General features: G+C 44.2%; 1 pseudogene; it reads right to left on the bottom strand.

Annotated features, from left to right (window-relative positions):
• Positions 1-33,281: 33,281 nt before the first annotated feature.
• LOC127314633 (putative F-box protein PP2-B12) lies at positions 33,282-59,275 on the bottom strand (annotated as a pseudogene).
• Between the last annotated feature and the right edge of the window lie 12,814 nt (positions 59,276-72,089).

Raw genomic sequence — 72,089 nt, forward strand, 5'->3', positions numbered from 1 at the left:
TTAGTTTTATCAAGTAACATTTCCAATTTAGTTTCAATACTTGGAAAAAATTTCTCTATGGTTTCCAATTTTTTCATAACCTCTTCAAGAGAGATTTCAATTTTAGCTTCATTAACAGGTGGTATTCCAAATAGACTCTCAATAATGCAGCTAGCTTCTAATGCAGGAGTACTTAGGAAGTTACCTTTCGCGAGACTATCAAGAACATACCTATTCCAGCTAGAGACACCAACATAAAAATTTCTGAGCAGGATAGTGGTGGAGTGTTTCTTAGTGCACCTATTATCGGCATCACTAATTCTATACCAAGCGTCTCTCAAACATTCTCCCCCTCGTTGCTTAAACGAACGAACTTCAACTTCAGGATTACTCATTTTAGCAGTAGTAAATAAAGCAAACTAGATAAAGTAAATGCAAGCAACTAATTTTTTTTGTGTTTTTGATATAGCAAGCAAGATAACAAATAAAGTAAAACTAGCAGCTAATTTTTTTGTATTTTGATTTAGTGCAGCAAACAAAGTAGTAAATAAAACTAAGCAAGACAAAAACAAAGTGAAGAGATTGCGATGTGGAGACTCCCCTTGCAGCGTGTCTTGATCTCCCCGGCAACGGCGCCAGAAAAATTATTTGCTGGCGTGTAGTTGACGTGGGAGTTAGAAATCTTCTTTTCTTCAGTTCCCTGGCAACGGCGCCAGAAAAATTGCTTGATGGCGTGTAGCACACGTCCGTTGGGAACCCCAAGAGGAAGGTGTGATGCGTACAGCGGCAAGTTTTCCCTCAGTATGAAACCAAGGTTTATCGAACCAGTAGGAGCCAAGAAGCACGTTGAAGGTTGATGGCGGCGAGATGTAGGGCGGCGCAACACCAGGGATTCCGGCGCCAACGTGGAACCTGCACAACACAACCAAAGTACTTTGCCCCAACGTAACAGCGAGGTTGTCAATCTCACCGGCTTGCTGTAACAAAGGATTAGATGTATAGTGTGGAAGATGATTGTTTGCAGAAAACAGTAGAACAAGTATTGCAGTAGATTGTATTTCAGTATAGAGAATTGGACCGGGGTCCACAGTTCACTAGAGGTGTCTCTCCCATAAGATAAACAACATGTTGGGTGAACAAATTACAGTTGGGAAATTGACAAAAAGAGAGGGCATGCCCATGCACATACATATTATGATGAGTATAGTGAGATTTAATTGGGCATTATGACAAAGTACATAGACCGCTATCCAGCATGCATCTATGCCTAAAAAGTCCACCTTCAGGTTATCATCCGAACCCCCTCCAGTATTAAGTTGCTAACAATAGACAATTGCATTAAGTATTGCACGTAATGTAATCAGTAACTACATCCTCGAACATAGCACCAATGTTTTATCCCTAGTGGCAACATCACATCCATAATCTTAGAGATTTCTGTCACTTCCCCAGATTCACGGAGACATGAACCCACTATCGAGCATAAATACCCCCTCTTGGAGTTACAAGCATCTACTTGGCCAGAGCATCTACTAGTAACGGAGAGCATGCAAGATCATAAACAACACATAGATATAAATTGATAATCAACATAACAAGTATTCTCTATTCATTGGATCCCAACAAACACAACATATAGAATTACAGATAGATGATCTTGATCATGTTCGGCAGCTCACAAGACCCGACAATTAAGCACAATGAGGAGAAGACAACCATCTAGCTACTGCTATGGACCCATAGTCCAGGGGTAGACTACTCACTCATCACTCCGGAGGCGACCATGGCGGCGTAGAGTCCTCCGGGAGATGATTCCCCTCTCCGGCAGGGTGCCGGAGGCGATCTCCTGAATCCCCCGAGATGGGATTGGCGGCGGCGGCGTCTCTGGAAGGTTTTCCGTATCATGGCTCTCGGTACTGGGGGTTTCGCGACGAAGGCTATTTGTAGGCGGAAGGGCAGGTCGAGGGGCGTCACGAGGGGCCCACACTATAGGTCGGCGCGGCCAGGGCTTGGGCCGCGCCGCCCTATGGTTTGGCCACCTCGTGGCCCCACTTCGTTGACTCTTCGGTGTTCTGGAAGCTTCGTGGCAAAATAGGACCCTGGGCGTTGATTTCGTCCAATTCCGAGAATATTTCCTTACTAGGATTTCTGAAACCAAAAACAGCAGAAAACAGCAACTGGCACTTCGGCATCTTGTTAATAGGTTATTTCCAGAAAATGCACGAATATGACATAAAGTGTGCATAAAACATGTAGATATCATCAATAATGTGGCATGGAACATAAGAAATTATCGATACGTCGGAGACGTATCAGCATCCCCAAGCTTAGTTCCTGCTCGTCCCGAGCAGGTAAACGATAAACAAAGATAATTTCTGGAGTGACATGCCATCATAACCTTGATCATACTATTTGTAAAGCATATGTAGTGAATGCAGCGATCAAAACAATGTAAATGACATGAGTTAACAAGTGAAGCATATAGCAAAGACTTTTCATGAATAATACTTCAAGACAAGCATCAATAAGTCTTGCATAAGAGTTAACTCATAAAGCAATAATTCATAGTAGAAGCATTGAAGCAACACAAAGGAAGATTAAGTTTCAGCGGTTGCTTTCAACTTGTAACATGTATATCTCATGGATATTTTCAACATAGAGTAATATAATAAGTGCAATATGCAAATATGTAGGAATCAATGCACAATTCACACAAGTGTTTGCTTCTTGAGGTGGAGAGAAATAGGTGAACTGACTCAACATAAAAGTAAAAGAATGGTCCTTCAAAGAGGAAAGCATCGATTGCTATATTTGTGCTAGAGCTTTGATTTTGAAAACAAGAAACAATTTTGTCAACGGTAGTAATAAAGCATATGTATCATGTAAATTATATCTTACAAGTTGCAAGCCTCATGCATAGTATACTAATAGTGCCCGCACCTTGTCCTAATTAGCTTGGACTACCGGGATCATCGCAATGCACATGTTTTAACCAAGTGTCACAAAGGGGTACCTATATGCCGCCTGTACAAAGGTCTAAGGAGAAAGCTCGCATCGGATCTCTCGCTATTGATTATTCTCAACTTAGACATCCATACCGGGACAACATAGACAACAGATAATGGACTCCTCTTTTATGCATAAGCATGTAGCAACAATTAATTTTCTCATTTGAGATTGAGGATATATGTCCAAAACTGAAACTTCCACCATGGATCATGGCTTTAGTTAGCGGCCCAATGTTCTTCTCTAACAATATGCACGCTCTAACCACAAGGTGGTAGATCGCTCTTACTTCAGACAAGACGAACATGCATAGCAACTCACATGATATTCAACAAAGAGTAGTTGATGGCGTCCCCAGGAACATGGTTATCGCACAACGAGCAACTTAATAAGAGATAAAGTGCATAAGTACATATTCAATACCACAATAGTTTTTAAGCTATTTGTCCCATGAGCTATATATTGTAAAGGTGAAGAATGGAAATTTAAAGGTAGCACTCAAGCAATTTACTTTGGAATGGCGGAGAAATACCATGTAGTAGGTAGGTATGGTGGACACAAATGGCATAGTGGTTGGCTCAAGTATTTTGGATGCATGAGAAGTATTCCCTCTCGATACAAGGTTTAGGCTAGCAAGGCTATTTGAAACAAACACAAGGATGAACCGGTGCAGCAAAACTCACATAAAAGACATATTGAAAACATTATAAGACTCTACACCGTCTTCCTTGTTGTTCAAACTCAATACTAGAAATTATCTAGACCTTAGAGAAACCAAATATGCAAACCAAATTTTAGCATGCTCTATGTATTTCTTCATTAATAGGTGCAAAGTATATGATGCAAGATCTTAAACATGAGCACAACAATTGCCAAGTATCACATTATCCAAGACATTTTAGCAATTACTACATGTATCATTTTCCAATTCCAACCATATAACAATTTAACGAAGAAGAAACTTCGCCATGAATACTATGAGTAAAACCTAAGGACATACTTGTCCATATGCAATAGCGGAGCGTGTCTCTCTCCCACACAAGGAATGCTAGGATCCATTTTATTCAAACAAAACAAAAACAAAAACAAACCGACGCTCCAAGTAAAGCACATAAGCTGTGATGGAATAAAAATATAGTTTCAGGGGAGGAACCTGATAATATTGTCGATGAAGAAGGGGATGCCTTGGGCATCCCCAAGCTTAGACGCTTGAGTCTTCTTGATATATGCAGGGGTGAACCACCGGGGCATCCCCAAGCTTAGAGCTTTCACTCTCCTTGATCATGTTGTATCGTCTCCCTCTCTTGATCCTTGAAAACTTCCTCCACACCAAACTTAGAACAACTCATTAGAGGGTTAGTGCACAATCGAAATATACATGTTCAGAGGTGACATAATCATTCTTAACACTTCTGGACATTGCACAAAGCTACTTAAAGTCAATGGAATCGAAATATCCATCGAACATAACAAAACAGGCAATGCGAAATAAAAGGCAGAATCTGTCAAAACAGAACAGTTCGTATTGACGAATTTTATTGAGGCACCAGACTTGCTCAAATGAAAATGCTCAAATTGAATGAAAGTTGCGTACATATCTGAGGATCACTCACGTAAATTGGCATAATTTTCTGAGTTACCTACAGAGACTTTTGCCCAGATTCGTGACAGCAAAGAAATTTGTTTCTGCGCAGTAATCCAAATCTAGTATGAACTTTACTATCAACGACTTTTCTTGGCACAAAAAACACTAAACTAAGATAAGGAGAGGTTGCTACAGTAGTAAACAACTTCCAAGACACAAAATAAAAACAAAGTGCTGTAGTAAAAACATGGGTTGTCTCCCATAAGCGCTTTTTCTTTAACGCCTTTCAGCTAGGCGCAGAAAGTGTGTATCAAGTATTATCAAGAGATGGAGCATCGTTATCATAAGCTCCCCCATCCGTAGTGGTACTAAGGGCTTTGTCAATTTTAGGCCTATAATAATATTTCTTTGGTTTAGGCAATTTAGAGACATACATAAACTTTTGCTCCTTACCCACATAAGCTTTCTCCTTATATTTAAGAGAAGAAAATGTTGAACCCAAGGTTCCCATGGCTTTTTCAAGTTCGCCAATCCTATTGGTTTGATCATCATGAACAACACAAGTTCCTAGGACACTAATTCTTTCATCAATTCCTCCTAAGGATTTATCAAGTTCATTAGTTTTATCAAGTAACATTTCCAATTTAGTTTCAATACTTGGAAAAAATTTCTCTATGGTTTCCAATTTTTTCATAACCTCTTCAAGACAGATTTCAATTTTAGCTTCATTAACAGGTGGTATTCCAAATAGACTCTCAATAATGCAGCTAGCTTCTAATGCAGGAGTACTTAGGAAGTTACCTTTCGCGAGACTATCAAGAACATACCTATTCCAGCTAGAGACACCAACATAAAAATTTCTGAGCAGGATAGTGGTGGAGTGTTTCTTAGTGCACCTATTATGGGCATCACTAATTCTATACCAAGCGTCTCTCAAACATTCTCCCCCTCGTTGCTTAAATGAACGAACTTCAACTTCAGGATTACTCATTTTAGCAGTAGTAAATAAAGCAAACTAGATAAAGTAAATGCAAGCAACTAATTTTTTTTGTGTTTTTGATATAGCAAACAAGATAACAAATAAAGTAAAACTAGCAGCTAATTTTTTTGTATTTTGATTTAGTGCAGCAAACAAAGTAGTAAATAAAACTAAGCAAGACAAAAACAAAGTGAAGAGATTGCGATGTGGAGACTCCCCTTGCAGCGTGTCTTGATCTCCCCGGCAACGGCGCCAGAAAAATTATTTGCTGGCGTGTAGTTGACGTGGGAGTTAGAAATCTTCTTTTCTTCAGTTCCCCGGCAACGGCGCCAGAAAAATTGCTTGATGGCGTGTAGCACACGTCCGTTGGGAACACCAAGAGGAAGGTGTGATGCGTACAGCGGCAAGTTTTCCCTCAGTATGAAACCAAGGTTTATCGAACCAGTAGGAGCCAAGAAGCACGTTGAAGGTTGATGGCGGCGAGATGTAGGGCGGCGCAACACCAGGGATTCCGGCGCCAACGTGGAACCTGCACAACACAACCAAAGTACTTTGCCCCAACGTAACAGCGAGGTTGTCAATCTCACCGGCTTGCTGTAACAAAGGATTAGATGTATAGTGTGGAAGATGATTGTTTGCAGAAAACAGTAGAACAAGTATTGCAGTAGATTGTATTTCAGTATAGAGAATTGGACCGGGGTCCACAGTTCACTAGAGGTGTCTCTCCCATAAGATAAACAGCACGTTGGGTGAATAAATTACAGTTGGGCAATTGACAAATAGAGAGGGCATGACCATGCACATACATATTATGATGAGTATAGTGAGATTTAATTGGGCATTATGACAAAGTACATAGACCGCTATCCAGCATGCATCTATGCCTAAAAAGTCCACCTTCAGGTTATCATCCGAACCCCCTCCAGTATTAAGTTGCTAACAACAGACAATTGCATTAAGTATTGCGCGTAATGTAATCAGTAACTACATCCTCGAACATAGCACCAATGTTTTATCCCTAGTGGCAACAGCACATCCATAATCTTAGAGATTTCTGTCACTTCCCCAGATTCACGGAGACATGAACCCACTATCGAGCATAAATACCCCCTCTTGGAGTTACAAGCATCTACTTGGCCAGAGCATCTACTAGTAACGGAGAGCATGCAAGATCATAAACAACACATAGATATAAATTGATAATCAACATAAAAAGTATTCTCTATTCATCGGATCCCAACAAACACAACATATAGAATTACAGATAGATGATCTTGATCATGTTCGGCAGCTCACAAGACCCGACAATTAAGCACAATGAGGAGAAGACAACCATCTAGCTACTGCTATGGACCCATAGTCCAGGGGTAGACTACTCACTCATCACTCCGGAGGCGACCATGGCGGCGTAGAGTCCTCCGGGAGATGATTCCCCTCTCCGGCAGGGTGCCGGAGGCGATCTCCTGAATCCCCCGAGATGGGATTGGCGGCGGTGGCGTCTCTGGAAGGTTTTCCGTACCGTGGCTCTCGGTACTGGGGGTTTCGCGATGAAGGCTATTTGTAAGCGGAAGGGCAGGTCGAGGGGCGTCACGAGGGGCCCACACTATAGGTCGGCGCGGCCAGGGCTTGGGCCGCGCCGCCCTATGGTTTGGCCACCTCGTGGCCCCACTTCGTTGACTCTTCGGTCTTCTGGAAGCTTCGTGGCAAAATAGGACCCTGGGCGTTGATTTCGTCCAATTCCGAGAATATTTCCTTACTAGGATTTCTGAAACCAAAAACAGCAGAAAACAGCAACTGGCACTTCGGCATCTTGTTAATAGGTTAGTTCCAGAAAATGCACGAATATGACATAAAGTGTGCATAAAACATGTAGATATCATCAATAATGTGGCATGGAACATAAGAAATTATCGATACGTCGGAGACGTATCACCCGATAATCTTAAATATGCTCATATTGATGATAAGAAAATATATCCTGTTATTATTAGTTCTAAGCTTACAGAGTTTGAAGAAGAAAGGTTATTGGAAATATTGAAGAAACACCGAGGCGCTATTGGCTACACTCTTGATGACTTGAAGGGGATTTCTCCCTCTATTTGCCAACATGCCATTAATATGGAAGATGATGCGAAGCCTGTTGTTGAACCTCAGCGTCGTCTAATTCCTAAGATGAAGGATGTGGTAAGAAATGAGGTCTTACGACTTCTTGAAGCTGGTATTATATATCCTATTGCTGATAGTAGATGGGTTAGTCTTGTGCATTGTGTTCCTAAGAAAGGAGGAATGACTGTTGTGCCTAATGATAATGATGAGCTCATACCTCAAAGAGTAGTTGTAGGGTATAGAATGTGCATTGATTATCGAAAAGTTAATAAGGTTACTAAGAAAGATCATTACCCTTTGCCTTTTATTGATCAAATGTTAGAAAGGTTATCTAAAAATACTCATTTTTGCTTTCTTGATGGTTATTCTGGATTTTCACAAATTGCTGTTAAAACTAAGGATCAAGAGAAAACCACTTTCACTTGTCCTTATGGACCTTATGCTTATAGACGTATGCCTTTTGGTTTATGTAATGCTCCTGCTACTTTTCAAAGATGCATGTCTGCTATTTTTCATGGCTTTTGCGAGAGTATTGTAGAGGTATTCATGGATGATTTTTCTGTCTATGGGAATTCTTTTGATAATTGCTTGCGGAACCTTGATAAAGTTTTGCAGAGATGTGAAGAAACTAACCTTGTTCTTAATTGGGAGAAATGCCACTTTATGGTTAATGAAGGAATTGTATTGGGACATAAAATTTCCGAAAGAGGTATTGAAGTTGATAGAGCTAAAGTTGAAGCAATTGAAAATATGCCCTATCCTAGGGATGTTAAAGGTATTCGTAGTGTTCTTGGTCATGCTGGGTTTTATAGGAGGTTTATTAAAGATTTCTCCAAGATTTCAAAGCCTCTTACTAATCTTCTTCAAAAAGATGTACCTTTTGTTTTTGATGATGATTGCAAGGAAGCTTTTGAAACTCTAAAGAAAGCCTTAACAACCGCTCCTATAGTTGAACCTCCTGATTGGAACTTACCATTTGAAATTATGTGTGATGCTAGTGATTTTGCTGTAGGCGCTGTTCTTGGACAGCGGGTAAATAAAAAATTGAATGTTATTCATTATGCTAGTAAAACTCTTGATGCTGCTCAAAGAAATTATGTGTCAACACCCGGATTTTTAAGTCCGGATGCCTATTATGTCATACATCGCAATCCCAGGAAATTGTTGTTGCGAGGCATAATAGTTAAGTATCACAGTCATCATTCATTACAAACCATAATGTCTTACAAATTGGAATCACATGATCCATATTACACGAATAGTTGATCTAATGATCAACGAACAAACACAAGTTCATAGCGGAAGCGTAAGATACAAGGACTCTCTAGTCCACAGGCCAACGCTTGACGTTAGAAGCTCCTAGTTGTGGTAGACATCCTGCTGATCGTCGTCCTCGTACTGATGCTCGGCTTCATATTCTGGCCATTTGAATAGCCAGGGAAAAAGCCGTGAGTACTTTAAGTACTCGCAATCTAATACTAAAGTAAGTACTAACATTACTATTGAGAGTATTCTAAGCTCTAAGTTTATTTGCATAAAGCCAATTTTAGTTAATAAACATTTTCGTAAACAACTCCTCATGTGCTAACTAACTCAAGTGGGAACATTAGTGTCATTCCCACAACTCCGTTGTGATGCAAATTCAAGTCACCGTTCAAGTTCAAGTTCAAGTTCAAAAACACCAGTCACATAGATGTAAATTCTGATGACGGAAACAGTATGGCCTTTCCAACTGTCCATAACCGCGGACGCGGCTATTCGAATAGTTCTACACTCTGCAGAGGTTGCACACTTGTGCCACAACATTTGATTACATCCGTCAGGGATAAAACCCCGAATAATCGTAACTCAGTACGCGGATCATCAACCGTTAACCTTTCACTTACACACCCTAGTATAGGCACCTCTCCCCATGAGCTTGGCCTCCCGGTGAAAACCAACTGTTAACCCGGGAACTGCACAGGGCTTGGCCGTACAATTCACCTCAATTCACATCATTTCTCAACAACGGAGGCAGCCTCAAGCGTAACCCCTATGACGTGTGTTCAGAGGGAACCCATACTAAGACACATAAATTTCCAGCTAAGCCTTACCCATAATCAGGTGTTGTGGGGGTACTTAATATTGGTAAGGTATCGCATCCAACTCAATCATCAGTTTTAGTCATTTCCCCCAAGTCAAGTTCATGTCATATTCACCTTCAAAATCTTTTAATGGAAAAGATTCATCATTACAAGGTTTTCAACATCATCATTTCATAAACACATGTTCCCATCTAGAGTAGTCATTTTTAATTTAGCACTAGCATCTAGGTATGAGGGGTGCTAAGTACTTTGCTTTGCTTCTAGGCCAACCTTGATATTCTTGTACTAATCCAATACTAATCAAGTGAATCATAAATCAAAAGTACTTTGATAAAACAAATGTAAATAAAGCTTGTAAAGTAAAACTGGGAAATAGGATCATAAGCATAAAGTAAATGGGGTAATGCCTTGCTCATGGTGAGCTTTGCACTTTGCAAGAGTATTATCTTGCCTTGGTTGGGGAATTGGTCAAAGTGGTCTTCTTCTCCTTGGAAGTAGACCTCCTCCTCCTCCTGGTACTCCTCGGTACTAGCGTCTAAAATACGAGTACGGGGTACACAATCATCATACCAAACTAAATTACTAAACTAGGCACACTCATGAGCTACACACTTTAAACTAGCATCATACATTAATATTGAGTTGGTGGGTGTGTTCTTCTTATCATTTAATAAAAATAATTTCCTCTCATACTAATCTTAAATGTTACTTTGAATTATTCAGAGAAATAATTTCCTCTCATTATCTTATTAAGATTTAATTTCTCTTATGCATAATATGTGACCTAGGTTGACCCAAGTCAACCTCTTCACACTTATCATTTTGAGAAAATGATTTAAATGAGGTGAGCACCTCATACAATTTAATTCTAGCATAGCAAAGATTTAATATCACCAACAATTCCTATGAGACCTAATTGACTAGAGTCTCTACTTCATTTGGAATTGGTGGTGACAAGATTTAAATGAGAGAAACTCTCTCATAAGATTTCTTAATAGTTTTGGACAATATCTTTGACTAGAAATAGCCATAAAGTCATTTAAATCAACTAAGCCATGATCATTCAAAGTAAGCATGGCATATTTTTGTAGAAACAATTAGTATAAGTGAAATGTGAATTATTGGAGGTGGAATTAACTGAAAAGCATTTATGGTTGATTTTTAAGAATTATTATAAGGCAGAAAAGTCCCTGCCTTGTTTATTTTGTCACTTTAATTCTACAATAGATCTAGGGTTCTAACCAGTGGCATTGTGTAGATAATTTCCTAAGGTTTCCAAAAATATAAAGTTTGCAAATTTTGGCCTAGTGGATTTTTCCCTATTAAATTTCAAAGATTGCATCAGATTGGGGTATTTCTCCATTTTTCAATTTTGAATTCAAAACTTGGGCTGGCGGGAGATCTTAACGGGCTAGGCAGAGAGAGAGGGAGTTGGGCTGGCCCAGCTTCGCAGCGGGCCAGCTGACAAGGTGGGGGCCACCTGTCAGCGGGTTTCGGCCAGCGAAACGGTACGAGGAAAGCTGGCCGTGCGATTAGGCAGCAGATCGACGGCCCAGAGAGGTCGTCGTCTCCGGCGGGATGGTCACTTACGGGCGGTGGCAGTAGGGGGTCGGAGGGCGCGTCGGAGCTCCGACGGTCGTCGGAGATGTGCGCAGGGATGTTGTCGACGACGAGGATCTCCCTGGTAGCAGCAGCTCGTCCTGGGGTGGCCTCCTGCTCCGGCGTGCTCCGTGTACTGGTGGCGGTGGCGAGCTTGCGATTGGGGTGATGGAGGGGCTAATCGATGCAATTGGAGTGGCGAGGAGTGCTGTGATGAGGAGGGGAAGGAGTTGGCGTGCTCAGATCAGCGGGAGGAGCTCTCCTTTTATAGTGGCGAGGCAGTGCCGAAGGGCGGAGCTAGGTCGTCGTCGTCGTCGCCATTCCAATGTCGCGAAGGGGCAAGGCATGGGCGCTACGGGTTGCTGGTGTCCTGGCGAGGCTGACACGCGTGATGGCGGTGAAGACGAGGGTCTACAGCGGCGGTGAGCTTGACGGGAGCGCGCAGGTCATGGCGGTCGGTCGTGGATGCGCTCGTCACCTGTGGCGTTCCCGCGGGCAGGTGACCGTGTCCAGGAGCGTCAGGGTGGTGTCGCGCGTCGACTGGCGCTGAGAGCGAAGGCGGAGGTGACGCGAGGCGGTGGGCGTCGTCACGCTCTGGCGCGTCCAGGGCTGGCGCCATGCGCGCTCTGGCGCGTGCATGGGCATGCCTGGGCGTGTCTGGGCACGTCGATGCCCGCGTGTGCATGCGTCGTGGTGAGCAAAGGAAGGCACGTGCTGGCTCAGGAGAGTACAGAGAACGTCCAGGACATGGCGGAGCAAGTTGGAGGTGAGAGGTGAGGGAGATGGCACGATGGTGGCATGCCATGCCACGGCATGGCATGGTCTGGTCAAGTTGAGCCTCTCCAGTGCTGGGCAGGTGAGTCAGAGGATGCAGTGAGGTGAGTGGAGGCTCCAGAAGTGCAGAGGTGGCCAGAGTTGGACCAAGTCCAAGGTGAAAATCAGTATGGGCTCCAAATTTGATCCTGCCTGCAAGGTGTTTGTTGTAATGCCCGCAAGAAAAAGATTTCTGAAATTTGAAAAGATTTTCGGTGGAGTGTAAACATATAATTAGAGAAGTAGAATGGAGGTGGTGGTGGTCAAAATGGTGTTGAGATGCAAAATCACATGTGGCACATGATCTTACATATGTTTCAAAGTCCTGACTTTGCTTGCTTGCCATTTGAATTTGAGACAGGGTTAGAGGTGGGTCCCTTGAGCAAAGTTGTAGTCCTTGATGAGATCTTGGAAGAGGTGCAAAGAGTTGGCCAAGTGTAGAAAGAGAAAGTTGAAAACCAGGGGCTCAAAGTGGGTATCATGCTGAAATTGTCACATATGACCATAATCACATGTGATCACAAATTTGATTCAAATTTGATTTGAATTGAGTTTGATTGATTCCAAAAGTGTTAATAAGTGTTTAGCATCCATTTACAACTAATGGTGCAAACCAAAGTGACCTAGATCCAAGATTTGTAAAAATGGCATAGGCCATATGTGAGTGTGAAGTTGATTTTTAGAATTTCTTTTCTATTTTAATTTTATTTGACTTGGGATGATCAAATGATCATGGCTAGGGTTTTAGAGTGAGAGTAACACATAAACAAGCATCATGGCAAAAGCACACTCAAATTAAATTAACAAGGTGAGCTATATGCATAGTCCTATATGATGAAAAAAGTTTTTGTTGGCTCTGATTTTTGGGATTCTTGAATTCTCTCTCTTGTTTCCTTTTATTGAAACTTGGGATGTTACAAACCCTTCCCCCTTACAAAAGATCTCGTCCCGAGATCTAGAGAAAACTAGGTACTAAAGAGATCTGGGTATTCCTTCTTCATGTCTTCCTCGCGTTCCCAAGTTGCTTCTTCTTCGGTGTGATTACTCCATTGTATCTTCAGGAACTTGATACTTCTGGTGCGGGTGGTCCTGAATGCTTCTTCAAGGATGCGAATCGGCACTTCGCGGTAGGTTAGGTCCTTGTTGATATCAATGGCTCTGTGGTCGATGTTCTTGAATACTTCGGTCTTCTCCGGCACTTCTAGGCACTTCCGAAGCAGTGAGATGTGAAACACATTGTGTACGGCGGACATCTCTTCCGGCAGTTCCAGCTGATATGAGACTTCTCCTTGGCGACTCAGAATTTTGAATAGTCCGACATATCTGGGGGCGAGCTTTCCTTTGAGTTGGAATCTCTGCATTCCTTTGTGGGGTGAGACTTTGAGATACACAAAATCTCCGACCTCGAATGTCATCTCTCGGCGTCTCTTGTCGGCGTAGCTCTTCTGTCTTGACTGAGCGGTCTTGAGGTACTCGCGGATCTTGTGCACCTTCTCTTCGACTTCACGGAGAACATCGGGGCCGAAGACTTGACTATCTCCGACTTCCGACCAGTTCAGAGGGGTACGGCATTTCCTTCCGTATAGGGCTTCAAAGGGGGCCATCTGTAAGCTGGCTTGGTAGCTGTTGTTGTAGGAGAATTCTGCATATGGTAGGCAGTCTTCCCATTTGGATCCGTACTCTAGCACACAGGCTCTCAACATATCTTCTAGTATCTGGTTGACTCTCTCGGTCTGTCCGTCAGTCTGTGGGTGGTAAGCTGTGCTGAAATTCAGACGGGTTCCTAGTCCTTCATGCACTTTCTGCCAGAATCTTGAGGTGAATTGTGATCCTCTATCTGACACAATTGACTTCGGGGTTCCGTGCAGGCTGACTATTCTGGATATGTATAACTCCGCGAGCTTTGGGCCTTGGTATGTGGTCTTGACGGGGATGAAATGTGCCACTTTGGTCAACCTATCGATGACTACCCAAATGGAGTCATTTCCTCGACTAGATTTGGGCAATCCTGTGATAAAGTCCATACCGACCGAATCCCATTTCCACTCAGGAATCTGTAAGGGTTGCAACAGTCCTGCGGGGCGTTGATGTTCTGCCTTGACTCGTTGACAGATATCACACTTGGCGATGTAGCTTCCTATCTCTCGCTTCATTCCGTGCCACCAGAATTGTTCCTTCAGGTCTTGGTACATCTTGGTTCCTCCGGGATGAATGGAATACAGTGTATCATGAGCTTCCTTCAAAATGACTTGCTTCAACTCTGAATCTGATGGTACACACAGGCGTTCGTTGTACCAAAGAACTCCTTCTTCATCTACGGTGAATCCTGGTGCCTTTCCTGCAGCTATCTGGTTCTTGATTCCGTCAATGCTGGCATTTCCCTTCTGGGCTTCCTTTATCTGGCTCATCAAAGTGGGTTGGAGCTGAATGCTGGCGAGGAATCCTTCGCTCACTAGCTCTAGTCTGAATTGTTCAAACTCTTGGTACAGGCTTGGTTGCTCTATTGCGATCATGGAGTTCAACTGACACGGCAGTCTGCTCAAAGCATCCGCTACCACATTGGCCTTGCCGGGGTGGTAGTGAATTTCCATGTCGTAATCTTTGATTAATTCAATCCATCTGCGCTGCCTCATGTTCAGCTCCTTCTGGGTGAAAATGTACTTCAGGCTCTTGTGATCTGAATATATCTCGCATCGATTACCCATGAGGTAATGATGCCAAACCTTCAGGGCTAACACTACGGCTGCTAACTCCAAGTCATGAGTTGGATAGTTCTGTTCATGTTGCTTCAGTTGCCTTGATAGGTAAGATATCACTTTGCCTCCTTGCATCAACACACATCCAAGACCAGTCTTGGATGCATCACAATAGACATCGAATGGCTTGGTGACATCGGGCATGATCAATATTGGGGCTGTGGTTAATCTGAGTTTGAGTAGCTGGAAGCTTTCTTCACATTTGTCATTCCAGTCAAATTTCCGATCCTTCTTCAGCACTTGAGTCATTGGTCTTGCTATGCTTGAAAATCCTTCAACGAATCGGTGGTAATATCCCGCTAATCCCAGAAATGCTCGGACTTCAGTCTGGGTGGTTGGGGCTTTCCATTCCTCCACGGTTTTGATTTTTGCGAGATCTACAGCAATTCCTCCTGCAGACAAGATGTGTCCCAGGAATCCTACTTCTTTCAACCAAAACTCACATTTGCTAAACTTGGCGTACAACTTGTGCTGCCTCAGGGTTTCTAGGACCACTTCCAAATGTTGCTCATGTTCTTCTTCTGATTTGGAGTAGATAAGAATGTCATCGATGAAGACAACGACAAACTTATCCAGGAATTCCATAAAGATCTTATTCATGAGATTCATGAAGTAAGCGGGGGCATTGGTCAGTCCAAAGGACATGACATTGTACTCATACAGTCCATATCTGGTGGTAAAGGTAGTCTTGGGAATATCTGTTGCTCGGATCTTCAGTTGATGGTAACCTGTCCTCAGATCAATCTTCGAGAATACTTGGGCACCGGTTAGCTGGTCAAACAGATCTTCTATCTTCGGCAAGGGATATTTGTTCTTGATGGTGACATCGTTAAGCTTACGATAATCCGTAACCAAACGAGTGGCACCGTCCTTTTTATCCACAAACAAAACTAGTGATCTCCAAGGCGACGCACTTGGTCGAATCAGACCTTTGTACAGCATATCATCCAGTTGCTTCTTCAGTTCCACTAACTCTGCGGGGTTCATGCTATAGGCTCTCTGGGCTATAGGTCCTGTTCCAGGGATTAACTCGATGATAAACTCGATATCCCGATCCGGGGGCATACCGGGTAGATCATCCAGAAACACATCAGGGTATCGACAAACGACCCTGATTTGATCCAGAGTTGGCTTGGCTACACTTTGGTTGCAGGCGAAATTTCTGGGTAGCTTTTCAGACAAGTGTTCTATTATTATTCCGGTGCTACTAGTCATGGTGATGGCCTTCTTGGCGCAGTCTATCAATCCATGATGTTTCGCCATCCAATCCATACCCAGGACTACTTCCAAGCCTTTTGTTCCCAGAACAATCAAGTTTGCATAAAAGTCTATTTCATGGATTCTGATGGGTACATCTTTGCAAAATTTTCTAGCTTTAGTTGTTGATCCAGGTATTTGAACTATCATGACATGTTTCAAGCTGATTGGTTGAATCTTACTAGTGCACACAAAATCTTCTGTAACAAACGAATGCGATGCTCCAGAATCAAACAGCAGTCTTGCTGGTATTGAGTTAACAGAGAACATACCCAGCACCACGTCAGGTGCTTCCTGGGCTTCCTCGGCGTTCATGTGGTAGAGGCGACCTCCGCGGTTGTTCGGGTTGTTGGGGGCGAACTTCTTGCCGGTGGAGACACGGCGTGGCTGCTGAGCTGGTGGTGCGGGGTTGCCTGCGAGCTTGGCGAGCCTCTTGGGACACTTATTGGAGTAATGCCCCACTACACCACACTCATAGCAAGTGATGGTGGTCTTGTCCTGCTTGTTCGCGATGGGGATTGCATTGCTCCCGGTCCTTGGTGCGGTGTTGGTGTTGTTGTTGCTGTTGTTGTGGTTGGGGGCTCTCGGCGGAGCGCGGTTGTAGTTGTGGTTGTTGTTGTAGTTGCTGTTGTTATTGTTGTAGTGGCCTCCTGGCCTCGAGTTTCCTCCACTCCGGTTCTGATAACCGGGGCGCGAGTTCTGCATCGGTGGCTTGTTGTTCCTCGGAGGGAAACCTCCGCTTGAGCTAGGGCGATACTTCTGGGGGTGGCTTGATCCACTCTGGTTCATCATGCGGCGCTTGCGGTTCTCGCTGGCTTGGTGCAGTTTGCCCTCCATTTGGATGGCGGAGTCAACAAGGGCTTCGAGGTCGGCGAAGGGGATGTTGATCAACACAGTCTGCATCTCATCATGCAGTCCGTTCAGGAACCTTTCCTTCCTCTTCTCAGTAGTGTCGGTCTCATCCGGGGCGTACCTTGACAGTGTGAGAAACTTGTCGCGGTATTCCACCACGGACATCCGGCCTTGCTTCAGTTCACGGAACTCATCTCTCATCTTCTTTATCAGACCCGGGGGCACATGGTACTTGCTGAACTTGAGTTTGAAATCAGTCCAAGTCATAAAATGTCCCGCGTTCATGGCACGGGTGCTTGTCCACCAAGCTCTTGCTGGTCCTGCTAAGTAGTGCGTGGCAAACAGCACTTTCTCATTCTCTTCAACTCTAGCTACTTCTAGATTGTTCTCCATAGTTTGGAGCCAATCATCTGCATCAAGTGGTTCCTCAGTCTTGCTGAAAACTGGAGGGTTGGTATTCTGGAAGTTCTTGAGCTTGGATCCTGGATGATCATGGTGGCCTTGATTGTTGTTGGCAAGCTGTTGAAGCGCTGCAAGGTTGGCTTGCCTTTCGGCTCTTTCGGCTTCTCTACTTTCCAGCATAGTTTGCAGCATCTGCATCATTGCTTCTTGAGTCGCGTTGCGAACCGGAGGGGCCATCTGAGCATTGAGATAGATCATAAGATAAGAGGGAAATTCTCTATGGCTTGTTTTGTGTTTTTAAGTCCAAAAAAGTTTAAAACTTGAAGTCTTTTCATGATAACACAAACATACATTCATTCATGACAAACAACACACATTACAAGCTAACCCACTAAGGGTTTTAAGAACCCTTCTTCTCCAAGCTACGATACATGGGGCGGGATACAACTCACACTTACGATAGTGCATAAGTGAACTACTCCTCATCCTCATCCACATCTATGGCAACATGGTCATCTTCTCCAGCGTCGAGGAACTCGTAGTCTTCCTCCTCGGTGTTCTCATCCTCCTCGAAGTCGTCGTCGTCACTCAGGAAGGCACTTCCTCCCTGAATGTCATCTCCATCTTCCTCCATCTTCTTCATCTGTTCCTCCTGGTCCTTGACAGTGGCCTCAAGCGCAACTATCTTTGCGCGGAGGCGGGTGATGGTGGCATCCTTCTTTGCCCGCTGCTGGCGGAGAGTCTTGCGGTCGTTGTTGAGGAGCTTGATGGCTTCACCTTGCTCGATGATGTGGGCGTGGGTCTGGTTGGCGTACTCACGCGCGTGGTCGAGGTCCTGCTGAGTGTGGTACAGGATGAAGTCCAGGTGCTCCACATGGTGCTTCAGCTCCGGGTGGGGTGACATGTCCATGGGCTCTCCAGCGGAGTTACGCCTGGCGAGGTGAGAAAAGCGAGGGCTCCTGAGTGCCTCCCCGCTCATCCCGCACAAGCGTGCGAGTGCCTCCTGAAGTGCGCGAGCGAGTCCGTCCAGCCAGTTGCTCTCCCTGAAGGAGAAGAGGATCCTCTCAGAAGTGGGAGTCTCCATCTTGCCCCTCAAGTCAGCGGTGATGATCCACTGCAACTCGCCTCCTGGCTGGTCATTGAACTGCACTCCATGGAACTCCGGGTGCGGGCGACCAAGGTGGTCGGAAAGGGCGTTGAGGTCGTGTTCAAAGACCAAGCTTCCCCCGTTCCCGAGCTGGTAAAACTTCGTGTTCATGGGCTCCATCTGAAAGTGAAGGATTAAGTTAGAGAAGTGAACAAGTGTGGCAAAATTTTTGTGATCTTTCTAAGGAAGAGCATGACTTCTTATTTTTCCAAAGAGCACAAAGAGAAGACAAAGACTAAGTTTTTCAGAAATACTTCATTCATTTTTTTGAAACTAACCTTTCAGAACGTCCATTTCTAACTAGGGTTTCCTAAGGTCAAACAATGGCTCTGATACCAACTTGTCAACACCCGGATTTTTAAGTCCGGATGCCTATTATGTCATACATCGCAATCCCAGGAAATTGTTGTTGCGAGGCATAATAGTTAAGTATCACATTCATCATTCATTACAAACCATAATGTCTTACAAATTGGAATCACATGATCCATATTACACGAATAGTTGATCTAATGATCAACGAACAAACACAAGTTCATAGCGGAAGCGTAAGATACAAGGACTCTCTAGTCCACAGGCCAACGCTTGACGTTAGAAGCTCCTAGTTGTGGTAGACGTCCTGCTGATCGTCGTCCTTGTACTGCTGCTCGGCTTCATATTCTGGCCATTTGAATAGCCAGGGACAAAGCCGTGAGTACTTTAAGTACTCGCAATCTAATACTAAAGTAAGTACTAACATTACTATTGAGAGTATTCTAAGCTCTAAGTTTATTTGCATAAAGCCAATTTTAGTTAATAAACATTTTCGTAAACAACTCCTCATGTGCTAACTAACTCAAGTGGGAACATTAGTGTCATTCCCACAACTCTGTTGTGATGCAAATTCAAGTCACCGTTCAAGTTCAAGTTCAAGTTCAAAAACACCAGTCACATAGATGTAAATTCTGATGACGGAAACAGTATGGCCTTTCCAACTGTCCATAACCGCGGACGCGGCTATTCGAATAGTTCTACACTCTGCAGAGGTTGCACACTTGTGCCACAACATTTGATTACATCCGTCAGGGATAAAACCCCGAATAATCGTAACTCAGTACGCGGATCATCAACCGTTAACCTTTCACTTACACACCCTAGTATAGGCACCTCTCCCCATGAGCTTGGCCTCCCGGTGAAAACCAAATGTTAACCCGGGAACTGCACAGGGCTTGGCCGTACAATTCACCTCAATTCACATCATTTCTCAACAACGGAGGCAGCCTCAAGCGTAACCCCTATGACGTGTGTTCAGAGGGAACCCATACTAAGACACATAAATTTCCAGCTAAGCCTTACCCATAATCAGGTGTTGTGGGGGTACTTAATATTGGTAAGGTATCGCATCCAACTCAATCAGCAGTTTTAGTCATTTCCCCCAAGTCAAGTTCATGTCATATTCACCTTCAAAATCTTTTAATGGAAAAGATTCATCATTACAAGGTTTTCAACATCATCATTTCATAAACACATGTTCCCATCTAGAGTAGTCATTTTTAATTTAGCACTAGCATCTAGGTATGAGGGGTGCTAAGTACTTTGCTTTGCTTCTAGGCCAACCTTGATACTCTTGTACTAATCCAATACTAGTCAAGTGAATCATAAATCAAAAGTACTTTGATAAAACAAAAGTAAATAAAGCTTGTAAAGTAAAACTGGGAAATAGGATCATAAGCATAAAGTAAATGGGGTAATGCCTTGCTCATGGTGAGCTTTGCACTTTGCAAGAGTATTATCTTGCCTTGGTTGGGGAATTGGTCAAAGTGGTCTTCTTCTCCTTGGAAGTAGACCTCCTCCTCCTCCTGGTACTCCTCGGTACTAGCGTCTAAAATACGAGTACGGGGTACACAATCATCATACCAAACTAAATTACTAAACTAGGCACACTCATGAGCTACACACTTTAAACTAGCATCATACATTAATATTGAGTTGGTGGGTGTGTTCTTCTTATCATTTAAGAAAAATAATTTCCTCTCATACTAATCTTAAATGTTACTTTGAATTATTCAGAGAAATAATTTCCTCTCATTATCTTATTAAGATTTAATTTCTCTTATGCATAATATGTGACCTAGGTTGACCCAAGTCAACCTCTTCACACTTATCATTTTGAGAAAATGATTTAAATGAGGTGAGCACCTCATACAATTTAATTCTAGCATAGCAAAGATTTAATATCACCAACAATTCCTATGAGACCTAATTGACCAGAGTCTCTACTTCATTTGGAATTGGTGGTGACAAGATTTAAATGAGAGAAACTCTCTCATAAGATTTCTTAATAGTTTTGGACAATATCTTTGACTAGAAATAGCCATAAAGTCATTTAAATCAACTAAGCCATGATCATTCAAAGTAAGCATGGCATATTTTTGTAGAAACAATTAGTATAAGTGAAATGTGAATTATTGGAGGTGGAATTAACTGAAAAGCATTTATGGTTGATTTTTAAGAATTATTATAAGGCAGAAAAGTCCCTGCATTGTTTATTTTGTCACTTTAATTCTACAATAGATCTAGGGTTCTAACCAGTGGCATTGTGTAGATAATTTCCTAAGGTTTCCAAAAATATAAAGTTTGCAAATTTTGGCCTAGTGGATTTTTCCCTATTAAATTTCAAAGATTGCATCAGATTGGGGTATTTCTCCATTTTTCAATTTTGAATTCAAAACTTGGGCTGGCGGGAGATCTTAATGGGCTAGGCAGAGAGAGAGGGAGTTGGGCCGGCCCAGCTTCGCAGCGGGCCAGCTGACAAGGTGGGGGCCACCTGTCAGCGGGTTTCGGCCAGCGAAACGGTACGAGGAAAGCTGGCCGTGCGATTAGGCAGCAGATCGACGGCCCAGAGAGGTCGTCGTCTCCGGCGGGATGGTCACTTACGGGCGGCGGCAGTAGGGGGTCGGAGGGCGCGTCGGAGCTTCGGCGGTCGTCGGAGATGTGCGCAGGGACGTTGTCGACGACGAGGATCTCCCTGGTAGCAGCAGCTCGTCCTGGGGTGGCCTCCTGCTCCGGCGTGCTCCGTGTACTGGCGGCGGCGGCGAGCTTGCGATTGGGGCGATGGAGGGGCTAATCGATGCAATTGGAGTGGCGAGGAGTGCTGTGGTGAGGAGGGGAAGGAGTTGGCGTGCTCAGATCAGCGGGAGGAGCTCTCCTTTTATAGTGGCGAGGCAGTGCCGAAGGGCGGAGCTAGGTCGTCGTCGTCGTCGCTGTTCCAATGTCGCGAAGGGGCAAGGCATGGGCGCTACAGGTTGCTGGTGTCCTGGCGAGGCTGACGCGCGTGATGGCGGTGAAGACGAGGGTCTACAGCGGCGGTGAGCTTGACGGGAGCGCGCAGGTCATGGCGGTCGGTCGTGGATGCGCTCGTCACCTGTGGCGTTCCCGCGGGCAGGTGACCGTGTCCAGGAGCGTCAGGGTGGTGTCGCGCGTCGACTGGCGCTGAGAGCGAAGGCGGAGGTGACGCGAGGCGGTGGGCGTCGTCACGCTCTGGCGCGTCCAGGGCTGGCGCCATGCGCGCTCTGGCGCGTGCATGGGCATGCCTGGGCGTGTCTGGGCACGTCGATGCCCGCGTGTGCATGCGTCGTGGTGAGCAAAGGAAGGCACGTGCTGGCTCAGGAGAGTACAGAGAACGTCCAGGACATGGTGGAGTGTAAACATATAATTAGAGAAGTAGAATGGAGGTGGTGGTGGTCAAAATGGTGTTGAGATGCAAAATCACATGTGGCACATGATCTTACATATGTTTCAAAGTCCTGACTTTGCTTGCTTGCCATTTGAATTTGAGACAGGGTTAGAGGTGGGTCCCTTGAGCAAAGTTGTAGTCCTTGATGAGATCTTGGAAGAGGTGCAAAGAGTTGGCCAAGTGTAGAAAGAGAAAGTTGAAAACCAGGGGCTCAAAGTGGGTATCATGCTGAAATTGTCACATATGACCATAATCACATGTGATCACAAATTTGATTCAAATTTGATTTGAATTGAGTTTGATTGATTCCAAAAGTGTTAATAAGTGTTTAGCATCCATTTACAACTAATGGTGCAAACCAAAGTGACCTAGATCCAAGATTTGTAAAAATGGCATAGGCCATATGTGAGTGTGAAGTTGATTTTTAGAATTTCTTTTCTATTTTAATTTTATTTGACTTGGGATGATCAAATGATCATGGCTAGGGTTTTAGAGTGAGAGTAACACATAAACAAGCATCATGGCAAAAGCACACTCAAATTAAATTAACAAGGTGAGCTATATGCATAGTCCTATATGATGAAAAAAGTTTTTGTTAGCTCTGATTTTTGGGATTCTTGAATTCTCTCTCTTGTTTCCTTTTATTGAAACTTGGGATGTTACATTATGCTACTACTGAAAAGGAATTGTTAGCTGTAGTTTTTGCTTGTGATAAGTTTAGATCCTATATTGTTGATTCAAAAGTTACTATTCATACCGATCATGCTGCAATCAGATACCTTATGCAAAATAAAGATGCTAAGCCAAGGCTTATTAGATGGGTACTTCTGTTGCAAGAGTTTGATTTACATATTGTAGATAGGAAAGATGCTGATAATCCTGTTGCTGATAATTTGTCTAGATTGGAAAATATTGCTTATGATCCTGTACCTGTTAATGATAGTTTTCCAAATGAACAATTGGCTGCAATAAAGGTGAGTTCGCGAGACAGTCCTTGGTATGCTGATTATGCTAACTTTATTGTTTCCAAGTACTTGCCTCCAACCTTTTCAGCTCAGCAAAGGAGGAAATTCTTTTATGACTTGAGGCATTATTTCTGGGATGACCCACATTTATATAAAGAAGGAGTGGATGGTATTCTGCGAAGATGCGTTCCCGAATATGACAACAAGAGATATTGAGTAAATGTCATGGTAGTGCTTATGGAGGACATCACGCCGGAGAAAGAACCGCGCAAAAGGTTCTACAATCAGGTTTTTATTGGCCAACTCTCTTCAAGGATGCGAGAAAGTTTATTTTATCTTGTGATGAATGCCAAAGGGTTGGTAATATCTCTAGACGTAATGAAATGCCGATGAATTATACTCTTGTTATTGAACCGTTCGATTGTTGGGGATTTGACTTCATGGGACCTTTTCCCTCTTCAGAAGGTAACACTCATATACTTGTTGCTGTTGATTATGTTACTAAATGGGTGGAAGCCATACCTACAAAAAGTGCTGATGGTGAGACCTCTTTAAGAATGCTTTTAGATATTATTTTTCCTAGATTTGGAGTTCCTAGATATATTATTACTGATGGAGGTTCTCATTTTATTCATGGTGGTTTTAGAAAAACTCTTGCTAGATATGGTATTAATCATAGAATTGCTTCCGCTTATCATCCTCAAACTAGTGGGCAAGTAGAATTATCAAATAGAGAGATTAAATCTATCTTGCAAAAGACTGTTAATAAAACTAGAAAGAATTGGGCTAGTAAATTGAAGGATGCACTTTGGGCTTATAGAACTGCTTATAAAAATCCCATGGGAATGTCACCTTATAAAATGGTTTATGGGAAAGCTTGTCATTTACCTTTAGAACTAGAGCACAAAGCTTATTGGGCTGTTAGAGAATTAAATAAAGATCCTAAACTTGCCGGTAATAAGAGGTTGTTGCAATTGAGTTCTCTAGATGAATGGAGAAGTGAAGCTTATGAAAATGCTAAACTCTTTAAAGATAAAGTTAAGAAATGGCATGATAGAAGGATTATCAAAAGAGAATTTAATATTGGGGATAAAGTCCTATTGTATCGGTCTCGTCTCAGATTCTTTGCAGGGAAATTACTCTCGAAATGGGAAGGACCATATGTCGTTGAGGAGGTGTATCGTTCAGGAGCAATCAAAATTAGCTCTCTCCAAGGCAATGCTACACAAGTGGTGAATGGACAAAGACTCAAGCATTATATCTCAGGTGATTCTTATAATGTTGATGTTGATATTATTCGAGTGGAAACACCGGAGGCTTTCATCAAAGGACCAATTGACAGTCCGCCAGAATTCGACTTTGAATAGGTAACAGTACTGGTAATGAAAAGTTCGCAATTTACTTTCCAAACAATATTTTTGCTGTTTTTGGAAAATATGAAAAATTACGAGATCGAAACGGAGTGGAAAAGACGCACGAGGGCGTGCCACTATAGGCCGGCGCGGCCTGGCCTTGGCCCGCGCCGCCATGTGAGCTGGCCACCTCGTCGCCCCTTTTCGACTCTGGTTCGACCTGGTACTTTCCTTTTGTCGTGAAATTTTTTGCTATATAATCCCCCGGACCCCTGGAGGTCTGTATATCGTTCTCTCGACGTGTTTTGTTTCGAGCTATTTCTGCCAGGATCTGTTTTCGGTCTAGAAGCACCATGGTCTCCAAGAACAAGGGCAAGGAGCTTTCGGATGAAGATAATCAAGATCTTGAGTGGAAAGAGGAGGACAAGAGCGTCAAGGAAGAAGATGAAGAAGCGGTGGAGGAAGACTCGCGTGCACACCCGCGTGCTACCATCGCAAGCGTCAAGGTGGTGGACAACCCCTTCAGTGCAAACAAGAGCGCAAGAATTCGCACCGGAGGAGGGGTTCCACGTCATTACCTAGCTCCGAAGACATCTTTCTCAGGCACTCACCATCCCTTCCGCAATCTAATTTTCAATAATCAAATTGAAAGGATTCCCAGGGCAGCATTGCCTAGCAATTGGGATATAGATCGTTCTAACACTACAGGAAGGATGAAGCCTGAGGGTGAAGAGTGGGGAAATAATTCCAAGAGTTGGGACTCGCCGTCGGACATACTTCTTAACCACGTCGAGCACAATATGGAGATGATTCGCAACCTCACATACAAGATTGATGAGCTTCAGGAGCTTGTTGAGAAGCTTGTCAGGAATTCATCACCACCATCGCCGAAGGAGTAATTCATCATCGGTATTGGCATCCCCTTGGTTTGTTCCAAGCTTGGGGGAGTGCCGCGGTATCACATCATCACTACCTTTTACTTTTTACTGTCAAGTAGTGTCATATCATGAGTAGGGAAGTTATCATATAAGATGGTTTGCAGTTTGGAAGTATCTCTCCTTTAGTTGATTGTCTATGTATCCCTTGGTGTGAGTTATCGTTATGGAATATTAATGAGAAGTCTTATCATTTACATATTGCACATCTTATTTTAGTTTGCAATCCCTTCTATATGATTTACCTTGTTGTTAGTATTGGTATCACTTTGGGAGCATTGAATAAATCTATTTGGTTTTGGCAAACTTAGCATTGGTCAATAGCAACAACACTTTGAGGTTTAAGTAGAAAAGAGAAATACATGTAGTTGTTTCATTGTCTTTCTTTCTTGTTAGCTCATAGCTTATTATTCTGAAGTTAAAATTGTTTGTGCTTACAAGGAAGATGCATGATTATTTCTATCACATGTATATTTGTTTGTTTCCTTCAACTCTTATGCTTGCTAATTAACCTTGCTAGCCAAAGACCTGTACTGAGAGGGAATACTTCTCGTGCATCCAAACCTTAACCCAAACCTATGCCATTTGTGTCCACCATATCTACCTACTACATGGTATTTTCTGCCATTCCAAGTAAATACTTCATGTGCTACCTTTAAACAATTCAAAATTTACTATCTCTTATTTGTGTCAATGTTTTATAGCTCATGAGGAAGTATGTGGTGTTTTATCTTTCAATCTTGTTGGGCAACTTTCACCAATGGACTAGTGGCTTCATCCACTTATCCAATAATTTTGCAAAAAGAGCTGGCAATGGGATTCCCAGTCCCAAACTAATTAACTTAAATAGACACTCCTCCATGGTATGTGATTGATGGACGGCACCCGAAGGATTCGGTTAGCCATGGCTTGTGTAAGCAAAGGTTGGGGGGAGTGTCATCATAATAAAACTAAAATAAAAAGGCACTCCTTCATGGTATGAGATTTTTGGCAGGCACCCGAGGATTCGGTTAGCCATGGTTTGTGAAAGAAAGGTTGGAAGGGGTGCCACGCAAAATGAAAATAAAATGGGATCCGCTCTTTGAAGGTTTGTCTGGCAAGGGGGTTAGAGTACCCGCTACCAGTCGTTGACAACAACAAACACCTCTCAAAATATTACTTTTATTCTCTTTATATGGTTTCAAAACTGAAAAAGCTCTAGCACATGATTTAATCCCTGCTTCCCTCTGCGAAGGGCCTGTCTTTTACTTTATGTTGAGTCAGTAAACCTATTTCCCTCCATCTCAAGCAAGCATTTGAGTAGTTGTGATCAAACCATTATATTGTGATTTGTTTCATCATGTCTTTTATTTTTCCTTGTTTAGTACAAGTTTTATCTGAATGAATATAGCTTTGCAAGTTATCAATGATCATGAGGAGACTATTATGATTGAGTATGCAAGTTGTGCAATATAAACTTTAACATGAGAGCGCTGCCCGATAGATAAGAATAACCTGTTAATTGTTCTCTGACCAAGAACGAAGTTTGCCATCACCAACTATGATTTCTTATGCACATTTATTTGTGATTACCTTATACTTGTTTCAAGTTGAGTCATATGAGGAAGCTGTTTACTAGAATATCTTGTGCGAATGAATATGATGCTTCTTGTCCGTATTTTATTTATCGACTCTTCACTCCATAAACATGTGGTCCTGTTTACTGAGTTCAGTTTCGCTTGGGGACAAGCGAAGTCTAAGTTTGGGGGGAGTTGATACGTCCAAATTGCATCACTATTTTGTATCATAATTTGCTGTTATTCATTGATATATTTCATATTTGGACACAATACTTATGTTATTTCATCTATTTTGCATGTTTCATCATTATTGGAGGATCGAGCACCAGAGCCAGGATTCTGCTGGAAAAAGCACCGTCAGAACGCAATATTTCGGAAGATCAACTGTGGAAGGAAATTATACCAAAAATCCTATTTTTCCAGATGACGAAGGAAGCCAGAAGGGGGAGCCGAGAGGAGCCAAGGTGGGCCCAGACCACAGGGCGGCGCGGCCCATGGCCTGGCCGCGCCACCTGGTGGTGAGGGGGCCCCACAGACCCTTTCGCCTCCTTTTCTTCGCGAAATCCTTCGTCCCGAAGACCTAAGCCACAGAGGGTACCTCACGAAGAGTTACAGCCGCCTCTGCGGGGCGGAGAACACCAGAGAGAAAAGAGCTCTCCGGCGGGCTGAGATCCACCGGGAAAATTCCCTCCGGGAGGGGGAAATCGACGCCATCGTCACCGTCATCGAGCTGGACATCATCTCCATCACCATCATCATCATCTTCACCATCATCACCGCCGTCTCCACCGCTGGACATCGTCACCGCCGTAGCAATTTGGGTTTGATCTTGATTGTTTGATAGGGGAAACTCTCCCGGTATTGATTTCTACTTGTTGTTGATGCTATTGAGTGAAACCGTTGAACCAAGGTTTATGTTCAGATTGTTATTTGTCATCATATCACCTCTGATCATGTTCCATATGATGTCTCGTGAGTAGTTCGTTTAGTTCTTGAGGACATGGGTGAAGTCTAAATGTTAGTAGTGAACTATGGTTGAGTAATATTCAATGTTATGATATTTAAGTTGTGGTGTTATTCTTCTAGTGGTGTCATGTGAACGTCGACTACATGACACTTCACCTTTATGGGCCTAGGGGAATGCATCTTGTATTCGTTTGCTAATTGCGGGGTTGCCGGAGTGACAGAAACCTAAACCCCCGTTGGTATATCGATGCAGGAGGGATAGCAGGATCTCAGAGTTTAATGTTGTGGTTAGATTTATTCTTAATTACTTTCTTGTAGTTGCGGATGCTTGCAAGGGGTATAATCACAAGTATGTATTAGTCCTAGGAAGGGCGGTACATTAGCATAGGTTCACCCACACAACACTTATCATAACAATGAAGATTAATTAGCCGTATGTAGCGAAAGCACTAGACTAAAATCCCGTGTGTCCTCTAGAACGTTTGGTCATTATAAGTAAACAACCCGGCTTGTCCTTTGTGCTAAAAAGGATTGGGCCACTCGCTGCAATTGTTACTCTCGCACTTTACTTACTCGTACTTTATTCACCTGTTACATCAAAACCCCCTGAATACTTGTCTGTGAGCATTTACAGTGAATCCTTCATCGAAACTGCTTGTCAACACCTTCTGCTCCTCGTTGGGATCGACATTCTTACTTATCGAAAATACTACGATACACCCCCTATACTTGTGGGTCATCAGTCCATAGAGATGACGTACTACGTCGTGTTCGAGGGGCGGGTTCCAGGAGTGTACGAGGAGTGGGAGGAGTGCAAGAAACAGGTGCACAAGTTCAGCGACAACTGCTACAAAGGGTACCCGACTAGACATGAGACGGTTGCCAAGTGGAGGAAGCACCAAGCGAACAAGAGCAAGATGAAGACCTTCCTTGTGCTCTCGCTCTTGCTCACCACCGTCGCGGCGGTACTTTATTTCATCCTAGTGTAGGCGGCGGTCGGTGTCACTTCATTTGTATCTAGAGATGATGAACTTAATTAATTTGCATAGATTATGAGTTGTATGGAGCTATATGTATAACTCGATCGGGCTCTAAGTAATGTGATGATGATGTGATGATTATATATGTCCATATTATATCTGTCTATATTATATCAGTATATAACCTGTATAAGGTGTATAAAACCAGTATAAACATGTATAATACACCAGGGAGCACAAAATCGAGTATACCTGTAGATTGTTCTGTGGCGCACCAAAACATAATTTTGTGGCGCACCTATTTCTGTGGCGCAGCTATACACATGCACCACATAACTACTTATTTCTGTGGCGCACCAGTCACAGTGCGCCATAGAAACCTTAATTCTGTGGCGCATGGCCAGGTGCGCCACAGAAACCAGAAACCTTATTTTTATGGCGACGTTTCTGTGGCGCACCTCCCATACGCCACAGAATCTCATTTCCGTGCGCCACTGATGAGGCCTTTCCTACTAGTGCAGGCCTCGCTGACGCCATCCCTGAATGTTAATATTTGTTTCGACCAACAAAGTATGAGGCATATGCTATATAGTTGATACCACTTGGCTCTTTCTTTCATTTTAGTGCCGATGATTAGAATATTCGATCAACTGTACACTCCGGGGTGACGTCCGTCAGCCTGGTGTGATGGCACAAATATCAATCTCTTGTGCATCCTACCTGGACTCACTGATGCCATTCGGAATATTCGTATTTGTTTCGACCAATAATGTATGAAGCATTCCATTTAGTCCATACTAGCTACTTAACTCTTATTTGAGTTGGTACTTCTTAATTGCATTGGCCGATGATTAGAATGTTTGGTCACTTGTACACTCTGGGGTGGGGCCAGTGAATCTGGTGTGATGGCACAAATATCAATCTCTTGTGCATCCTACTTGGCTTCGCTGACCCTATCCCTGAATGTTAATATTTTTTCCGACCAGCAAAATATGAAGCATTCCATTTAGTTCATAGTAGCTACTTATCTCTTATTTGAGTTGACACTTCTTAATTGCATTAGCCTTTCTTTCATTTTAGTGCCGATGATTAAATTTTGTGGTCACTACACACTTGGGGGAGGCGCCAGTGAGCCTGGTCACTACACACTTGGGCATCCTACCTAGCCCCACTGACTCCTTCCCTAAATGTTAATATTTGTTTCGACCAACAATGTATAAGGCCCTTGTCATTCCATTTGCTTTGGTATTTTCAAAATGCCGATGATTAAAATGCTTGGTCACCGTACACTCGAGGGTGGCGTAAGTGAGCCTGGTAAGATAGCACAAATATCAATCTCTTGTGCATCGGATTTGGTCTCACTTACGCCATCCCTGGATGTTAATATTTGTGTTGACCAACAATGTATGAGACATTTATTCCATTTCTCTTGTGCATCGGACTTGTTGGTCTCACTTTCTTCCATTTTAATCATAGTAGGAATCGGATGAAGACCCCGATGCAAGCGAGCCTAGTGGGTAGAGAGGAGGGAGCAAAGGAGAAACCGGATAAAGACCACTTTGTATCTCAAAATTGTGAAATTTGTATGAATTAAGAGTTGTATGTAAAACATTTGACACTTACCACTATATATGTATCTCGATCGGGATCTAAGTAATGTGATGATGATGTCTATATTATATCTGTGCAATGTACATGCTATTTATATTATATCTGCATATTTCTGTATGTTGCCGTATATAACCTGTATATTGCTGTCTATAACCTGTATGTGTATAGCAGGCAGCACAAAATCGTATATAATACGAGTAAACTCTGTGGCGCACTGAAAATTAATTCTGTGGCGCACATTTTTCTGTGGCGCACCTAAGCCCCCGTACGCCACATAAACCTTAATTCTGTGGCGCATAACAGGTGCGCCACCGTGCGCCACAGAAACCTTATTTTTGTGGCGTACCTCTTATGCGCCACAGAATTATTTTTTGGTGCGCCATTGATGAGGCTTTCTCTACTAGTGTCGCCCGAGGTAAGATCATCATATGGTAAAGAGGTGAGCCTAAAGTGCTAAACCAAGACTTGTGCGTAACAAAAACAAAAAGGGTAAAATCTGAATACCGAGTAGTACGTGTAGCTCAAGCTACCAAACAAAATGCAAAAAAGAATGGCTCAAGTCGCTTTCTGAACGGGCAAACATCCGCAGTCTATCCCACAGAGCGCAAAAAAAAAATTTCACAAAGTCAGTCTACCAAACACGTCCTAGCGCTATAAGATTCAAATGGGGAATGGGGAAGTGTTTGCATTTTGGCAACACTTCTAAGACTGAGCCATACGAGATGACGTTGGTGTTTGAAAAGAGAAGTCGATCTTGTTCCATCGCGTGCACGTGCACGCCTCATATATGCGTGGGCACTGGCCGCGGGCGAGCGCGCACGTAACGTCAGCACCGCACCGCTCGTGGAAGATGCTCATCTTGTTCCAAGGACACCAGTACACTACACACCGATCTCGACCAAGTAGTACTTCTAGAAGGTTAACCTCCCGAATGGAAGATTCTGCCATACGCTCTTTTATTTAACTAAAGTTCGCATATACTAGCATTATCTAAAATGTTGAGGTGAAGATCCTCAAATTTTCCTTAGTACATCTTCAATTGGGGCGACGCATATCGAACACTCAAAAGTGGTCGCGCTCATCTGTTTGCGTCGCCTGGCTCGCGGACATATTTTAACCGCGCATCCGTTTGCGTCTAGGTGTGTTCCCGGCGGGCGACCCTTTTTTTGTTTGCTACAATATTTAAAAAGCAGGTACTACAAACTATACAAACTACAATTGGTACACGCCTAGACTACTTGCTGCCCGACTGCCCAGCCCCGTCGTTGCGTCCCTCACTTGTCTGCTTCTCCGCCGCTAGCCGTGCGGCCGCTAGAGCTCGGTGCGCCGCCGCGTCCTCTAGCAGGCACCGCCGCAGCATCTCGTTTGTTGCATTCTCAGCCTTCTTGAGCGCCTCAAAGGAGTCGACCAAGGCCCTCTGCTCCGCAGCCTTCTCCTCCGGGGTAGGCGCATCAGGGTCATCAGAAGACCATGAGATGTCGGAGGAGTCCCCTGCGTCGGCCGCATCCTGCGGCATTCCATCTCGGCATCGAACGCCGCGTGGGCCGCCCACTCCTCCTCTGCTTCCTTCTCCGCGTTAGCCATGAACTTCGCGTCCCTGACCGGGACAAGGAGGTCGTCGGTGCTGTCGTCGAACTCCTCGTCGGAGCTCGAGACCGGGGGAGGTGGAGTCGGAGGTGGAGGCGCGGTAGCCTGGCCGCGGCCAGCGCTACTCATGGTGGAAAAGGTGGAGGTTGTGCGGCAGCTAGAGTTTTGTGTGGCAGGAGATGAGATGCCCGCGCTCCTGTTTATATAGGCCGGAGGCAGGCGACGGCTACTGAACGCGTGACATTGACATTACTTCGTGCGCAGAGGTAGGCGACGACCACGGGCCACGCGAGACATCACCATTAACGCGGCCGCAGACTGCCTAAGCGAAGCCTCGGCACCAGTACTGGCGCGCCTAAGAAGACACATCGAGCCTAGGTCACTGTCAGGCGGGCCCGATAAAACATCCACCAGACGCGAGCGGACACTTTATGCGTCCGCTCAGCGTCCGTATAGACGCATCCGAGACGCATATTTGAGCCAGGTTTCCGTCGCTGCGAACGGTCCAGTCATTATGCGTCGCCCCGCTGAAACAGGACCTAAACACATTTTAAGATCATACATACGCAAATGGTAGCTCAGCGTTCGTTTGCATGGATCCGCTGGCGATGCCCTTAGAAGATCGACCTACAGGAATGGTCGACAAACAATCCGTCAAAGTTCTACGCGAATAGTTGCGCCCATATTGATCATTCCAGGGTATGACGAGTCCTGCCTAGCTACTAGCTAGCTAGCTAGTGTCTTCTGTTCGTAAAGGGCCGTTTGTTAGCCTGGACCAATTTAGTGCACCATTACGTTAGAGAGAAGAACTCCTACGCGTTTTGGACGGGCCACGGGCCAAAAACATCATATCTTTTGGTAGCTCGTGAAGAGTTTTTCGGTCTATGAAGATTTGGGCTTCGACCGTTTGATAGGTCAGTTTTAAGGCTAGGTAACATCCCAAAACGTGAATTGTGTTGTTTAGTTACAACCGAAAATCAGATTCTGGTTAGTTGTTCTTTTCAGTGGTGAGGTCACGAGTGATAAATAGCGCACAAAAAAGAACATAATGCAAGATACAAGAAAGATTATAGACGATACGAAATAGGTTCAGTCTACTCGGCACGACGTGACATTTGTTCATACACATCACAGACCCTAGTTCAGACACGACACCATTGGATAGTAGAGACAGAATACCATCAGCGACACAATACCAGTAGAGCTTCACATCACACTTCTTCTTCGAAGACGACATACCTGGTGGCATCGCCATGGTCCTGGCACATGATCAGCACCTCAGTGCAGGTGTGGTCGAAAATGAACACACTGTACTCAACACCTTTTTAAAGGTGATAAACTGGTCTATCTTGAGTCGATGGGTGAGCCATGCATTGATAGTTTGATGCACAACACGTGGATCCTGCCGACGGAAGAGGCCCTGCTACATCAGATTAGAGTGGCCTAAACTCGACGGCCTCGACGACGAGCCCGCGCTTGGGGTACCACCCCAACACCTCGAAGCTCACCACCACCTCGGCCACCACGGTCTCGTCCACACGCAGCCGCCCCATCTTCATCTCTGACCACCCGTCATCACATCGCTCCGGCCGCCTCACACCGTCTGCGTCGACCACGCCCCTGAACTTGCGAGCCTCCTCCTCGTTCAGACAGAGGCACACGGCGTGGCTCGATGCCGCACGGCCTCCGAACACCACCATGGTCTCCTGGTCCGGGAAGCTCAGGCCGTGGTGGCCTTCGTCGGCCACACCGAACACCAGGTACGCCGCGTAGTCGGTGGCCGGCGTCAACCCCGAGACCGGCAGCCGGCCGTAGATGTCAAGGCCTGTGCAGCCCACCAGCTGGGCCACCTCCGGGAACCTGAAATGCAATCATGCATAAATAGTGTCGGAAATTCCGAACTATTTTCCAGTGGGGCGCGCTGATCTCTCATTCTCGCCCAGATGTAGACAGCATAGATGAATGATGCGGATTGCTGGCTTGTTTACTTATTAAACGGTTGCTTATAGCGTTGAGCTTGTTTGACCAGAATTGTTTCGGACGAAATACGCAGTTTCCTCTAGCCGCCGGCCCCTCTGCGTCTAAGTTTATTTTCTTTCTTTTATTATTTTGAAATGTCACTTTTTGTGGTTTTGTTCTTCGGAAGCAATCCGAGGGAGAAGGAGTCAGGCAAGGGAGAAGGAGTCAGGCAAGGGCATGTGCGATACCAGCGACATGGCATCTCGAACAATGTTTTCTACATGTACTCCGCATTGGTTTCCGCAAATGTCAAACTGCACTAGCTTTGATCAAATTTATTAAAATACCATATATATCTACAATACTACGTGGTGAGTGCCTAATCTATACCATACTCAATCGTACTTCATGGTAAATCTAGTGGTATTAATTTCTATTCTAGATGTTGATTTTTTTATGAACTTAATCAAGTTTACATTGTTTGACTTTAAGAAAATCTAATACGCACCAATTATTTGCGTACCTAAACTAGAAAACTTTATATATATCGGAATAAATAGCAATCTGTTTGAACATGTATTTTTATTTCGTTCATATCTTTTCAAGAGGGAAAAAATATAGAGTTCAAATACCTAAATTCCGAAAAGCAATGAAACATCATGATTCACAAAAAATGTAATGAAAAAACATTAAACTATTTGCATTCCAATACATTTACCATATGCGTCTAATACAAGCATAAAGTATGGTGGAAGAAATTAAACAAAGCTTTCTAAACACGGTGAAACAAATCGTTTTAGAATATAATTTCACCATGAGCCATAAAGTTTTTTAAAGTTTCATCAGGTTTTAAAAGTTTATTTTTAAATATTATCAAAATATATTCAATATTGGTCTTGTTTTAAAGTAGTGTTCACTAGAAACTCATATGTTAAAGTGGTTTCAAATCAGATTTATGGTTCAAAATCTACAGTAATTCTAAATTGGGAAAGGAGAAAGTAGGATAACACAATTTCCCATAAAGTATGGAGGAGAGAGGGTGTGTGACATGCACGCTATATCGCGTCCACAGTAACACTGGTGGAAAAACAGGCTTCGGGTGAGCCCCATAAGTCGCGATGCTGCAGGAACCGCGACTAATGGTACCTTTAGTCGCGGTTCGGGAGGAGAACCGCGACCAAAGGCCTGGGCCCAGGGCGCTCGGTGGCCAGCCGGTGCACGTGGGGGGTCTTTAGTCGCGGTTGGCCAGGCCAACCGCGACTAAAGGTGCCCGAAGGCCTTTAGTCGCGGTTGGCCAGGCCAACCGGGACTAAAGCCCCTCCCCTATATATACCCACCCAGCAGCCAACACTTAGCCATTTGGTGCCATTCTCTTCACAAGCTTCACAAGTGGGTGTTAGGTTTGCTTTTGGTTCCTCTTATGCACATAAGGTGTTTGATGAAATGCCCCAAGAGCATGAAACAAACATGATATGAAGTGTTGGAGCCACACTTGAGCTTTCTCATTTATTTTTTCCTCCTCGATCGCGGTTAGCAACTTGAACCTTTGATGTGTCGTTGATAAAATGTGCATGTGTGTGTAGTTCATATATTGTTTAATTTATATTGTTTGTAGCTAGTTAGTTTAACAAATGCATGATGGTTAATTATATATTTTATATTATAATAATGCAGATGAATCGACAATGGATGTACGGTAACCGACTCTCCGGCGAGTTCAGTGCGGGTTTGAAAGATTTCCTCGTAGTGGCTAATGCGAACAAGCAGGGGGGTTTTGTTATCTGTCCATGTGTTAAATGTAAGAATCAGAATGGTTACTCTTCCTCAAGAGATGTTCACATGCACCTGCTTCGGCACGGTTTCATGCCAAGCTATAATTGTTGGACCAAGCATGGAGAAAGAGGGGTTATAATGGAAGAAGATGAAGAAGGGGATGATTTCATCGATGAAAGCTATCTTGCTCATTTCGGTGATACTTTCATGGAGGATGCTGAAGGTGAAGGGGAAGGTGAAGGGGAAGGTGAAGAAGAGGCACGTGATGATGATCCCGTTGATGATCTTGGTCGGACCATTGCTGATGCACGGAGACGCTGCGAAACTGAAAAAGAGAGGGAGAATTTGGATCGCATGTTAGAGGATCACAGGAAGGCGCTGTACCCCGGATGCGATGATGGTCTGAAAAAGCTGGGCTGCACACTGGATTTGCTTAGATGGAAGGCACAGGCAGGTGTAGCTGACTCGGCATTTGAAAACTTGCTGAAAATGTTGAAGAATATGTTTCCAAAGAATAACGAGTTGCCCGCCACTACGTACGAAGCAAAGAAGGTTGTCTGCCCTCTAGGTTTAGAGGTTCTGAAGATACATGCATGCATCAACGACTGCATCCTCTACCGCGGTTAATACGAGAATTTGAATGAATGCCCGGTATGCACTGCATTGCGTTATAAGATCAGAGGCGATGACCCTGGTGACGATGTTGAGGGCCAGAAACCCAGGAAGAGGGTTCCCGCCAAGGTGATGTGGTATGCTCCTATAATACCACGGTTGAAACGTCTGTTCAGAAACAAAGAGCATGCCAAGTTGTTGCGATGGCACAAAGAGGACCGTAAGTCGGACGGGGAGTTGAGACACCCCGCAGATGGAACGCAATGGAGAAAGATCGACAGAGAGTTCAAAGATTTTGCAGCTGACGCAAGGAACATAAGATTTGGTCTAAGTACGGATGGCATGAATCCTTTTGGCGAGCAGAGCTCCAGCCATAGTACCTGGCCCGTGACTCTATGCATCTACAACCTTCCTCCTTGGTTGTGCATGAAGCGGAAGTTCATTATGATGCCAGTGCTCATCCAAGGTCCGAAGCAACCCGGCAACGACATCGATGTGTACCTAAGGCCATTAGTTGATGAACTTTTACAGCTGTGGGGCAGACCTGGTGTCCGTGTGTGGGATGAGCACAAAGAAGAGGAATTTGACCTACGAGCGTTGCTTTTCGTAACCATCAACGATTGGCCTGCTCTTAGTAACCTTTCGGGACGTCAAATAAGGGATACAATGCATGCACGCACCGCTTACATGAGACCGAAAGTGTACATTTGCCAAATTGTAAGAAGAACGTGTACCTTGGGCATCGTCGATTTCTTCCGAAAGGTCATCCAAGAAGAAAGAAAGGCAAGCATTACAACGGCAAGGCAGATCACCGGCCGAAGCCTGCGGAACACACTGCTTGGTGCTGAGGTATTTGATATGGTCAAGGGTTTGAAAGTCATCTTTGGAAAGGGTCTGGCGGACAATCAGTTCCGAAGGGAGCTGACGGGCACGTAGCCATGTGGAAGAAGAAATCTATATTCTGGGAGCTAGAATATTGGAAAGTCCTAGAAGTCCGCTCTGCAATCGACGTGATGCACGTTACGAAGAATATTTGCGTGAACATCCTAAGCTTCTTGGGCGTGTATGGGAAGTCAAATGATACAAAGGAAGCACGAGCAGGACCAGCAAAGTTTGAAAGACCACGATGACCGGCATCCGGAACGGTTTCAAGGTCGTGCCAGCTACGCTACGACCAAAGAAGAGAAGGTCATCTTTTTGAATGCCTGAGCAGTATGAAGGTCCCGTCAGATTCTCGTCCAATATAAAGGGAATAATAAACATGGCGGAGAAAAAGTTCCAAAACCTGAAGTCTCACGATCGCCATGTGATTATGACGCAATTGCTTCCGATTGCTTTGAGGGGGCTCTGCCGGAAAATGTTCGATTGCCCATTGTGAAGCTATGTGCATTCCTCAATGCAATCTCTCGTAAGGTAATCAATCCAGAAGTTCTACCACGGTTACGTAACGATGTGATCGAATGTCTTGTCGGTTTCGAGTTGGTGTTCCCGCCATCCTTCTTCAATATTATGACGCACCTCCTGGTTCACCTAGTCGATGAGATTTCCATTCTCGGTCCCGTATTTCTACACAATATGTTCCCCTTCGAGAGGTTCATGGGAATATTAAAGAAATATGTTCGTAACCGTGCTAGGCCCTAAGGAAGCATCGCCAAGGGCTATGGAAATGAGGAGGTAATTGAGTTTTGTGTTGACTTTGTTCCTGACCTTAAGCCGATTGGTCTTCCTCAATCGCGGCACGAGGGGAGACTAAGTGGAAAAGGCACGATCGGAAGGAAATCAATGATATGTATGGACGGCCATTCTCTCGATCGAAGCACACCACACGCTTCTGACCAATTCCAGCTTGGTGGATCCGTACTTTGAGAAACACAAGAATATTTTACGCTCGGACACCCCTGGGAAGCCTGAATCCTGGATTAGGAAGGCCCACATGGAGACTTTCGGCAGTTGGTTGAGAAAACATTTAATGAGTGACAATAAGGTTGTAGATCAGCTGTACATGTTGGCCAAGACACCATCTTCGACTATAACGACTTTCCAAGGGTACGAGATAAATGGGAATACATTTTACACGATCGCCCAAGATAAAAAGAGCACCAACCAAAACAGTGGTGTCCGCTTTGATGCAGCAACCGAGAATGGGCAAAAGGTCACATATTATGGTTACATAGAGGAGATATGGGAACTTGACTATGGACCCTCCTTTAGGGTCCCTTTGTTCCGGTGCAAATGGTTCAAGCTAACAGAGGTGGGGTAAAGGTGGACCAGCAATACGGAATGACAATGGTGGATTTCAACAATCTTGGTTACCTTGACGAACCATTCGTCCTAGCGAAAGATGTCGCTCAGGTTTTCTATGTGAAGGACATGAGTAGCAAACCGAGGAAACGGAAAGATAAGAAAACGATCAGTACATCATGCGATGATCCAAAGCGCCACATTGTTCTTTCAGGGAAAAGAAACATCGTGGGAGTGGAGGACAAGACAGACATGTCAGAAGATTATAATATGTTTGCTGAAATTCCGCCCTTCAAAGTGAACACCGACCCAAGCATTAAGTTAAATGATGAGGATGCTCCATGGATACGGCACAATCGTAAGCAAGCAGGGACACAAGGGAAGAAATGATGTGTAATAATTTATTGTACCAAACTTTGTTGAATGAATCATGTGAATTATATTACCCGTGATGTGTTTGGTGTCCATTTTCGAATGATTTAATTGACTCGAGATAGCACTGATGATACATGAAATTTGGAGTGACTAAGTCATACTCCTGCATACATGAAATTTGGAGTGACTAAGTCATACTCCTGCATATAGGAAATTTGGAGTGACTAAGTCATACTCCTGCATACATGAAATTTGGAGTGATTTAGTCATACTCCTGCCTAGGCGTATAATATGCATACTCGTAGTCTTCATAGCCGCCGCCGTTGTACTGGTAGTCGTCGCCTTCTAAGTTGCCGGCGTCGTCGTCGCTCTTGTCGTCGCTGTCGTCGGGGCGCGCTCGTGGCTCGAATCGAGGGTAGCGCAGGCGGGGGATATCGCCGGCCGTGATGTAGTCCATGACGCTCTGCAGAGTCCGGCCGTACCACCATAGCCGACGGCCGGCCTCGTGGAAGTTTCCAGGAGGCAGACCGTCCTCCTCATACCTGGCGAGCGCCCTCTCACGCCTATTGATGAAGAAGGCGTCCCAAGTATGCTGGTTATCGGGATGCCAACGGGGATTCATCCGCTGCTCCGGCGTGAGGTCGAGGTAGTAGTGGTTCGTGATGGCCGCCCGGCGCGCAGTACCCTGAGGGACGGGAGGGACCTGCACGCCGCCGGCGCTTAGGCTCCAGCCGGCAGGGACGCGGTAGCCCGGAGGGCAAGGGTAGTTCGAGGCGCAAAGCTCCTCCACCTGCTGGTAGGTTAGAGTGGGTGCGGTGGAAGCCATGAGAGAGTGATGAGAGATTGTAGAGATGTGATGCTGGCCAAGCCGGGCTACCTATATGTAGTGACAAATGGCGGGAAAAATGGGAGCGGGAAGACAGGAGGCGGGAAGAAAGAGGCGGGGAGAAAGTGGCGGGAAGAAATTGGCGGGAAAAAATTGGCGGGAAGAAAGAGGTCGGAAGAAATTGGCGGGAAACAATTGGCGGGAAGAAAGAGACGGGAAGACAGGGAAGAAATGGCGGGAAGACGAGGAGGGAAGAGGGGGTCGGTGGAAAGAGGCGGGAAGAGGGGGCCAACGAACTTTTGAATTGAATTAGTTTTATTTTTATGAATTTTTGATAATTTGTATTTTTAAAATTTTGAATTGAATTAGTTTTATTTTTCTGAATTTTTTGATATATTATTTGTATTTTTAAGATTTTGAATTGAATTAGTTTTATTTTTATGAATTTTTTGATATATTATTTGTATTTTTAAGATTTTGAATTGAATTAGTTTTATTTTTATGAATTTTTTGATATATTATATGTATTTTAAACATTTTGAATTGAATTAGTTTTATTTTTCTTAATTTTTTGATATATTATTTGTATTTTTAACATATTGAAATGAATTAGTTTTATTTTTATGAATTTTTTGATATATTATATGTATTTTAAACATTTTGAATTGAATTAGTTTTATTTTTCTTAATTTTTTGATATATTATTTGTATTTTTAACATATTGAAATGAATTAGTTTTATTTGAATTAGTTTTATTTTTCTGAATTTTTTTGATATATTATTTGTATTTTTAAGATTTTGAATTGCATTAGTTTTTTTTCTGATTTTTTTGATATATTATTTGTATTTTTAAAATTTTGAATTGAATTAGTTTTATTTTTCTGAATTTTTTGATATATTATATGTATTATATGATTTTCAAAAAAGAAAAGTATTTTCAAAAAAGAGCTTTAGTCGCGGTTGGCCTGGCCAACCGCGACTAAAGGTCCTTGCGCGCGGGAAATTAAAAACCGGGCGAAAATCCCTTTAGTCGCGGTTGGGGTCGCCAACCGCGACTAAAGGCCTTTAGTCGCGGTTGGCGACCCCAACCGCGACTAAAGGGGTCCCTATAAATACCGCGCGCCGCACTTCGTCTCCGCACTTCGTCTTCCTCGTTCACTTCGTCTTCGCGCGCCCTCGACGTCTCGCCGACTTCGTCGCCGTCGGGCTGCCGCCGTGCGCCCTCGACGTCTCGCCGCGCCGCCCGTGACCGCCGCCGCCGCCGCGCCTCCTCTTCGATCTGTCGCCGGCCCGGCCGTAAGTGTCGCCGCGCGCTGCGCCACTGCGCGCCCCTCCTCTTCGATCTCGATCCCGGCCGCTCGACCGCCGCCGCCGCGCAGTGACCGCCGGCGCTCCCGTGATCGGACGCCGCCGCGCCTCCCTCTGGGCCACACGGGCGTGACCGCGCCGCCGGCCGCACGCGCACCGCCCGCCGCCCCTGGCCGCACCAAAGGACGAACAGTACAAAAAGAAGTTTTAGAAAAAAAATTAACAAAAAAAAAACAGTTTTTAAAATTTGCAAGAATTAGTCCGGATTTTTTCCTTTTTTTTGGTTATGTTTGTTATTTTTAATTTTAACTATATACTTAACAAAAAAACTTAAAATTTTGTAATTAACTATAACTTCAACTTAACAAAAAAACTTAAAATTTTGTAATTAACTATAACTTCAACTTAACAAAAAAACTTAAAATTTTGAAATTAACTATAACTTCAACTTAACAAAAAAACTTAAAATTTTGTAATTAACTATAACTTCATATATAAAAACTTAACAAAAACTTAAATTTTGTTAAGTTTTGGCCCGTCTTCTCCGCGAGCCTCGACACGCGCCGTGACGCCGCCGCTGCCCAGTACGTCCCGTCGCGCGCCCCGCCCGATTCTTCGTCCCCGCCACCGCCACCGCGAGGGTTATGTGTCCTCGTCACCGCCACCGCCCTTTCGCCACCGCCCTTTCGCCACCGCCACCGGTCTCTCGGTCACGCGGTCACTGCGTCCCCCCTCTCGCCTCCCGCTCGTCGCCCTCTCTGTTTATATGTAGAAGAGATGTGATAATGCATATACACAATTAATTTGTTTTGACTACATGTTTTCAGGACTGACATATGGCGGACGATAGAGCTGACCCGATTCTGGACAACTATGATCCGGACGCTGAAGACCATATGTTCGGCATCATCAAAGGCGATATTCCATATGTGCCGACCGGAGAAGAAGAAGATGATATCTCTTCTTATCTGAACCTTGAGTGTGAAGATGAAGGGCGCCGTCAGCAAGCAGATGATGCCGAAGAAACGTCGATAAACGACGATCTTCAATTGGAAGTAGCAACCACCTCCGGCGCCGAGGTATATATATACATATTGAGCGTCTGGTGATACAAACTAACTGATTTGAATAAATGTGTGTGTACTAACGCGCGCGACTCTCTTTCTTATTTTAGCCCTCGGCCGGATCGTCGAAAAAATCGAGTACGTCGTCAAAGCGTGGCGCAACCAAGACGATGAAAGCAGGAGAAACATGCACCATCGATGTTGTCGACGAAGCAACCGGCAGGCCGCTGGAGCCCAGCAAGAACGCCACCAAGTTTGTCAGCCAATGCGGAACCGTTGTTAGAGACAACGTCTCGATCACCCGCCAGGAGTGGAATGAGCCAAAGAAGGCACGTGTTGGTTTCACTTTTGTCGATAAGAGAGAAAAAAAAGATTGCTTCAACAAGCTTATGGAACATTTCGTTCTACCTCCAGAATACCGCAAATACGATGAGGAGGGTAACAAGATTGCGGAAAACAAGAAGAGGCGCAAGCTAGTCAAACAGTTCGCTCTTTCTAGGATGGCCAACGCATTCCGGAAATACAAGCAAAATCTAGCCCATGACTTTGTCAACCAGGGCAAGACTCCGGATTTCAAAGGACAATATGAGAAACTGCAACATGATAGGCCAGAATTTGTGAAGCAAAAGAAATCGGAGCAGTTCCTTGAACTATCGAAAAAAAATAAGGAAAATGCGGCCAAGAAGGAGTACAATCATAAAATGGGGCCAGGAGGGTATCGCTTTTGGCAGCCTAAGTGGGAGAAGATGGAGAACGAGCTGAGGGCGCGAGGAATCCGTCCAGGTACGGAGGGATGGGACCCAAGGGCCAAAAGCTGGTGGTACGGGCATGGGGGATCGCTGAACCCGGAGACAGGGGAGTGTGTTTATCAGGGCAAAATAATTACACCCACCAAAAAGCTTATTGAGGCAATGAGGGAGGCTCAAGAGGGGAGGATCAGGTTCAACAGAGAGAACGACGCCCGACAAAAGCCCTCGGGAATCCGAACACGGAGGACGTATACGAGGCATGGGGCCCATTCCGTGGAAAGTAGGGTTCCCCGTAACGATGACCCGTACGGTTACGAAGCCGTAAGAGAAAGATGGATCGGGATGCAGATGTTGTGGCGAAGTTGGTAACGGAAATGGATGTGATGAAGAAAACCGTGAGTGTACTAGTCGCCGAAAGAGATGCAGCTCGGGCGCAGCATGCTGAAGATCATCCAATGGATCTCGGAAGCCAGCAGCGGAGAAGAAGCAGCGTGGCTTCCACGGAGGCCTCACCGGCTGGTGCACCGACGATAGAAATTACTGCACCGGAGCCTCTGGTGGTCGAAATTACTGCACCGGAGCCTCCTCGCTACCCCGTGGACGATATAAAGGAGATGAAAGCATGTCATCTGTATTATCCTATCGGGAACATGTCCATGAAGGTAGCCATCGGCAGTGCTTTACCACCTGGAGCACTCCACCACAACAACCCCATTCAAGATGGCTATGCTCGTGTGACGGTGGAGGAGATAGTCCAAGGGTTTGAGGACCTGGACATTGACATTGCTACACCTGAAGGGGTGAAAAGACTTGGAGATGTCAAGCGCCAGTTCATTCTATGGCAGAAGAAATTTATCAAGTTTCCAGGCGAGGCGCCAACAAGTCCACCCCCGTACGGTGGTGGTGGTGGCGGTGGCGGTGACGGTGGCGGTGGCGGTGGCGGTGACGGTGGCGGTGGTGCTTCACCTAATACACCTCATTCACGTCAGCCGACGCCGCCCCCCAGTCCTCGTCCGGCGGGTGATCAGACACCGGTACCGCCCCCCAATCCACCTCCGGCGAAGAAGCAGAAGCAGTCCTGGGTTATTAACCCGGACCCTTATGTACCTAAGAAAACAAAGATACCAGAGCCATCACTGAAGCCTCTCATCCCGAGGCCTTGGGAACTTAGTGTCGAGGAAAATGCAGCGGCCGTGGCTGCTCAGCATGAGAAATGGAAGGAGGAGTGCAAGAAGAAAAGAGAGGGCGAGCCCAAGCCAGTATTTTCTGATGAGCAAAAGAAGTGGGCTAAGTCATTTTTTAACACACCGTCCCAAGCTGCGAAGAATCTGCCTGACGACTATTTACGTGAACTTCGTAGGCAAGCACTCGAGTTCAAGAGGAACATAGAGTTGGCGGAGAAGAAAGCCTTGGAGGACGAGGCCGAGACAAAATTAGAAAGGGGGAAAGAAGTTGCCTAGCTCGGGGAACAAAGTAAACAATCGATCGCCCCGCTCATAGTGCAAGCCGCCGGTCCGGATGCCCCCGATATCATAGCAGCTGCGGCAGCACATGGATTGACTGTAACGAGTGCCAGAGAACAAGCGGCCGAGTTAGGTATCACTCTTCGTGCACTGTTAGGCCTTGATGAGGCGCCAATGAAGGACGTAGTATTTACATATGTGAAGAATGGCCCTCTCATCGAGCCTGCGCAGGAAGAGGATCTACCTCGACAAATGAAAGGTCTGCTAAATTGGTACAAGGGTTACATAAAACATAAAAACGCCAAAGACTATATCTATGCGGAAGTTAAATATGAGCATCACTTCAAACATTACTGGGTACAAATTCCTCTGAGTGAATTGTTCCAGCTGTTCAATCTGCGCGACCTCGACAAATCTATCATCAGTTGCTACGTTCTGTAAGTGATTTATTAATTTCTACCCCATCTCGTTCATTGCCGGCCTGCACTATATATATATATATATATTGTCCTAACTATCTTGTTGTGTACGCTATATATTATGCAGAATGAAGAAGCGGGAAATGCGAATAAGGAACATCCATGATGTTGGGTTCATTGACCCACACATCGTTAATTCACATGTGTTAGAACACCACCCCGCCGACGTGGAGGATGACCTGTGGCGGTTTATTAGAAAACAGCAACAGAAAAGTGATATTCTATTTCCTTACCATTTTGGGTGAGTGTTTCTGTCTTGAGCACATTCTCTTTTGTTTACTCCATGCATGGTATGTGGCTAATCGATGAGTTATGCATGACTGTGCATGTATCGTGTCCGCAGGTTCCACTGGATTCTTATGGTAATTCAAGTTCAGACCTCCTCAGTTCTCGTCCACGACTCTCTGAATATGGATCCGGCGCTTTGGGCCGACATGAGAAAAATGATGCAAAAGTAATTATTTTCATTCATTTGCGCTCTATATCGATCGGCCTATTTCGTTCATCATTTCCTAATATCAAGTAACTAATTAATAACTCTCTTGTTTATTTAATTTTCTTTGCCTCGTAGGGTTTGGAGACGGTTCGTAGATACCAAGGTCGGTGAATTCAAAAAAGAGCTACATTTTAAAATGGCAGTGCGGACGACTGGGGATATTCAGCCACCGGGGACCAATCTATGTGGATACTATGTTTGTGAGAGGATCCGGAGATACTGCAATGAGCGGGACCAGACGTGTGAGAACTGTTGGAGATATGCCCTAGAGGCAATAATAAAGTGGTTATTATTTATATCTTTATGTTTATGATAAATGTTTATATATCATGCTATAATTGTATTAACCGAAACATTAGTACATGTGTGATATGTAGACAAACAAAGAGTCCCTAGTATGCCTCTTAACTAGCTTGTTGATTAATGGATGATTAGTTTCATAATCATGAACATTGGATGTTATTAATAACAAGGTTATGTCATTGTATGAATGATGTAATGGACACACCAAATTAAGCGTAGCATAAGATCTCGTCATTAAGTTATTTGCTATAAGCTTTCGATACATAGTTACCTAGTCCTTATGACCATGAGATCATGTAAATCACTTATACCAGAAAGGTACTTTGATTACACCAAACGCCACTGCGTAAATGGGTGGTTATAAAGGTGGGATTAAGTATCCGGAAAGTATGAGTTGAAGCATATGGATCAACAGTGGGATTTGTCCATCCCGATGACGGATAGATATACTCTGGGCCCTCTCGGTGGAATGTCGTCTAATGTCTTGCAAGCATATGAATGAGTTCATAAGAGACCACATACCACGGTACGAGTAAAGAGTACTTGTCAGGAGACGAGGTTGAACAAGGTATAGAGTGATACCGAAGATCAAACCTCGGACAAGTAAAATATCGCGTGACAAAGGGAATTGGTATCGTATGTGAATGGTTCATTCGATCACTAAAGTCATCGTTGAATATGTGGGAGCCATTATGGATCTCCAGATCCCGCTATTGGTTATTGGTCGGAGTGAGTACTCAACCATGTCCGCATAGTTCTCGAACCGTAGGGTGACACACTTAAAGTTGGATGTTGAAATGGTAGCACTTGAATTATGGAATGGAGTTCGAATATTTGTTCGGAGTCCCGGATGAGATCCCGGACATCACGAGGAGTTCCGGAATGGTCCGGAGAATAAGATTCATATATAGGATGTCATTTTATGTGAAATAAAATGTCGCGGAAGGTTCTATGGAAGGTTCTAGAAGGTTCTAGAAAAGTCCGGAAGAAACCACCAAGGAAGGTGGAGTCCACAAGGGACTCCACCTCCATGGCCGGCCAGCCCTAGATGGGGTGGAGTCCCAAGTGGACTCCACCATAGGGGGCCGGCCACCCCCCACATGGGAGGTGGGAATCCCACCTTTGGGTGGGAGTCCTAGTTGGGCTAGGTTTCCCCCCTCCTATGGAAGGTTTTGGTTTCGGGTCTTATTCGAAGACTTGGACACCAACACTTGGGATCCACCTATATAATGAGGGGCCAAGGGAGGGGGCCGGCCAACCCCAAGACCACAAGCTGGCCGCCCCCCTTGAGTGGCCGGCCACCCCCTCCCAAACCCTAGCCGCCCCCTCTCCTCCATAACTCCCGCGTAGCTTTAGCGAAGCTCCGCCGGACTTCTCCACCACCACCAACACCACGCCGTCGTGCTGTCGGATTCAAGAGGAGCTACTACTTCCGCTGCCCGCTGGAACGGGGAGGTGGACGTCGTCTTCATCAACAACCGAACGTGTGACCGAGTACGGAGGTGCTGCCCGTTCGTGGCGCCGGAACCGATCGTGATCAAGATCTTCTACGCGCTTTTGCAAGCGGCAAGTGATCGTCTACCGCAGCAACAAGAGCCTCCTCTTGTAGGCTTTGGAATCTCTTCAAGGGTGAGACTCGATACCCCCTCGTTGCTACCGTCTTCTAGATTGCATCTTGGCTTGGATTGCGTGTTCGCGGTAGGAAAATTTTTGTTTTCTATGCAACGTTATCCTACAGTGGTATCAGAGCCGTGTCTATGCATAGATGGTTGCACGAGTAGAACACAATGTTTTTGTGGGCGTTGATGCTCTTGTTATCTTTAGTTTGAGTACTTTGCATCTTTGTGGCATAGTGGGATGAAGCGGCTCGGACTAACTTTACATGACCGCGTTCATGAGACTTGTTCCTCGTTCGACATGCAACTTGTATTGCATAAGAGGCTTTGCGGGTGTCTGTCTCTCCTACTATAGTGAAGATTCAATTTACTCTTCTATTGACAACATTAGTATCACCGTTGTGGTTCATGTTCGTAGGTAGATTAGATCTCTCTCGAAAACCCTAAACCACGTAAAATATGCAAACCAAATTAGAGACGTCTAACTTGTTTTTGCAGGGTTTGGTGATGTGATATGGCCATAATGTGATGATGAATATGTATGAGATGATCATTATTGTATTGTGGCAACCGGCAGGAGCCTTATGGTTGTCTTTAATTTTCATGTTGAGTAGTATTTCAAAGTAGTTGTAATAGTTGCTACATGAGGTGAACAACCATGAAGACGGCGCCATGAACCTTGACGCTACGCCGACAATGATGGAGATCATGCCCGAAGATGATGGAGATCATGTCCGTGCTTTGGAGATGAAGATCAAAGGCGCAAAGACAAAAGGGCCATATCATATCACATATGAATTGCATGTGATGTTAATCCTTTATGCATCTTATTTTGCTTAGATTGCGACGGTAGCATTATAAGATGATCCCTCACATTAATATCAAGATAATAAAGTGTTCTCCCCTCGTATGCACCGTTGTAACAGTTCGTCGTTTCAAAGCATCTCGTGATGATCGGATGTGATAGATTCAACGATTCATATACAACGGGTGTAAGCCATGTTGCACACGCGGAATACTTGGGTTTGCTTGACGAGCCTAGCATGTACAGACATGGCCTCGGGACAACGGAAACCGAAAGGTTGAACATGAGTCATATGGATGATATGATCAACATGTTGATGTTCACCATTGAAGCTACATCATCTCACGTGATGATCGGTTTTTGGTGTAGTGAATTTGGATCGTGTACTACTTAACAACTATGAGGGATGTTGTATTAAGTGGGAGTTCATTAGTAATTAGATTAAAACATGAACTAATTATCATAAACATAGTCTGAGTAGTATTTTGAATTAATTTTGTAGTATTGGCATCCGTTTACTACTATGCGCTAGTCTTATAATTGAGATAGAAATACTGTTAAAATCTGACAAGAAACTTTACGGATTGGTACCGTATTGTTAAAGAATCAAGAATTTATTAAGTCCTATTGCAAACTTTTAGTAAACCTCACATTGTTGATTCAAAGAGCTAAGGTTTCAATTAGTACCTAAAGTTATCTTGTCTCCGTCAAACTTGAAGTTCAAATTTGTTTGAAAAGTAAGGAGCTGAAAAATTTGGTTTTCAGAAATAATCAAGGTATGAGATATATGTGATATCTAAGACCTTATTGCAAGATGATAGAATATATATTTGGTGAGACTACATAAACTCATAAGTTTTATGAGAATGTATGAAGATTGAAGACGCCAGACGTCACAGTCCTCCAACTATTGGGGCACTAATAATATTCACATATCCATGAAGTTATCATCCTTAGTATGCACCGTTGCTAAGACTCGTCGTATCGAAGCATCACGTGATGATCGGGTGTTATAGATTCTACGTGTGCTTACAACGGGTGCAAACCAGATTTGCACATGCGAATACTAAGGTTAAACTTTATGAGCCTAGCATGTCTGAACATGGTCTCAAAAAGTTGTCATGAATTGATGGATAAAAATATGAGTGAAATTGTTCATCATATTACAAAGTTACTAATAAGTGAAATCTAGAACACTTGTCATATGATGATCAACTTCAAAGTAAGAACCTCAAGGTTATTGGTATTTGACCAACAAACCTAGAAGTCATTGATGTTAAAGTGTTTTTCTGAATAATGAGGAAAGCTAAAAGAGAAACTGCAAAAGATATTTTGGCAAAAAGAAAGAAAAGACTAGAAAGTCTAGCTCAGGTGTATATAAATGATATACATGTTATGGTTGTATTCCTAGTTAGGTCACACAATGAAATTCTTAGGTATTTGTACCATATTGGTTGGTATGAAGTGTCATACAAAACAACGCAATACAAGAATACAATGGCCTACGTGACTGACAAGGAATATGATAAGAATGCACGTCTGGAACAAAAATAAAGTGTTATTATGTTCGTCGTTGGCATTCTATCTAGCCCTTAGAATTTATAATAAAGAACTTAATAATTGTTATTTTGCTCTGGTCAAATTAAAACAATGAGTTGTTCAAATTATGACATTACTCCATGTACGATGGATAAGTTATTATAAATCTTAATGGTGAAACACACATACATAACACTGACGCTAAAATGCCATAAGGCAAATGATTTGAATTCCACTTATTTGTGGAACCGCCATTTAGGTCATGTTAGAAAGGAACGCATGAAGGAACTCCATGCAAATGGATTTTTGGAGTCATTTGATTTTTGAATCGTTTGGCGCTTGCAAATCTTTTCTAAAGAGAATGATTAAAATACCGTTCATAGGCCAAAAGTTGAACGGGCAACTAACTTAGTGGAAAAATACATGATGATGTATGTGGTTCACTGGGCATGGTTGTGTGCGGGAGATTCTTCTACTTCATGAAAACTTTCAACAATGAATTGAGTATATATATGTGGATATATTCAATAAGAAAGAAGTTTGAAACATTTGAATGGTTTCAAATAAATTTCAGCATGAAGTGGAAATCATCGTAATAGAAAAGTCAAATATCTATGATTGGATCATGGTGAAAATATTTGAATTACGAGTTTTAGCGAACATCTAAGAGAGTTATGAAATTGTTCTACAACTCACGTTTCTTGGAGTATCATAGTGATGATGAAGTATCCAAGAGATATATCCAAACTTTGTTGGATCAATGATGAGATAAAATATTAATGCCATTATATTTTTGTGGATTATGCTTTAGTGACTACCGCTTTTACACTGAATAGAGCATCATCATGATCCGTTGAAATGACACCATACGAGTTATGGCATGGGTATGAAACCTGATAGTCTTTTCTTAAATTTTGGTATGCATAGCATAAGTAAATAAGTTTACAACCAAAATCGGATGAATGTCTTTGTTGGTTATCCCAGAGAATTGATTGGGAATTCTTCCCACTATGGAGACAAAAACAAAAGTGTTTGTCAATGTTTCTTAGAAATTGTTTCTAGTGAAGTTTTTGAGTGGGAGGACAATATAATTTGATAAGGTTTATGAACCTGAGCATAATGATCAGAGTAGCGCAGCATCAGAATTTGTTTCGGAAGCGGCCACGACGATCATGGCTCCCATGACTACAAAGTGTTTTAGCCATGGAGATCGAAGTACATATTGAACCTTGTAGGTATGGTTTATTTTGTGATCAAATAAATGATTTGTGAACAAAGGATTGATTTTGAACAATGATAAACCAACTACAAACAAAGAAGTTATGATGGGCCCTGACTCCGTTAAAATGGCTATATGCCATGAAATCCAAGATAGATGAATACTTTATGAAAGTAAATGGATCTATGAAATTAATAGACTTGGATGAAATATCCTTGAAGAAAGCTTGACTTGTCGAAAAATTGTTTACGATAAAGTTCAAAGAGTTGAATACGATAAGATTAGATCTTCCGTAGCAATGCTTATAGTCTATGTGGATTATTCTAGTAATCACTACATATTTCTTTTATGAGATATGCTAGTAGGATGGCAAAATACACTACTTAACAGAAGTATGTATACAAGATACAACCAAGAGTTTTGCTGGTCCGTGGAATACTAGATAGCTATACAAGCTTCAATTGCATGAAGTAAGTATCACGGAGTTGGAATCTTCACCAGATGAAATAGTCAAAGAGTTTTTGATTTCATCAGAGACGATGAAGAGGCTTGCATTTGCAAGAAATTAAGTGGGAGCGCTAAGACACATTTATAATACTTTATGTAGGTGACATATAGTTGGTTATAAATGATGTAATTATATACTTGATTAAAAGGTTTCATTGAGAATTAACTTCAATGAAAGGATATGGACTGAAACAAATTTAGTGTCAAGATCTATGAAGATAGATTGAAACACATAAATAAGTTTAAGTCGAAGTACATATGATGGATATTGAAGTAGTTCAATATAGAAATATTAAGAAAATGTTCTTGTCATGTGAAGGTTTAACAAGACTTGAGTGTATCTGACACTCAATGAGTAAAAACACATGAGTGATTATAGATCACGAATAATATGTACACAATCAGATATCATGTGCTATAAAGTGTTATGAGCATATACCAGAATGATTCATATGATGATCATTAGACGACAGTAAGAATATCCTTGAGTACTTTAGAAGAACTAAAGATATATATATATTTTTGTATGAAGAAATGACAAACAAATCGCTGTAAGGTGTTACACCGATATTGGTTTTGTCACATATAAAATATAATTTCAATCTCAAATTAGACTAAGTGTTGTTTAAAAAGTAGCACAATGAGCTAGAAGTTGTCTATGCTAGATTTAGAAGAGTTCTAAATATTGTGACGGATTCTACAAAAGAAGGCAGAGTATGTCATTGTTTTGACAATGACAAAGGATGTTAAGTCAAGAGGTTCTTTGAGAACTTGGTGTAGTTCCGACAGAGTCAGAACTTTGAAGCTATATTGTGTGTGACAATATAAGTGACATATTTCAGACAGCGGAATTAAGGTTCCACCAGAAGATCAAACATATATAATGCCAACTCATTTGGAAATGAGTGATGCGTTGAGACGCAAATGAATTACAAAATACATACGTTTCTGAGCGTGTCAGATCCGTTGACTAAAAACCTCTCCCGTGAGCAATACATGATAAAGCACCATAAGGCCAAGGTGTTATATCTTTACAAATGTAAACTAGATTATTGACTCTAGTGCAAGTGGGAGACTGTTGGAGATATGCCCTAGAGGCAATAATAAAGTGGTTATTATTTATATCTTTATGTTTATGATAAATGTTTATATATCATGCTATAATTGTATTAACCGAAACATTAGTACATGTGTGATATGTAGACAAACAAAGAGTCCCTAGTATGCCTCTTAACTAGCTTGTTGATTAATGGATGATTAGTTTCATAATCATGAACATTGGATGTTATTAATAACAAGGTTATGTCATTGTATGAATGATGTAATGGACACACCAAATTAAGCGTAGCATAAGATCTCGTCATTAAGTTATTTGCTATAAGCTTTCGATACATAGTTACCTAGTCCTTATGACCATGAGATCATGTAAATCACTTATACCAGAAAGGTACTTTGATTACACCAAACGCCACTGCGTAAATGGGTGGTTATAAAGGTGGGATTAAGTATCCGGAAAGTATGAGTTGAAGCATATGGATCAACAGTGGGATTTGTCCATCCCGATGACGGATAGATATACTCTGGGCCCTCTCGGTGGAATGTCGTCTAATGTCTTGCAAGCATATGAATGAGTTCATAAGAGACCACATACCACGGTACGAGTAAAGAGTACTTGTCAGGAGACGAGGTTGAACAAGGTATAGAGTGATACCGAAGATCAAACCTCGGACAAGTAAAATATCGCGTGACAAAGGGAATTGGTATCGTATGTGAATGGTTCATTCGATCACTAAAGTCATCGTTGAATATGTGGGAGCCATTATGGATCTCCAGATCCCGCTATTGGTTATTGGTCGGAGTGAGTACTCAACCATGTCCGCATAGTTCTCGAACCGTAGGGTGACACACTTAAAGTTGGATGTTGAAATGGTAGCACTTGAATTATGGAATGGAGTTCGAATATTTGTTCGGAGTCCCGGATGAGATCCCGGACATCACGAGGAGTTCCGGAATGGTCCGGAGAATAAGATTCATATATAGGATGTCATTTTATGTGAAATAAAATGTCGCGGAAGGTTCTATGGAAGGTTCTAGAAGGTTCTAGAAAAGTCCGGAAGAAACCACCAAGGAAGGTGGAGTCCACAAGGGACTCCACCTCCATGGCCGGCCAGCCCTAGATGGGGTGGAGTCCCAAGTGGACTCCACCATAGGGGGCCGGTCACCCCCCACATGGGAGGTGGGAATCCCACCTTTGGGTGGGAGTCCTAGTTGGGCTAGGTTTCCCCCTCCTATGGAAGGTTTTGGTTTCGGGTCTTATTCGAAGACTTGGACACCAACACTTGGGATCCACCTATATAATGAGGGGCCAAGGGAGGGGGCCGGCCAACCCCAAGACCACAAGCTGGCCGCCCCCCTTGAGTGGCCGGCCACCCCCTCCCAAACCCTAGCCGCCCCCTCTCCTCCATAACTCCCGCGTAGCTTTAGCGAAGCTCCGCCGGACTTCTCCACCACCACCAACACCACGCCGTCGTGCTGTCGGATTCAAGAGGAGCTACTACTTCCGCTGCCCGCTGGAACGGGGAGGTGGACGTCGTCTTCATCAACAACCGAACGTGTGACCGAGTACGGAGGTGCTGCCCGTTCGTGGCGCCGGAACCGATCGTGATCAAGATCTTCTACGCGCTTTTGCAAGCGGCAAGTGATCGTCTACCGCAGCAACAAGAGCCTCCTCTTGTAGGCTTTGGAATCTCTTCAAGGGTGAGACTCGATACCCCCTCGTTGCTACCGTCTTCTAGATTGCATCTTGGCTTGGATTGCGTGTTCGCGGTAGGAAATTTTTTGTTTTCTATGCAACGTTATCCTACAAGAACAACATCCTGAGGAATAACCTCCGGAAGACGTTTAGTCCAGAAGCTCGCTTCCGACCACTTCAAGAGGAACTAGCTGGATGGTTGGCGAGGGAAGTCATCGATCCTAGAGGAGAACACTATTACGATGACGTAGAACTTTATATGCACCGGAATTTGTAACTAACTTGTTCAAAATTGTATATGGTCATCCGATATTGAATATATATTGTATATTCCTCTTGAATTCTTTTTGGTTTTAATTTCAAATTTGTTTGAAATTGTACATTCATATGCATGTATATGTATACAGTACCGTAGAATATGTGAAACTCCTTCAAAATTAAAACCCAAAAGAAATAAAATAATACAAATTAAAAAGAAACCAGATTTAGGGGGAGGGGGGGCTAAACCCTAAACCCTGCGGAGGCCTTTAGTCGCGGTTGGCCAGAAGAACCGCGACTAAAGGTCCTCCGCCCTGGCGCTCGCCTGCGCCCCACTTGGACGGGCCTTTAGGCGCGGTGCGTACGGACCCGCGACTAAAGGGGGGGGCCTTTAGTCGCGCTACTTTGGTCGCGGTTGCGCCACCGCGACTAATGGCAGTTGCCAACCGCGACCAAAGCCCCTTTTTCCACCAGTGTAAATTCGCTCTTATTGATGCATCTCATGTATTAGACAGGTCTATTATGATTCAAGTTTTGCTCCACAAGAAAGTAAGCATGGCTAATTCTCAGTCTAATGAAAATTGTTTTAATTGTCAGTCAAGTGATATTATCTCCACAATCTTATACTACATGTATAATTTCGGATTATGTGAATATTCTTTTACTCCCAACCATATTTTTCGGTTGCAACAAAACTAGTAAATTGAAAAAGTCAGTTGCAACCCACTGGAAACTAAACAATGTTAGTTACAACTCGCTTGTAATTAACTTGATATGTTTTTAGCAAAACCAACTTTTTATACGGTTACGATGCATGCGTCAATCTTAGGTGTCACTACGGGAGAGCACAGATGTGCCGACGGCCAAATATCGGGGCCGTCGGCACAAGAGCATCTGGAGAGCAGCGACAAGGTTGGCCGTCGGCGTTAAGCTGGTTGTCGGTACATACCGGAGGTGCCGACGGCCACCGTTGGCACAGTTCTGGCCGTCGCACATGACAAGTCTGGCCGTCAGCATAATATATTTTTCTTTTTTTCTCACTTTAGACCTGTGCCGACGATTTTACCGTCGGCATAGCTATTTTCTATTGGTCCACCTCAATCTTCAAAAAAAGCATAACTAAATCATTCTAATTGAGAAAAATAAGTATAATATAGTATCAAATTTTGCAGAAAATTAAGATCAATATTAGAAAAATATCAAAAATGGAGTATTTGAAATACCTAAACAAAACTTCTTAGAAATGAGCTATAATGCTCGAGGTTTCATGGCTTTCACACACGCCAAAAATGGAAAAATGGTCGCCCGTGGGTCGGATTAGAAATCCGCGTCCGAGGTATTGCTTCCCATCCTAGGGCCCACACACGTGCCAAATATGACCTCTTTTCGGCAAACTATGCCATGAAGAGGCCGTTTCCTCCTCATTTTCCCTGAAATTCAAAGAACTCCGGACGTGACAGCCCTTTTTGAAGGGTTTTCAAAATAATTACCGTATCCCAATTTTGACAAACGGAATAGTTACTCTGACATATAATATGACGCCACGCGGCTCCGTGAGATTTTTTTGACTTCGTTTAAATTGCCATCTGGCCAAAACCGGGCCCCGAGACATGAGGTATCGCCGTACCGGTCGTGCGGATGCACCCATTCACGAACAAACTAAACAGACAAAAATTAGCACATATAATGATGCGTCGTAGAACTAAAAACATTTTTTCGAGAATTTCTGGAGTGACGAATAGTTGACCCCTAGTTCAAATCTGGCCAGTTTCCGATGGATTCGGCGGGACACCGCCGGAAGTCGCACGGGTTTTCAAAAAGCTAACACGTGCACATGGCATGTGATAGGTGGTGCGTAGGTGGTCTACTATCACCACACGGAGGTTTCGCGTCATACTAAAATGCGCCCATGTAGCTGCTTCACAAAAAAAAACCGTTTGAGCATGCCAAAAATGAAAAAATGGTCGCCCGTGGGTCGGATTAGAAATCTGCGTCCGAGTTCTTGCTTCCCATACTAGGGCCCACACACGTGCCCAATATAACCTTCTTTCGACAAACTATGCCATGCCAAGGCCGTTTCCCACCTCATTTCCCCTGAAATCCATAGAACTCCGGACGTGATAGCCCTTTTCGTGAAGGGTTTTTCAAAATAATTGCCGTATCCAAATTTTGACAAACGGAATAGTTACTATGACATATAAAATGATGTCATGCGGCTCCGTGAGATTTTTTGAATTCGTTTAAATTGCCATCTGACCAAAACAGGGCCTCCGGGACATGCGGTACCGCCCTATCGGGCGTGCGGGTGCACCCATTCGCGGACAAACTAAACGGACAAAAATTAGCACATATAATGATGCGTCGTAGAACTAAAAACATTTTTCCGGAATTTCTGGAGCGACGGATAGTTGACCCTAGTTCAAATCCGGTTAGTTTCCAGCGGATTCGGCGGGACACCGCCGGAAGCCGCACGGGTTCCCAGAAGCTAACGCGTGCACATGTCATGTGATATGTGGTGCGTAGGTGGTCTACTATCATCGCACGGAAGTTTTGCATCATACTAAAATGCGTCCCATGTAGTTGCTTCACACAAAAAAAAAACGTTTGGGCACGCTAAAAATGAAAAAATGGTCGCCCATGGGTCGGATTAGAAATACGTGTCCGTGGTCTTGCTTCCCATCCTAGGGCACACACACGTGCCAAATATGACCTCGTTTCGGCAAACTATGCCATGCCAAGACCGTTTCCTACCTCATTTCCGATAAAGTCGGTCAGATTTAAACAAAAGGTACTTGATCTAGTGTTCATGATTTTTAGGTAAATTAACTTTGTAGGTTCAAAAGATGGATGTCATATTTGTATTTCTCTCATTTTTCTGATCAATTTAGACATATTATTTGCCAAATTCGCATTTACTGATATTAATTATTCCATATTAAATAAAAATACAAAAATAAAATCATTTACTTGTTTTCAGAATTATATATTATTATTATTTATATATATTCATTTTTGTTTACTTAAGTAATTGTTTAGAATTCAAAAATATAGATGTGTGGCATCACGGTCAAATGGTTAATATGATTGATATTGTAGTATTAACAACAATGTTTCATTTTATTCATGGAAGCTCATCCGAAGAGAACGAAGAAGTTAAGCGTGCCGTGGCGGGAGTAGTGTGAGGATGGGTAATCAAGTGGGAAGTTTGACCACAAGTGCAATTTGACCTAAGATTAGGTGTACTTAGAGTTAAAAGTGTGATTGTGAAAAATTAACAACTAAAAAAGATAAGCGTGCCGTGGCGGGAGTAGTGTGAGGATGGGTAATCAAGTGGGAAGTTTGACCACAAGTGCAATTTGACCTAAGATTAGGTGTACTTAGAGTTAAAAGTGTGATTGTGAAAAATTAACAACTAAAAAAGATAAAAAAGATAAAGAAGAAAAGTGAATTTTTTTTGAATGTTTGAATTTTTATAAAAAACATAATTTTTTTTAAAAAAATAAATTTGAAAAATTTGAAATACGAGGGTAAAACTGTCGGCACAACAGTCTGTGCCGACGGCCAACTTACATACCCCAACCAAAGCTTTTCCGACGACGGTGTGCCGACGGTGACAGTCGACACAGTCTGTGCTGACAGCCGCTAGCCGTCGGGACGTACATTATATTTTCCGTAGTGTGTATGTATGGATGCTATCATAGTTCCATAAGTTTTTGGTGTGCGAGATTTCTATGAATAGCTTCATAGCTTGTTTGTGAGTTCAGTGCTAGCTGGACGCGCGTAAGAAGAAAATCGGCGAGATCTTTACTTTTCTATGCATGTGTGCTTTCTGGTGTTGTTTATTTTGTTCGAGAGATCCCGATCCGTGATGGAAGCATCCGTTGACACGATAAAAAAAATAATGGTGTTTATAAAGAAAAAAATAAATAATGGTGTTTATAAAGAAACACGATTGGACGCGATACACAACCAGTTCACCACTCCCACTCCCTACATGTATGATGATGTACTACTAACACTCGAAAAATGCATCTCAAAAAAAAAAAACACTCGAAAAATGGTAAACTGCGGGATTAGGCACATGCATAAACTGCGGGACAGGATCGATAGTGCATGATCTGTAGTAGTCAGGAAATTAACAAGGAGAGTAAAAGAATAAGATGATCCCATATTTAATCATGCACCTGGAGAGCGGGTGAGGCGTCCATCTCGAGCTGAACTCGCTGTCGTCCCACGGCAGGCTCAGCTTCCTCGCCGACAGCGCCACGCACTTGGCGCCGCTCCCCCTCGCCAGCCACACCGCCGTGTCGCAGCCGTCGCCGACCTGGACGGCGTTGTCGGAGAGGCGGAGGTAGGCCTTCTTCTTAGACGACGGCGGCGGCGAGCGGCCGGAGCCGGAGCGCAGGAGGATATGGCGAGGTAGTCCGCCGGGACAAAGCGCTCCCATACGGTGTCGCACTCGGCGGCGTCGTGGAACGACGGTGACATGGCAGCACAGCGGCAGACGTCACAAGGGGAGGTGAGCGCCAGCACGTGGGCCACGCAGCTCACCGGGAGGTCGTCGAATCGGGTGGTCTTCTCCATCGCCGTCGCCATGCCAGTGGTCCATCCTTTTTCTTTGCTTGGCCTCTGGTTTCTTCGGAGATGGTGATCCCGAATAGTACCTGCTTTGTCCGGGGTTCTATATTTTGGCACGGCCTGTTTATGGATGAGGCCGACTGAGCTGATGCTCTGGTCCAGAAACGTCGCTTCCACAGCTAGGGACCAACAAACGTCGCTTTCGGAGGCAGCGATAGACTGGAAAAGAAAGTAGATTCCGTTTTATTCCTCCCGCATGTTAGGGCATCTCCAGCGTCGTGATGCATTTTGGACGTTTAAACGGAAGTGTCGTGTCCGTTTGCGTGAGTCGAAATGGTCGAAATCGTCCGGGCGTCCGTTTGCGTCGGGGGTGGCTCCAGCGGCACGACGCATAATTTTTTTTTCATTCATAGGCCATAATTTACATGAAAAAAAAAACATAAAAAAGCCAGAAAGGCATGCTAATACATGTTGTCTACTGGTCCTCGTCGCTGATGAGGTCAATCAGCTGCGGCGTCGGCCATGGAAGCTCGTACGCCAGCGGTGGAGGAGGTACCGCCGCACGGGTAGGAGCCTGTGGCCAGGGATCCCACGCTGGAGCAGCAGGCGGACGCGGACGTTGGAACGCGTCGGCCTGGCCGGAGGAGTCGCCAGCCTCGCCTGCGCAAGCGCTGACTCGCGGAGCTAGATTGCGAGTCCGTCCCACAAAGCGAGTTCGTTGAGCTCGTCCTGCTCGCTGTTGGCCAGTGCCATGGCAATGGCCTCCTCCTCGGAAATGTCCGACGGCTGGGTCTCCGGATCCCACGCCGGCCCGCCGTCGTCGTGGTCGTACTGCGCCATGGTCACGTCCTCGTGCGCGTCCTCGTCCTCGTCGCCGTCCTCGTCCGCGTCCTCCTTGTCGTTCTCTTCTTCTTCGGCGGCGATCTCGCGCTCGAAGTAGTCTACGTCGGCGAGGTAGGCAGCGCGGCGCCGCGCGTCGAACTCCCACGTCCCGAAGGAAATCCAGGAGTCTAGCCCGTACGCCGGATCCTCCCGCAGATCCGGCGGCAAGATCGCTCGGCGGCGGCGCACCTCGTCCCGCCGCTCTCGGCCCTCGCGCGGCACGGGGGGGGGGGGGGGGGCCCGGCATGCGCCGCGAGTTCAGGTACCAGCCCCCTCCCGGCAAGTTCGCGTCCGGCCATGGTACCGGCCGGCTTTCTTCCCATAGCGGCCGCGTGAGGTCGACACGGACGTACCGGCCGACCCGTGCCTTCTTGCCGGAACGCGAGCCGCTAGCCTCCTGGTCATTCTTCGTCTTCCGGAACGGCCAACATTTCTTCGCCATGGCGTCGGTGTGGTGGATACTGTGGGATTTGGCAATGGTTTTGGTCAGGGAAATGGGCGCCGGCAGCGTCCCTTTAAGAGGCTCCGACGCCATCTCGCCTTCAATGGCCTGCCAGTGCAACGCCTACTAGCTGCGCACGCTCGCAGAAGCCGAGGCACGCCATTAACGCGGCCCTGCAAAGGCTGCAGCGCGCCGCCCGGAAGTAATACCGCGGAAGACGAAGCAGTTGTGTCGCTGCCAGGTGGGCTAGGTGGGGAAGCGAGCGGACACTTTCCGCGTCCGCCGAACGTCCGCAGAGACGCAAACCTGGCGCATATTTGGGCCAGGTTTGCGTCTCCGCGGACGGCCCGGTCACTTTGTGTCGCCCCGCTGGAGGTGGTGCCAGACGCATTTCCGGTCACGGCGGACACAAACGGTCGCTCATCCGTTTGCGTCGCGCCGCTGGAGATGCCCTTAGGTGGCACTGAGAGCATCCCAGCCGTCTCCCCGACGAGGCCCCGAGGACGCGTTTAGTTATTTGGACGGATGAAAACTTATTCGCACCCCCGGTTCCTCGTTTTCGTCCGGATTAGGCCTTTCATCCGTCCGGAGAGTCCAGGCCATCCCTGTAGGATAACGTTGCATAGAAAACAAAAATTTTCCTACCGCGAACACGCAATCCAAGCCAAGATGCAATCTAGAAGACGGTAGCAACGAGGGGGTATCGAGTCTCACCCTTGAAGAGATTCCAAAGCCTACAAGATGAGGCTCTTGTTGCTGCGGTAGACGATCACTTGCCGCTTGCAAAAGCGCGTAGAAGATCTTGATCACGATCGGTTCCGGCGCCATGAACGGGCAGCACCTCCGTACTCGGTCACACGTTCGGTTGTTGATGAAGACGACGTCCACCTCCCCGTTCCAGCGGGCAGCGGAAGTAGTAGCTCCTCTTGAATCCGACAGCACGACGGCGTGGTGTCGGTGGCGGTGAAGAAGTCCGGCGGAGCTTCGCTAAGCTACGCGGGCAATATGGAGGAGAGGGGGGCGGCTAGGGTTTGGGAGGGGTGGCCGGCCACTCTATGGGGGGCGGCCAGCTTGTGGTCTTAGGGGTGGCCGGCCCCCTCCCTTGGCCCCTCATTATATAGGTGGATCCCAAGTGTTGGTGTCCAAGTCTTCGAATAAGACCTGAAACCAAAACCTTCCATAAGAGGGGGAAACCTAGCCCAACTAGGACTCCCACCCAAAGGTGGGATTTCCACCTCCCATGTGGGGGGTGGCCGGCCCCCTATGGTGGAGTCCACTTGGGACTCCACCCCATCTAGGGCTGGCCGGCCATGGAGGTGGAGTCCCATGTGGACTCCACCTTCCTTGGTGGTTTCTTCCGGACTTTTCTAGAACCTTCTAGAACCTTCCATAGAACCTTCCGCGACATTTTATTTCACATAAAATGACATCCCATATATGAATCTTATTCTCCGGACCATTCCGGAACTCCTCGTGATGTCCGGGATCTCATCCGGGACTCCGAACAAATATTCGAACTCCATTCCATATTCAAGTACTACCATTTCAACATCCAACTTTAAGTGTGTCACCCTACGGTTCGTGAACTATGCGGACATGGTTGAGTACTCACTCCGACCAATAACCAATAGCGGGATCTGGAGATCCATAATGGCTCCCACATATTCAACGATGACTTTAGTGATCGAATGAACCATTCACATATATTACCAATTCCCTTTGTCTCGCGATATTTTACTTGTCCGAGGTTTGATCTTCGGTATCACTCTATACCTTGTTCAACCTCGTCTCCTGACAAGTACTCTTTACTCGTACCGTGGTATGTGGTCTCTTATGAATTCATTCATATGCTTGCAAGACATTTAGACGACATTCCACCGAGAGGGCCCAGAGTATATCTATCCGTCATCGGGATGGACAAATCCCACTGTTGATCCATATGCCTCAACTCATACTTTCCGGATACTTAATCCCACCTTTATAGCCACCCATTTACGCAGTGGTGTTTGGTGTAATCAAAGTACCTTTCCGGTATAAGTGATTTACATGATCTCATGGTCATAAGGACTAGGTAACTATGTATCAAAAGCTTATAGCAAATAACTTAATGACGAGATCTTATGCTACGCTTAAATGGGTGTGTCCATTACATCATTCACACAATGACATAACCTTGTTATTAATAACATCCAATGTTCATGATTATGAAACTAATCATCCATTAATCAACAAGCTAGTTTAAGAGGCATACTAGGGACTTCTTGTTTGTCTACATATCACACATGTACTAATGTTTCGGTTAATACAATTCTAGCATGATATATAAACATTTATCATAAACATTAAGATATAAATAATAACCACTTTATTATTGCCTCTAGGGCATATCTCCTTGATCTCCCACTTGCACTAGAGTCAATAATCTAGATTACATTGTAATATACCTAACACCCATGGCATTCTGGTGTTGGTCATGCTTTGCCCTAGGGAGAGCTTTAGTCAACGGATCTGCTACATTCAGATCAGTGTGTACTTTGCAAATCTTTACTTCTCCATCTTCAATGTACTCGCGAATCGAGTGGTAACGCAGCTTGATATGCTTCAGCCTCTTGTGTGACCTTGGCTCTTGTGCATTGGCGATGGCACCCATGTTATCACAGTAAATGATTAATGGGTCCAATGCACTAGGAACCACACCGAGCTCTACAATGAACCTCTTCATCCATACCGCTTCGATGAAGCCTCTGAAGCCGCTATGTACTCGATTACGTTGAAGACTTCGCCACCGTGCACCGCTTCGAGCTTGCCCGACTTATCGCAGCACCATTCAATATAAACACGTACCCAGATTGTGACTTAGAGTCATCGGGATCGTTGTTCCAACTTGCATCGGTGTAACCGTTTACAACGAGCTCTTGGTCACCTCCATAACAAAGAAACATATCCTTAGTTCTTTTCAAGTACTTCAGGATATTCTTGACCGCTGTCCGATGTTCCATTCCTGGATCACTTTGATATCTCGCTAGTCAAACTAACGGCATGTGCTATATCCGGTCTAGTACATAGCATGGCATACATGATAGATCCTCTATCGCCGAGGCATAGGGGATGTTACTCATCCTTTCTCTTTCTTCTGCTAGTAGCCGGTCCTTGAGTCTTACTCAATACCTTGCACAGTAACATAGGTAAGAACCCTTTCTTACTTTCGTCCATTCTAAACTTCTTTAGAATCTTGTCCAGATATGTACTCTGTGATAGCCCTATTAGGCGTCTTGATCTGTCTCTATAAATCTTGATGCCTAATATATATGATGCTTCACCAAGGTCTTTCATTGAAAAACTATTATTCAAATAACCCTTAACACTGCTTAATAGTTCTATATCATTCCCGATCAATAATATGTCATCTACATATAATATCAGGAATGCTACGGAGCTCCCACTCACTTTCTTGTAAATACAGGCCTCTCCATGACACTTTGTATAAACCCGAAGTCTTTGATCACCTTATCAAAGCGTCGGTTCCAACTTCTTGATGCTTGCTTCAGTCCATAGATTGAACGCTGAAGTTTGCATACTTTGTCAGCATTTTTAGGATCGACAAAACCTTTGGGTTGTACCATATACAACTCTTCCTCAATGTCTCCATTAAGGAACGCCGTTTTGACATCCATCTGCCAAATCTCATAATCGAAAAATGCAGCTATTGCTAACAAAATCCTCACAGATTTTAGCTTCGCTACAGGTGAGAAAGTCTCATCGTAGTCAACTCCTTGAATTTGTCGGAAACCCTTTGCGACAAGTCGAGCTTTATAGACAATAATATTACCATCAGCATCTGTTTTTCTCTTGAAGATCCATTTATTCTCGACAGCCTTTCGGCTATCAGGTAAGTCTACCAAAGTCCATACTTTGTTATCATACATGGATCCCATTTCGGATTTCATGGCTTCTTGCCATTTGTTGGAATCTGGGCTCATCATCGCTTCTTCATACGTCGCAGGATCCTCATCATTGTTATCCACAATCATGACATTTAGACAAGGATCATACCAATCAGGAGTGGCACGTTCCTTGTCGATCTGCGAGGTTCGATGTTTCCTCGTTCGAAGTTTCATGATCATTATCATTAGCTTCCTCTGTTGCCGGTGTAGGCGGTACAGTACAACTTCCGATCTTTGCGCTACTCTGATCAACGAGTATAGATTCATCAATCTCATCGAGTTCTACTTTTCTTCCAGTCACTTCTTTAGTGAGAAATTCTTTCTCAAGAAAGGTTCCGTTCTTAGCAACAAAGATTTTGCCTTCGGATCTGTGATAGAAAGTGTACCCTATAGTTTCCTTAGGGTATCCTATGAAGACGCATTTCTCCGCTTTGGGTTCTAGCTTGTCCGGTTGTAACTTCTTTACATAGGCTTCACAACCCCAAACTTTCAGGAACGACAGCTTAGGTTTTAAACCATAATTCATACGGTGTCGTTTCTACGGATTTTGATGGTGCTCTATTTAAAGTGAATGCGGCTGTCTCTAATGCATAACTCCAAAATGATAACGGCAAATCAGTAAGAGACATCATAGAACGAACCATATCTAAGAGAGTTCGATTACGACGTTCGGACACACCGTTACGTTGAGGTGTTCCCGGCGGTGTCAATTGTGAAAGTATTCCGCATTTCTTTAAATGCATGCCAAACTCATAACTCAGATATTCACCTCCACGATCAGATCGTAGAAATTTAATCTTCTTGTTACGTTGATTTTCTACTTCACTTTGAAAATCCTTAAACTTCTCAAAAGTTTCGGATTTATGTTTCATGAAATAGATATACCCATATCTACTCAGATCATCTGTGAAGGTTAGAACATAACGATAACCACCGCGCGATGCTACGCTCATTGGTCCACATACATCGGTATGTATGATTTCCAATAAGTCAGTAGCTCGCTCCATTATACCAGAAAATGGAGTCTTTGTCATTTTTCCCATTAGACATGCTTCGCATCTATCAAGTGACTCAAAGTCAAGTGATTCAAGTAATCCATCGCATGGAGTTTCTTCATGCGTTTCACTCCAATATGACCAAGACGACGATTGCCACATATAAGTAGAATTATCATTAAGTTTAATTCGCTTAGCATCAATGTTATGTATATGCGTATCACTACTATCGAGATCTAACAGAAATAAGCCATTCTTTTGTGGTGCTCGACCATAAAAGATATTATTCATAAAAATAGAACAACCATTATTCTCAGACTTGAATGAATAACCGTCTTGCATTAAACAAGATCCAGATATAATGTTCATGCTCAACGCAGTACATAATAGCAATTATTTAGGCTTAAAACTAATCCCGAAGGTAGATGTAGAGGAAGTGTGCCGATTGCGATCACATTGACCTTGGATCCGTTTCCAACGCGCATCGTCACTTCATCTTTCAAATAGCTTGTCGTTTATTCTTTTAGTTCCTGTTTCGAGTTACAAATATGAGCAACCGAACCAGTATCAAATACCCGGGTACTAGAACGAGAACCGGTGAAATGAACATCTATAAAATGTATATCAGATATACCTTCTTTCTTCTTCTTGACAAGGCCGCTCTTCGGATCAGCCGGATACTTGGAGCAATTACGCTTCCAGTGTCCCTTCTCCTTGCGATAATAGCACTCAGCATCGGGCTTAGGGCCGTTCTTAGGTTTCATAGGAGGCGTGGCAGCTTTCTTGCCACCCTTCTTGAATTTTCCCTTAGACTTGCCTGTTTCTTGAAACTAGTGGTCTTGTTGACCATCAACACTTGGTGCTCTTTCTTGATCTCAATCTCCGCAGCTTTTAGCATGCCAAAGAGTTCAGGTAACTCCTTGTTCATGTTACGCATATTGTAGTTCATCACAAAGTTCTTGTAACTTGGTGGCGGTGATTGAAGGACACGATTAATCCCCGATCTCGTTAGGAATCACTATTCCCAAGTCATCGAGTTTCTTCGCATGCCCGGTCATGGCGAGCATGTGCTCACTAACGGAGCTGCCTTCTTCCATCATGCAACTGAAGAATTGTTTCGATGCTTCATAGCATTCCACGGCCGCATGAGTCTCAAAAATAGCTTTCAGTTCTTTCATCAACTCATGAGGATCGTGGTGCTCAAAACGTTATTGAAGATCGGATTCCGGATCGCATAGGATGGCACACTGAACTTGAGAGTACCTAATTTTCCGAGTCTCGTAAACAGCTTTTACTTCATCGGTTTCAGTTTCTGCAGGAGGGTCACCTAGCGGTGCATCAAGCACATATTGCAGATTTCCGCCAGAGAGGAAGATCCTCACATGATGGAACCAGTCGGTGAAGTTGCTACCGTTGCTCTTAAGTTTCTCTTTCTCTAGGAACTGATTAAAATTGATTGGGGACGCCATCTCTACAACATATATTTGCAATAGTTTAGACTAAGTTTATGACAAATTGAGTTCAAATTTTAATTCAACATAATTAAAAACCTAAGTGAACTCCCACTCAAAACAATATCCCTCGCATTGTCTTAGTGATCACACGAACCAAATCCACCGCACCTAAACCGGATCATCACGAGAAAAGGTGTGATTTCAATGGCGAACACTCAAAATGTTCATCATATCAACCATATGATTCATGCTCTACCTTTCGGTATCTCGTGTTCCGAGACCATGTCTGTACATGCTAGGCTCGTCAAGGCCACCTTAGTATCCGCATGTGCAAAGCTGTCTTGCACCCGTCATATGTACTTATTGAATCTATCACACCCGATCATCACGAGGTGCTTCGAAACGACAAGACTTGGTAACGGTGCTACTAAGGTTGAACACTTTATTATCTTGAGATTTTAGTGAGGGATCATCTTATAATGCTACCGTCGCGATCTAAGCAAAATAAGATGCATAAAAAGGATTAACATCACATGCAGTTCATATGTGATATGATATGGCCCTTTTGTTCTTGCGCCTTTGATCTTCATCTCCAAAGCACGGACATGATCTCCATCATCTTCGGGCATGATCTCCATCATCGTCGGCGTAGCGTCAAGGTCAATGGCGCCGTCTTCATGATTGTCCTCCATGTAGCAACTATTACAACTACTTTGAAATACTACTCAACATGAAATTTAAAGACAACCATAAGGCTCCTGCCGGTTGCCACAATACAATAATGATCATCTCATACATATTCATCATCACATTATGGCCATATCACATCACCAAACCCTGCAAAAACAAGTTAGACGTCTCTAATTTGGTTTGCATATTTTACGTGGTTTAGGGTTTTCGAGAGAGATCTAATCTACCTACGAACATGAACCACAACGTTGATACTAATGTTTTCAATAGAAGAGTAAATTGAATCTTCACTATAGTAGGAGAGACAGACACCCGCAAAGCCTCTTATGCAATACATGTTGCATGTCGAACGAGGAACAAGTCTCATGAACGCGGTCATGTAAAGTTAGTCCGAGCCGCTTCATCCCACTATGCCACAAAGATGCAAAGTACTCAAACTAAAGATAACAAGAGCATCAACGCCCACAAACCATTGTGTTCTACTCGTGCAACCATCTATGCATAGACACGGCTCGATACCACTGTAGGATAACGTTGCATAGAAAACAAAAATTTTCCTACCGCGAACACGCAATCCAAGCCAAGATGCAATCTAGAAGACGGTAGCAACGAGGGGGTATCGAGTCTCACCCTTGAAGAGATTCCAAAGCCTACAAGATGAGGCTCTTGTTGCTGCGGTAGACGATCACTTGCCACTTGCAAAAGCGCGTAGAAGATCTTGATCACGATCGGTTCCGGCGCCACGAACGGGCAGCACCTCCGTACTCGGTCACACGTTCGGTTGTTGATGAAGACGACGTCCACCTCCCCGTTCCAGCGGGCAGCAGAAGTAGTAGCTCCTCTTGAATCCGACAGCACGACGGCGTGGTGTCGGTGGCGGTGAAGAAGTCCGGCGGAGCTTCGCTAAGCTACGCGGGCAATATGGAGGAGAGGGGGGCGGCTAGGGTTTGGGAGGGGTGGCCGGCCACTCTATGGGGGGCGGCCAGCTTGTGGTCTTAGGGGTGGCCGGCCCCCTCCCTTGGCCCCTCATTATATAGGTGGATCCCAAGTGTTGGTGTCCAAGTCTTCGAATAAGACCCGAAACCAAAACCTTCCATAAGAGGGGGAAACCTAGCCCAACTAGGACTCCCACCCAAAGGTGGGATTTCCACCTCCCATGTGGGGGGTGGCCGGCCCCCTATGGTGGAGTCCACTTGGGACTCCACCCCATCTAGGGCTGGCCGGCCATGGAGGTGGAGTCCCATGTGGACTCCACCTTCCTTGGTGGTTTCTTCCGGACTTTTCTAGAACCTTCTAAAACCTTCCATAGAACCTTCCGCGATATTTTATTTCACATAAAATGACATCCTATATATGAATCTTATTCTCCGGACCATTCCGGAACTCCTCGTGATGTCCGGGATCTCATCCGGGACTCCGAACAAATATTCGAACTCCATTCCATATTCAAGTACTACCATTTCAACATCCAACTTTAAGTGTGTCACCCTACGGTTCGTGAACTATGCGGACATGGTTGAGTACTCACTCCGACCAATAACCAATAGCGGGATCTGGAGATCCATAATGGCTCCCACATATTCAACGATGACTTTAGTGATTGAATGAACCATTCACATATATTACCAATTCCCTTTGTCTCGCGATATTTTACTTGTCCGAGGTTTGATCTTCGGTATCACTCTATACCTTGTTCAACCTCGTCTCCTGACAAGTACTCTTTACTCGTACCGTGGTATGTGGTCTCTTATGAATTCATTCATATGCTTGCAAGACATTTAGACGACATTCCACCGAGAGGGCCCAGAGTATATCTATCCGTCATCGGGATGGACAAATCCCACTGTTGATTCATATGCCTCAACTCATACTTTCCGGATACTTAATCCCACCTTTATAGCCACCCATTTACGCAGTGGTGTTTGGTGTAATCAAAGTACCTTTCCGGTATAAGTGATTTACATGATCTCATGGTCATAAGGACTAGGTAACTATGTATCAAAAGCTTATAGCAAATAACTTAATGACGAGATCTTATGCTACGCTTAAATGGGTGTGTCCATTACATCATTCACACAATGACATAACCTTGTTATTAATAATATCCAATGTTCATGATTATGAAACTAATCATCCATTAATCAACAAGCTAGTTTAAGAGGCATACTAGGGACTTCTTGTTTGTCTACATATCACACATGTACTAATGTTTCGGTTAATACAATTCTAGCATGATATATAAACATTTATCATAAACATTAAGATATAAATAATAACCACTTTATTATTGCCTCTAGGGCATATCTCCTTCAATCCCGGCCCCCTGGAGAGCGCTCGGGGACTGTGGACGAAACGAAAGCGCGGGAAACGCCGATGAAACTTCCCGCGCGGCATGTGGCCCCAACTTGTCGGCGAGAGACACTGATCCTCGTCCTCATCACATCGTCTTCCGCGTGCTGTAAAAGCCTGCCGCCGGTCAGTATTCGCCGGAGCGTAGCTTCCACGCAGCGAATTCGGCCTATTTATGTACGAACTCGCCTCTATATGTTAAATATCATTAAATTTCGCTTATGTTTGAACGAGCTTCGCCCAATTTTGTCTGAATTCGCCGTATTACGTCAAAATACTTTCATCCATCGTGGGCTCGCGGCTGGGAAAATGGGCCTCCCCACGCCAAAAATTACATCCATCCGGAATAAGCGCTTATTAGCGCCGGATTTCGGCCTGTGGAGCCCCAACGGCTGGAGATGCTCCGAGGCAAAGATTATTTTCTCACCTCTCAAAAGTTCACACCAACAGAACTTTATTGTACATTTTTACCAAAAGTTATAAATTTACAATAAAAGGAAGAAAACATTTATGTAGCATTGTAGAAAATCACTAAGTTATTAGTAATAATCAACAACAAATCCAACATATATTCTTTGGCTATTTACAGCAATAGTAAACCAAGATTCCAAAAAAATATTAGCTATTTACAACAATAGTTAACAACAACTCAAACATTTTATTATTATTTACAACAATAATCAGCGACAAAAATCAAACAAAAAATTGACTATTTGCAAAAATAGTAAACAAAAATTCCAAAAAAATTATTAGCTATTTACAACAATAGTTAACAACACATTCCAGCATTTTTTTTTTGATTATTTACAACAATAATCGGAAACTCGAATCAAACAATAAATCGTCTATTTACAACAATAGTAAAAAACAATTGCAATAAAACTATTAGCTATTTACAACAACAGTTAACAAAAATTCCAACAAAAAGGTAACATTTCCCACACTAATATTTCTCCGAGGGAAAATTTCTTTGCAACAACAAATCGCTAATTCGTTCGCCACAAAATTGATAAATCAATCCAACAAAAAAAATTGTATGTTTACTAGTCATTAATAATTTTCCTGTAAGAATATCTTTCCAACAAATTCATAATTCGTTCGCCAAAAAATTCAACAAAGTTTACACAAATTTTAGTTGTTTACAACAATAGTTAACAAGTTGATGAGCAGCTAGGAAGAGCATGAAGTGGTGGTGGAGCAAACCGGCGAATCGAAGCAGTCGGCGGTGAATCCAGCGAGGCTGAATAGGAAGGGACGACGATTGAACCAGTCCTGCTAAAATGGGTCTGGCCCGCGACTCTTGCAGCGGCGCTGGGGCTCCAGCGGCCGAACCCTTAGGCGGTGGCGGCTTAACGAGCAGGGAGACCGGAGAAGCACGGAAGGAGTTTGCTTAAATGGCGCGCGTCGGAGGCCAAGGTAGTGGAGCCGGAGCTCGATCCGGCAGGAGGCATAGGGCGACGTGTGGGGCCCAGAGCAGCGGCGCCGTAGCTTGATCTGGGCGGAGGATTAGGGCAGGCCCGCTTGGTCTGGAGCAGGGGCGCCGGAGCTCCATCTTGGTGGACGGAGGCTGGTGCGGTGCAGGGCCTAGGCAAGCATCGACAAGGTGTGTGGATGACAACGAGGAAGTCAAGCGGATGGAAAAAAGGATAACGTGTGATGGCACGTGTGTGGGTCCCAGGAGATTATGTGTCTTTTTTTCCCTTCGTATCGTTGCATGAGACGGCAACCGATCTTTGGCGCTAGATCGGTCGGCTGATCTTAAGCGTTTTCCCTGTTTATAGGTCGCAGAGTGTGGCACTGTCTCTAGTCGATGTAGTTGAGTCGTCGCGGTTTCCAACTAGTGACTTTAACATGCAATATACGGAGTACCTGTGTTAATAACTATCTAAGAACATTGTTCATCCGAAGATATAAAACATACATTACCGGATGACGTTATTTTTTTCCAACTTTTGTCAAAAGATTCTAGATCTATGGGTTATGAAAGAGAGCAAATTGTTATCTTCCAGTAAAAAGGTGATGTAATGGCATATGTTTTGACATGGATAATACTAAGCGGTAACCTATTGTAACCATCTGGTCACCAACATTACAACAGTAATTGTGATCACCGAGCCAATGATCACCTCAACCCGTAATAGGTGGACGGCAACGAGTGCTTTTTTTTGGTAAGAAG

The sequence above is a fragment of the Lolium perenne genome, chromosome 7, assembly GCF_019359855.2.
Source record: "Lolium perenne isolate Kyuss_39 chromosome 7, Kyuss_2.0, whole genome shotgun sequence".
NCBI lineage: Eukaryota > Viridiplantae > Streptophyta > Magnoliopsida > Poales > Poaceae > Lolium > Lolium perenne.